General features: G+C 34.8%; 3 protein-coding genes across 3 annotated transcripts; 2 read left to right on the top strand and 1 right to left on the bottom strand.

The window, feature by feature from the left end:
- The first annotated feature begins 12,109 nt into the window (after positions 1 to 12,109).
- Positions 12,110 to 16,250, top strand: LOC115953261 (TMV resistance protein N-like). Its single transcript, XM_031070853.1, has 6 exons — positions 12,110 to 12,606; positions 12,854 to 13,940; positions 14,062 to 14,277; positions 14,382 to 15,347; positions 15,855 to 15,965; positions 16,041 to 16,250. The coding sequence occupies exons 1-6, from the start codon at positions 12,110 to 12,112 to the stop codon at positions 16,248 to 16,250; spliced, it is 3,087 nt and encodes a 1,028-aa protein (XP_030926713.1).
- A 23,111-nt stretch (positions 16,251 to 39,361) lies between these two features.
- Positions 39,362 to 40,735, top strand: LOC115953262 (putative nuclease HARBI1). The gene is made up of 3 exons (XM_031070854.1): positions 39,362 to 39,705; positions 39,965 to 40,190; positions 40,269 to 40,735. The coding sequence occupies exons 1-3, from the start codon at positions 39,397 to 39,399 to the stop codon at positions 40,733 to 40,735; spliced, it is 1,002 nt and encodes a 333-aa protein (XP_030926714.1). The 5' UTR covers positions 39,362 to 39,396.
- A 13,989-nt stretch (positions 40,736 to 54,724) lies between these two features.
- LOC115953265 (zinc finger BED domain-containing protein RICESLEEPER 2-like) lies at positions 54,725 to 55,864 on the bottom strand. The gene has a single exon (XM_031070858.1). The coding sequence runs from the start codon at positions 55,862 to 55,864 to the stop codon at positions 54,725 to 54,727; it is 1,140 nt and encodes a 379-aa protein (XP_030926718.1).
- Positions 55,865 to 72,089: the final 16,225 nt, after the last annotated feature.

Below are 72,089 nucleotides of genomic sequence, written 5' to 3' on the forward strand. Positions count from 1 at the left end.
ACCTCTATTAACAAAAGTACCCACTAAAATTTAAATAATCTTCATATGGCAGCTTATGTGGCCCACATGTGAAAGAGTAGTATTAGATTAAATGAATAAATTCATTATCTCTTAATCATTTAAGCTTTTAATATAGTTTAAACTTTTAAGATAATAAGTAAATTAATACTTGAAAAACATGAAAAGCTCACAAAGAGAGTAAAGAAGAAGAGGAAAATAGCACAGTGAGTTTCAATTTTAAGGTTTAGCACAACATAAGCAGTGGTAGAGGACTCGTACTTGAGCAAGTACTTAGCAAATCACTAGTCAACTTACAGAAAACCCCTATATGCCTAGCGCAAGGGTCATGACGCAAATCCGTTAGCAAAGTCATAAATTTTTAATAACACAATTGAAATCCACTGAATTTAAAGATTATTCTTTAAATTTTTTAAAGATCAGTCAGGCTGTTTAGAGAGAAATCCATTGCATATATGTTGATGAAGATGAACTTTGTTCCCAGCTGTCATTTTTATTTTATTTTATTTTTTGTTGTTGATGGAACTGTGATTTTAGTCTCTCATAATTATTTTCCTTTTCATTGTAAGTAATTAAATAATTTTTGACCTCTTTCTCAATTTTTTTTGACCTACTTTGTTTAAATAAGAGTAAATTGCAAATTACACCCTTAAAGTTTGGAAGTATTTGGATTTTACATCCTGAAGTTTCAGAAGTTGGATTTTACCTCCTGAAGTTTGAGAGTGTTTGAATTTTATACCTTAACGTTTTAGAATTTGGAATTTACCTCCTAAATTTTAAGGAGTGTTTGGATTTTACTCTTCAAAGTATAGAGATGTTTGGATTTTACTTCCCAAAGTTTGGGGGTGCTTGGATTTTACACCCTAAAGTTTCAGAATTTGGGGGTGTTAATCCAAACACTCCCAAACTTTAGGGGGTAAAATCCAAATTTTGAAATATCAGGGTGTAAAATTTATACACTCCAAACTTCAGGGGATAAAATTCATATTCTGAAATTTTAAGATGTAAAATCCAAACACCCCAAATTTTAAGGGCGTAATTTGCAATTCACCCTTTGAACAATGAGTTGTGACCTCACTGCCAATTGAGGATAAGCGTGCTTCTATCTTATGTCCATGCTTGCATAATATACGCTGAATCTGGCATTGAAATGAATAAACAAATTGGAGTTTTTAAAGCAAAAATGGCCAAAACAGAGGATGTGAATGGCCATTCCTTTATAAAATAGGAACTGAATCTGGTGTTCTTTCAAGAGGTTCTTGAGCTTTACATTACTTCTCTACTGCTCTCTCTTCTCCATAATCCGAGCACAGTTTTCCTCTTTATGTAAGCTTCTCTCTCTATTTGCTTTCTCTAACTGAGCACGCACAAAGTTCTTTTTTTGAGACATCATTTGAGCCTCTTCTCTCCTTGACAACGTGATATCCGCATCCTCAAGGTCCTCTCTCTTCCTTTATGCAATTCTTTGCACAAATAGTTAGAATTATGGTTAAGTCGTCATTTCTTATTATCTTAAGCTTTTGGAAAAATTAGTAATTTAATATGGTATCAAAGCATGAGATCATGTGTTCAACCCCTGTCTTTACTTTACATCGATTTATGCAATGCTTTGAGTAAATTGTTAGAATTATGGTTAAGTCGTCATTCCAATTATCTTAAACTTTTGGAAAAATTGGTAATTTAATATGGTATCAAAGCAGGAGATCATATATTCGACCCCTATCTTTACTCAACCCTAATTTAAAATAATAAAAATCCACGTGTTAGGCCCCCTCTTGTCAAGGGGAATTTTAGCTCCACATGTGATGATTTCCTTATAGCTTTTATTTTTGGGATAATCGGTAATTTAACATGAATTCTTTGTTTTTTTTTTTTCTTCTTTTTCTTTTTTTTAAAGAAAAAATATTTTTAGTTTGGGTTCAATTTCCATTTGGATGATGATAAAGAATAGGAAAGGTGGAGGAAAATAAAGTTTGTTTTTGGCTATGGCCGATCCAGGATTTATTTTTTCAAAGGATCATTAAGCAACTTAAATAAAAAAAAAAATTATTAAAAAAAGAAGATGAATATATCAAGTTGTTGACAAACACACACACACACACGTAAATGCATGAAGTTTTAGAATTTTCTTCTACGAGTTTTATATTTTGAAATCATTATATGATAGTTAATTATCAATTTTTATTATCTATTATCAATGTAGGTACTTGTGAACATTTTATGATGTTAAGTTTTTTTTTTTTGAGAAATATGTTGTTAAGTTTGTATAATATTTTTATTTTTATGTAGTTGTCATTATCTATTTGTCATTGTTTTTATAAAAATATTTCAAACTAAATGACAAAATTCAACCCATTGGCACTGTATTTATTATTGACCCACACAATCACACCCATCCATACATAAATAATACATTTAGTGTCTACTTAATAAATCACATGCTTGAACATCTCTAACTTTACTATTTTTTTATTGAATCACTAACTTTATAACAAAAGGTTATTATAGCATGATAAAAATACACACACATGTAACAAACCCTTTGTATTTCCTAATTATTAAATTATAAGTTAAATTTATTTATACTATACACACAGTCACACACATAACTATTCTCACAAATAAAATTATAACAAAAAATAAAAATAAGTAATCCACACAATTAATTAGTATCAAACACACACTCACAAACATCTAATATAAATATATATATATATATATATATCTAAAAGATGAAGTATAACATTTATTATGGTTACATTCCTGTTGAGCCACATCATTGCGCCATGTTACAATTTTTTTTTTTGGGTTTTCACTTTACACATTCTTTATAATCAATCATCTTTTCTCTCTCTCAACTCATTGTCTTCCCATTATTAATTTTCTAACTTAATTTTACACATTCTCCAACATTTCCCCTCCTTTTTACCTTTTCACATCTCCATTACTATCAACTTTAATATCATCATTCCTCTATCCCTTTATCTTCCTTTTATTTTTGGTTCTCTTATTCCTATTCTCTTACTATAAATTTGCAATTCACGGTCTCATTCTATGCATAGTTTTCCCACACACAAAAGGTTATTTCTCTCTCTCTCTCTCTCTCTCTCTCTCTCTCACACACACACACACACACACACACACACACACACAAATTTTTTGGTGGATTTTATTATTTTTCTTTCATCTCTACTTTAGGTCGATGAATTTTTGTATTCTTTATAACTCTACTTTAGGTTAATATGATTTAGTTTTGAATTTTTAAGTTGTTATTATTTTTTCTTTTATTTGATTTCATAAGTGTTATCTTATCGAATTATAAAGATAGTATATGTAAAGTTGTAATTTACAACTATATGTTTTGTTGGCTTTAATTCCGTGCCAAATTTGATTGTAATTTTATTCAATCTTTTGTACTCTATATTTATTGTGGGATTTAATTGTAAGGGTTGTGTGATAGAGAGAGAGTGTGTGAAGACTCAAGTAATTGAAGACAGAAGAGTTTTCGCGGGTAGCTCGCGACTAAGCATCTCACGAAATGATGCATGTGCCATGCACATGACTGGAATGCGAAGAGTCAAAACAGATGGAGACAACTGTGTTTCACAAGTAGCTCGCGGGTAAGGCCTTCCCGCGAGACACTCGCGAAACATTTTGTTTTGCCAGATTGGGCTAACTGATACACACTTTCTGTACCCACACTATATATACCCATATTACCCACAAAAGTTGAGGAATGCTTCAGAGAGAAAACCCTAACCACAAACCTTGAGAGTTAGAGATTGTTATACCCACATTTCTATACACAATTGCTTGTGGAATTTCCTCAACTCCTACCTCTCAATTTTCATACCATTGAGAGGTTGATAGCCCAAACACTTACCACATCCTTTCAGAGTGTTCAGTGTGGTTTTGGCGCTGCTGGAGAGCATTGGAAGAAGCCAAGGATGGCAGATGTAACATGGAGCTTGTTGCGGGATCCGGAGAGCCAGACAAGACACTGTTTCAAGATGTCTTGTTGGAATAGGAGCTTGGAGGGTTTAGGTACATCGGGTAGATTAGGCTTGGAGGGTCTCTTACTAACCCATGTATCCCAACTGATTGTCTAGTAGATCAATTACTGCTTGGAGGGCGGCGGAGAGGTTTTTCGCCGAGTTCTTCGGTTTCCTCTTTAATAACATATTGGTGTGTTATCTTGTGTTTGCATTTTTCTTCTCTACTCTTTTACCTTTCATTTTACTGCTGTGTTATAATGTTTATGGGTTAGAGTAGCTTATTTGTTTATCCGCTCGCATTTACTCTATTCCGCACTTAGTATTAAGTTAGAGTAAAATCAATCGAGTCGTAACTTTAATTTGGGGGTCTAAATAGCTCTTGGGTTTTCACACATTTTCGAGCATTCAGTATAGAATATAATGTTATTCTATTACATATCATGATTTGAATAATTTTATGTTATTACTAAATCATTTATTTTTACTATTTTTCTTCTCATCTTATTTTCTATAAATTTGATATTCTCTCTGATATTCTCTCTTGAAAAAGTGATTATTCTCTCTCTCTTGATTTTATATTCTTCCTTGTAACTCTATTTTAGGTTGATGAATAATTGTTTTTTTTTTAAACTCTATTTTGGATTAATATGTATTGGTGTCATATTTTTTAGTTCCCCATCACAAGTAGTCTCTCTCCTTTCTCATAGGTTTGGTTTGATTTTTTTTTTTTGAGTTAACACTTAGTTATTTTGGAAGTAATAATTGAATTTATATCAAAACACAATATTGATTATGCATTTGAGTGTGCATATATTTGTGCAATTTTGTTGTGATTTTTATTATCATGATAATCTCCTTTAGGAGAATGAGGAATTTGAGTAATTTATTTGAAACTTAAAAAGTTTAACATAATTTTGAAGAATATGTACCACTTAATAAAGGAATAATACCAATCAAACACTCCTGAAATAATAGCATGATATATTGGTAGAGATAGAGATACTTTTAGAAAATGTTTAGCATAGTATAGGTAACCTTTTTTTCTCTAGAAATATGGCTTTATTATATTTTAGGTCCTAAAAGTAGTTGCTTAATTTTCTTTTTGGCTTATACATTATTTTATATATATATATTTTTTCTATGCTTTTGATATTAGAGAGAAAATTTTGGATATTGAGAAAAATTGTCAAATTTCTAACATAGCTCATGTACAAAATTCTGTCAATAAATATTATATGGGAAATGATATTTTTATGCTTCACTTTTTAAGTTCTTGATTAACATATATATATTCTTATTATATTTTTCTTGCAAACCCTACTTCAGGTTGAAGAATCATTGTGTTTCTTATAACTCTATTTTGGGTTAATACTTTTTGGTGTTGTGTTTTTTGAGTTCCCTATCACAACTCGCCTCTCTCTCTTATAGCCTTGGTTTATTTATTTATTTTTTTTGAGTTAATACTTAGTCATTTTGAAAGTGAGAATTTGAATATATATCAAAACATAATCTTAGCTATGTATTTGAATGTGTCTATCAATTATTTGAGTAATATCAAGTATAATTTTGTGATGAATTTTGATTATCATGACAATCATCTTTAAGAGAATGAGAAATTTGAACAATATATTTGGAACTTAAAAACTTTAGTCGTAAAGAAAAAAAAATTAGGACACATATCAAATATGTCCTTTTTGGTCCAATTTGGTCCATTTGATCTACTTCGTTCACTTTGATCCAATTTGGTTCATTTTATCCACTTTGGTCCATTTGGTCTAATTAGTCTATTTCAGTTTATTTCGTTCCAATTCGATGTACTTACGTAAGAATTAAAAAAGACAACTTTTGGTTAAGAGTCCTATCAATTATTTGAATAATATATCAACTGTAATTGTTAAGTTATGGTTTTTCACATAACATTTATGTTGACTTTAATTCCATGACAAAAAGTTTTGTAATTGCATTAATTTATTTCCTTATATTTTGTGGGATTTATTTGTAACGGGTTTAGTCTTAAGTGGTGAAGATTTGATCAAGACAATTGAAGGTCACATGAGGAGCACATACCAGAAGCTGAAGAGTTAGTGTTTTTTGTGACTCATCTTGCGAGTTGGCCAAGTCATGAGATAACCCACGAGATGCATTGACAGTTGGGATTTTAAGTGTGATTCTTATATTGTTTACCCATACTATATATATCCTCATTACTCACATATTTTTAAGGAGGCTATTCAGAAGAAAACCCTAGAGAAAGGTTCCTACAACACCCACCATTTTAGAGAGAGTTACTCATCCTCAAGAGAGAATTCCTTTGTAGTCTCTTCTCCTTTCTCTTTCACATTGTTATACCTTGAGAGGAGATTTGTACCTAAACACAATCCACACCTATTCAGAGTGTAGAGAGCCTTTCGGAACTTGGGAAGGATTAGGCATTTGCCAAAATAAGCTAGTGAGGCTTGGCAGTGCAATTAGGCGGTATTGCGGGATTCGGGAAGTTAGTGAAGACAAGACTCCGAAAAGCCCGTTAGTAGTTGGAGCTTGGAGGGCTTAAGTACTTTGGGTAGATTAGGCTTGAAGGGTCTTTTTAGTATCCTTGTACTCCAACTTATTCACTTGTGGATCATTTCGGCTTGAAGGGCCGTGGAGAGGTTTTTACACCGAGTTCTTCTGTTTTTCTCTTCGATAACACATCGTTGTGTTATTTTGGGTTTGCTATTCTTTTACCCAGTACCCTTTCCATTTTAGCGTTGCACTTATTTGTTCATCCATGCAATTGTTGAATGCTTCAATTGATTAATTTGCTAATCACGTATATTCCACATTAAGTGTGTTAAGCATAAAATTAATCAAGCCGCAATTAAAATTGGGGGTCTAAACAAGCTATATCATTAGTAATATTGAGCTTTCAGTAATTATAGGATTAGTTTTAGTTATCATAATAATCTTCTTAAGAGAATGAGAATTATAGAATTAGTTTTGATTATCGAAATAACCTCCTTAAGAGAATAAGAATTTGAATAATAACTTTAAAACTTAAAAATTTTAGTTGTACCAAAAGAAATTTGGAAAATATAATGCAAAATAACAATAGTTAGAAGAATAGAGACAAATTCAAAAAAAAAAAAAATTAATAATAATATCAATAAAAAAACATAAAATTATATATTTTTAGAAATAGAGTGATGGATATTACTTTTTGAAATTGTTTAATTTTTAGGAAGAACAAATTATCTACAATAAAATTTAGAGTATAAATTATACATATTCAGTATAAGTTTGTTATGAGTTTTGATTAATATGATAATCTAATTTAAGAGAAAATATAATTTGAATAATTTATTTGAAACTTAAAAATTTTATTTGTACGAAAAATGAAAAAGAAAAAGAAAACATGGCATACTATAACATAATTAATTTCGAAGAATATTGACCACCTTATACAAGAATAATATTAATCAAACACGCTCAAAATAATAGTATGATATATTGATAGAGATAGAAAAATGAAAAATAATTTTAGAAATTGTTTAATTTTTAGGGAGAACAAAATTATTTTCAACAAAATTTAGAGAACAAATTATAGATTATAATACAATTACAAAATGATTATCTATTCATACACATCGCATGGGTCTGCGACTAGTTTATTATAAAGAGAGAAACAGTTACAACTAACAAACATTTACTCTTTACTCTTGTTTGAGATACTAAGATGATCAGATTGAGATGAGATTCATGATAATGAGATCAAATATTAGATGAGAGAGAGAGAGAGAGAGAGAGAGAGAGAGAGAGAGAGTGATATGTGATCTATGTTGTTGTTTGTTTTTTGATTAGCTAATTTGTGTTGTAGGTTTTTTTTTTTTTTTTTTCCTTTTTTTTTTGAGAAGAAAGTTTGTTTATATATTTACTCTTGTTTGAGATACTAAGATGATTAGATCGAGATGAGATTCATGATAATGAGATCAGATATTAGATGAGAGAGAGAGAGAGAGAGAGAGAGAGAGAGAGAGAGAGAGAGAGAGTGATATGTGATCTATGTTGTTGTTTGTTTTTTGATTAGCTAATTTGTGTTGTAGGTTTTTTTTTTTTTTTTTTAGAAGAAAGTTTGTTTATATATTAATTCAAGCACAAGGCTATATCAGCTTAAACAAAAAGAAGAACTGATGATGGAACATCCTACATCCATATTGTAGCATCGGACAAGTTAAGAGCTAATCTTGCCAAACAATGAGCTACTTTGTTACCCTCTCTTTTTGTGTGAGAATAGGATAATTCTGTAAAATTTCTTTGTAAGACCCCTGCATCCTCGATGAGTAATCCATATGACGCCAAAGCAGGATTTTTAGTACTTAAAGCCTTTGTAACAGTACTTGAATCCCCTTCAACCATTATTCTGTCAACTCCAATCTCCCAGCAAATTCAATGGCCCTTGTTGCTGCCATGGCTTCAATCTCGATGGGTTTGTATGCTTGGCAGAAGCGTTGTGCATGGGAGGCGACAACCAACCCAGCATTGTTTCGAATCACAACCCCAATTCCAGAGCAGTTTGAGCTTAGGCTAACCGCTCCATCATAATTGATTTTGTAGACATTTGGTGGAGGTGCCATCCAATTGGTTTGCCTACTAGTTGCAACACGAGGAGTGGGAGAGGGCTGGACTGCAGAGTACTTCGCAAGCCACTTAGCAGCAGCACGAGCTAAGTGTCTGGTGCTGTGATGAGTCTGATGGTTTCTGATCTTGTTTCTCTGCTGCCATATGCTCCAATCTGTCACACGAAATAATGCAACGCTGTTTCCATTCTAAAAAATCCAAGCAAGCAGCTCACCGAAATTCTGAACCTCAATCCTTGACCGAAAGTTCCATTCTGCTGCTTCCCAGACCACATCAAGTTCCGAGCACGTCTAGAGAGCATGAAGCATATGTTCAGTTGATGTTGTGCACCTGTCACAATGATGATCCGAAATAACTCGAAGGCGGACCAGGTTGCACTTTGTTGGGAGCGAATTCTTGCATGCTCTCCAAATAAAGTGTTTCACTTTGTTAGGTACGTCAAGGGACCAGATTTTTCTCCAAAGGTGCTGCGCAGACTCTGGTGGGGCTTCGAGCGATAACCCTGCTTCCTCTTCCTTCAAGAAACGATAACCGGACTTGAATGAATATTGTCCGTCTTCAACCATCGGCCAAAACATCAAATCTGTTGCTGCTTGTTTTGTTAAGGGATATATATATATATATATATATATATCAAATCCGCTTCTTGTGGAGCAAAAATTCCTTCAATTATCTCATGGTTTCCAAGTTCTAGTTTTCGGGATTATCAAGCAGTCTACTGTTGCCTCTACCATTGAATCTAGGATAGGTGAGTTTATTTTTGGTGGGTGTTTAATTGGCAGCCATCTATGTTGCCAAATTTTGATAGAACTTTCGTCTCCAGCTCGCCAACGTGCTCCATCAAGAATAACATCTCACCGTTTGAGGATGCTTTTCCAAGCATATGAATCTGCAGTTGACTCCTTGGCTTCCAAGATCAAGCAATGTGGGAAAAACTTGGCCTTACTTTATGGAGGAGTGAATCAGTGTTGGAGAGAAGCCGCCAAGTTTGTTTGGCTAGTAGAGCATCATTGAACATGACTAAGTCTTTAAAACCCATTCCGCCAATTACCTTGGATTTTGTTAACTCCTCCCACCGGATCCAATGTATCTTTCTTCGCTCCCCACATTGTCCCCACCAAAATTTTTTCACCATTACTTCAATTTCATGACACAACCCCACTGGTAATTTGAAGTAGCCCATGGCATAGGTGGGAATTGCTTGGATAATTGATTTGATGAGCACCTTTCTACCAGCTTGTAAAAGTAGCTTTCCTTCCCATCCTTATAATTTCCTCCAAACTCTTTCTTTGATATAATTGAAGCTTGCTCTCTTGCCCCTCCCAATCAAAGATGGTAGCCCTAGATATTTCTCATAAAACTTGATCTCTTGAACACCTAGCATACTTTTAAAGGGAGTTGCCTTACTAAAAAAGAGGGCCGTTTTTTCCTTGTTTACTTTCTACCCCAAGGTAGACTCATACAAAGCTAGCAACTCTAAGATTTTCTCACACTCCATAGAGTTTGCCCTGCAAAATAACAAACTATCATCTGCAAAAAATAGATGGGTTAGTTTAGGTCCCTGTCTGCATATAGAGAACCCTCTTATATCGCCATCAACTGTTACTTTTTTGATTAGCCCATGCAACCCCTTAGTACATAAAAGAAATACAAAAGGAGACAGTAGATCACCTTGCCTAATTCCTCTAGTAGGCTGATTAAGGCCTTGAGGTTCACCATTCACCAATATGGAATAAGTTACAGTTTTTACACATATCACAATGAGATTGATCCACCGGTCATAAAAACCCATTCCACTCATAAGTCTTTCCAAGTACACCCACTCAACTCTATCGTAAGCTTTGCTCATATCTAATTTTAATGCCATGAATCCATCTCCTCTAGATTTGTAATTTTTCATGCTATGCAAAGTCTCAAAAGCAATAAGGATATTATCAGAAATAAGCCTATCTTTAGCAAAGGCCGATTGGCTTTCAGTAATAAGGCTAGGTAAAAATTGTTTCAACTGCTTTGGTAGGACTTTTGAGAAAACCTTATACAAAACATTGCACAAACTAATTGGGTGAAACTTAGTAACTTACTTAGGGCTATCAACTTTAGGAATGAGGGTAATAAAAGTATGGTTTACAGGTGAGGGTAATATACCTGTGTTGAGCCAAGAAAGGATAGAGCTTGTTACATTACCATCTACCATTGACCAAAAATGTTGGTAGAATAATGGAGGCATTCCATCAGGGCTTGGTGCTTTCATTGGAGCCATCTGCTTTAGTGCTGTCTCAACTTCCCATTCTTGAAAAGTACCTTCCAATTTAGAATTCATTGTTTCTAAATCATTATAGTATTGTATGAATCTTTGTCCGATGTCCACTGATTGATCCATCCACCTTCCATCTTGAGTCTTAATTCCCATTATTGTATTTCTTCAAAATCTTCTGGTTGCCTTACTATGGAAATACTTGGTATTATTGTGACCTTTGCTCAACCATAAGACCCTTGATCTTTGATTCCACATTCTGGATTCCACATTCTCTTCAATTTTTGGATTAGAGAATTGTTTCCACTCATCATTGCAACTCTTTCCGCCACTACCAATTGTTTCTTTTTCTCCACCAGCTCTCTTTGCACATTCCCGAAAATATTATGATTCCACCAGCTCAGGTCTTTTTCACATTGTGCCACTTGTTTGAGGACTTTATTATCTAAACTCGGCTCCTCAACATTAGTCCAGGCAGCTTCAACTAGTTCACCACATCTTGAATCAGACAACTACATTTGTGTTGTAGTTTGATTTTGGAATGACCTGATTTGTATTATTATTTAGTTTTGGGCCAGACTGATATGTGATAAGGGTGTGCAAAAAGACTATATAATTATTTTTTTCAGGTCACAGGTTCATTTGAACCCTAAAGAACATGTATGTACGGCCGTCACTGGTTTATCCGCTTTTTACAATTTATTCTTATTGTTTAATATCTAAACTTCCCCCTTATAACAACTGTGATTGTCAAATTACAGTCATTTCCTATTTATATTTGTATTATTACGTGAAAGCTAACTGATGGCATGTTAGGGAATCGTTGTGAATCTGACATAATTTTATATTGTTTCTGGGAAATTAAAAGGATGCATCATTTTAACAAAAACTAATGAGTGGATTTATTGACATGGGAAGGGCTCATCCTGAATATAAGCTTAAGCGGATTGACACTTAGAAAATATTTTGTCATGACAAATACAGTTATATAATTTTGAGTTTGTCGTGACAATTCCATTAAGGAGAGCGCCCCGTGCATGCCTACTTTGTTTGTTTTTTTTGTTTTTATTTATAAAAAAGACTTGACTGAAACTAGAAAATGTGAGAGCCTCCACATCAAATTGTTCTCTTCTTCTCAATTTTTTCCCTTTTAATTTTCCTTTCAATTTTAATTGAATGTACTTTTGTCTATTTTTATTGTAGTTCAAGATTTGCCAAAGTATTTCTAATGGCTTCTATAAGCACTCAAAAAGCCTCATCTTCGTCAACACCAAGTTGGAAATATGATGTCTTTCTTAGTTTTAGAGGCGAGGATACCCGCAATAGTTTTACAGATCATATATATGGTGCTTTAAAACAAAAAGGCATTGAGGTCTTCAGAGATGAGGAAAAACTTGAGACAGGGAAATCTATTGCACCTGCACTCTTGAAAGCAATAGAAGAATCAAGATTTGTGGTTGTCATTCTCTCAAGAAACTATGCATCTTCTACATGGTGCTTGGATGAACTCGTAAAGATCATTGAATGCATGAAAGAGAAGAAAATGATAATTTTCCCAATTTTTTATGATGTGGATCCATCTGACATACGAAAACAAACTGGTACTTTTGCCCAAGCCTTTGCTAAACACAACGAATGTTTTAAGGATTGCATAGAGAAGGTGCAAAAATGGAGTTTTGCTTTGAGAGAAGTGGCCAATATCAAAGGGTGGCATACACAGGATAGGTAATTCAATTTGACATTTCTTTCCTTCAAATATTCACATAACACTCATCTCATATATTGCTTTTATTTTTTTAACCTTAAACAGACCTACATATATCTTTTTAGTTCTTTGAATTTTGTCTCGAGCCAATTATTTTCAATTTACAGAATAGAACATTGGGTTTCTACTTCCCCCTTTTTTTTTGGACCTATTTGTTTGTGGGTTACTAGTTTAGACTAAGCACAAATTTTTCTCTCTTCACTGCAGGCCTGAGTCAAAAATTATCCAAAATATTGTGAGAGACTTATTGCATAAATTGACTTATGCATCCACAGAAAATAATGAAGATCTAGTAGGAATAACTTCTCGAGCAGAGAAATTAAAGATATGTTTGGCTTTAGGGTCCAACGATGTTCGTATTATAGGGATTTGGGGGATGGGAGGAATTGGTAAAACAATTATGGCTAGAGTTGTTTTTCGTATGGTTTCTAATGAATTTGAAGCTTATTGTTTTCTTGCTAATGTTAGGGAAGTTTCTGAAAGAGCCGGTTTTGTTGTATTACAACAACAACTTATTCTTCAAATTTTGAAGGAAAGTATGATTATACAAGATGTTGATGATGGAGTTCTTTTGATAAAAAATAGGTTACGTCATAAAAGAATTCTTCTAGTTCTTGATGATGTAAATCAATTAGACCAACTAAAAAAGTTAGTTGGGAAGCATATTTGGTTTGGTCCAGGTAGTAGAATTATCTTAACAACAAGAGATAAGCATTTGCTACAGACATTTGGAGTAGATGAAATATATGAGGTTGATCAATTGAATGATGATGAAGCTCTTCATCTTATGAGTTTGAAAGCTTTTAAAAAAGACCATCCTCCCAAAGATTATTTGAAGTTGTCTAAAGATTTTGTATATTATGTTGGTGGCCTACCTTTAGCTGTTGAGATTTTGGGTTCCTTTTTGTTCGGTAGAATGATTGATGAATGGAATAGTGCATTAGATAGGCTTAAAGAATTTCCTGAACCTAAAATTCTCCAAGTACTTAAAATATCTTTTGATGGACTACATGAAGTAGAGAAGGAAATATTCCTACATATTGCATGTTTCTTTAAGCAAACAAACAAAAATGTAGTAGAAATACTGGATTATCTTGGCCTTTACCCTAAAATTGGATTACGGGTTCTTATTGATAAATCTCTCATAAAAGTTTGTGAGGATTATTTTTGGATGCATGATTTACTACACGAGATGGGGAAGAACATAGTTTTTCAAGAGTGCCCTAAAGAGCCTGGAAAGCGTAGCCGACTGTGGTTATTTAAGGACATAGATGATGTTCTTACAAATAATATGGTAAATATTTTGAAAACTTGAGCATACATCCTTTTATGTTATTCAACAAAGTCTAATTTAGAGTAGTTTTGGTAATCTTACATTTTGCAGTTTACTAATCCCTTTTATTTATAATTATTAGGGAACACAAGCAATTGAAGGCATGGTCCTAAAGTTGCATGAACCAAAAGAGGCATATTGGAATCCTAAATCATTTTCAAAGATTCATCATCTTAAATTGCTCATAATTGATAATGTTCACCTTTTGCGTGCGCCCAAACATCTTCCTAATGCTTTGAGATATCTTGATTGGAGTGGATACCCTTTAAAATCATTTCCATCAAGTTTCCAACATCAGGTAATTTAGGTACCTTATACAATTATATTTTTAAGTTTCATTAAACTGTTAGGTTAGGTGGAAGCTAATTGTTTTACTTTTTGTTTTTGGTGTGGATTTAGCAGCCTTTTGAGATGTTAAAATTCATTCGCTTGAAGCAATCTCTACAATTGATTGAAACCCTTAACTTCAACAAAATCGCAAATCTTGAGAAATTGGTTCTTAAGGGTTGTATAAATTTACTTGGCTTGCACACATCAATTGGAGTTCATAAAAAGCTCATTCTTCTTAATCTAAAAGGTTGCAAAAACCTCAGAAGTCTTCCAAGCAAGTTTGAAATGGAGTCTCTTAAGATTCTTATCCTTTCCGATTGCTTAAAAGTAGAAAGAATCCCAGAATTTGGGGAGAACATGGAACGTGTATCAGAGCTTTACTTGGATGCCACTGCTATCACAAAATTACCCACATCAATTGGGAATTTAACTGGTCTTGCTTTATTGGATGTAAGAGACTGCAAAAATCTCATATCTCTTCCTAGCACCTTTTTTAATATGAAGTCCCTTAAAAATCTCAATTTTTCTGGATGCTCAAAACTACTAGAGAGCTTATGGAGGATTAATGAAAGTGTAGAGGAGCCTGGTGCAAGTGGAATTCTAACAAGATTTAAGCCGAGAATTCCCAATTCTATGTGCCAGCTATCAACTTCTCTAATGGGTTTGGGTTCTTTGACCAATTTGGTTCTAAGTAGTTGCTATCTCAATGCAATCCCCAATGATATTTGTTGCTTATCCTCTCTAGAAATTTTAAATTTAAGTGATAATAAATTTGAATGCCTTCCGGAAAGCATAAGTCAACTATCTGCCCTGCAACTTTTGAATGTGGCGGATTGCATGAAGCTTATATCATTACCAAAGCTTCCATCAAGTATTCGTTCAATCGAGGCATTTGACTGTCCATCACTTAAAGCAGTGACAAATTTATTGAAACCAAATTCTTTGAATGTGGCGGATAGCATGAAGCTTATATCATTACCGAAGCTTCCACCAAGAATTCGTTCAATCGAGGCATTTGACTGTCCATCACCTAAAGCGGTGAAAAATATATTGACACCATATTCTTTAGGTGAGCCAAGACTCCTCCTTTCAAATCGCTGTAGGCTGGCTAACAATCAAGGCGTCATTAACACTTTTTTTGCAGTCATAAGAAAGCATCATCAGGTCTCTCTCTCTCTCTCTCTCTCTCTAAATAGCATGAATTGTATGTTTCAGGGACCCTGTTTTGGCTACGAAATCGGTTACGCATATGACCTAATTATTCCTGGAAATAGAATTCCAAGGTGGTTTAGCCATCAAACTACAGGGACTGAAATAAGTCTAAAAGTACCAAGTCATTTGCGTGATGAGTGGATGGGGATTGTTGTTTGCACTGTATTTTGTTCTACTCCACCTTACGAAACCAACCCAATCAACCGCAGTTCAATTTTTAGTTTTTTGATAGCCAATGGAAAAAAAGTGCGTAGAAGAGTCTTTAGACCTGGAGACATTTTTATGATGGATCATATTAGGCTATCTTATTTACTTCCTGAATTATTTGATAAGGAAGCCATGGAAGAATTGTGGCAATGTGATGTAAATGGATTCAGTCATATTGGAATTCAAATCCCAACGCAGAATACAGGCTTAGAGGTGAAGAGCTTCGGGTTCCGCATGGTATACAAGAAAGACATGGAAGATTTCAACCAAACAATGGCTCAGTTTGCCAACAATAGCATTACTCCTTATTAGGGTTTGGATGTTATCCGTCATAATTTTGACAATTCGGTCATTTCAGAGGAAGGCAAAAAAGTCAAGCGAATCTGTGATGACTATGATGGGGCTGGACCTAGTGGAGAAGGAAGCTCTAATGATGTACCACACCCAAAAAGGATTGAAAGCATCCCAGAATTTTTGGCTCATGGTATCTCTGATTGTGATGAGTCAAGTGATAGTGATTAGTGACCTGGGAAGTTTAATCAACTTTTTGCTCTTGATTATCTGTAAGGCACTACCTTTCTTCTTAATTTAGGTTTTGTTGGTTGTTGCATTATCTTTTTTCCTTAGCTTTGGCATGTCGTTGTACCTTTTGGGGTTAACTTTAACTTCAAAATAGTCTTTTGCTAGCTGTACCTTAGCTTCATTATTGGCACTTATTCCAACTCTCATCTGGTATGTTTCCTTGATCAAATAACATAAAGCAGTACCCCTAAGTAATTTGATATGTATATTATTGAATCTAAAGGATTGGTACAATTGATAAAAAGAATCATCCCTGTCCTTGAAGCTACTCTTTTAATCCAAAAACACAAAAAAAGTTATGAAATAAACAATGATTAGGGTAATCTTGTTTTAGTATATGCGTTTACCTATTTGTGCTGGTTGCCCCTTTGATGCAGGTTTATTGGACTTGTTCTGGTTCATAAGGAGAAACTTTCACATGCCCAAGAAACAAGAAGACAAGTCCAGTCCACTTTATGCTCCTAATTTCACTCGCTCTATTGGAATGCTGGGTAGAATCTTCATTTTGTTGCCTATAGTTCATTGTTTTAAAATTATTCAATATGCAAAAACAATTTATGCATGCCACTGCAAACATTACAATTGGAATTACTTATTATGTCGTTTCATATTACATATGTGAACTCATGTCATGTATAGATCGCAATTAGAATGATTTATCTACCTAGAGTTAGCATCTAGCTTCCTCCCTTGTTGAAGGTTTTCTAAGGTTTTGTAGTAACCTTCAACTTCAACCAAAGAAAATGCTCTTTTTTCAGTTTAAGAGAACAGCTGATTTTTCTATTCTTTTTTTTTTTTTTTTTGGCTCTAAAATCTTTATTATTTTAAAGTATGATAACAAATATAGAAGTTAATAAAAATAATTTCTATTAGCATGTTTCAGGACATTGTTATTGTAATTCTCATAATGCAACAGACTTTAGACTCAAATTGCAGTTAGTGAATGTTCAAAATTTAAACCATGAATAACTTACTTTTATGAGGAATTAATGTGGATAAGCAAAATTTCCTCATTGACCAAATCGTTCAATTGAGTTCTTTATATATCCAAATATCATCAACATTCTTCATAATCTATTAATCCAAGGGTCAATTGAAAAGGTTCTACATCAGCGTAAGTTATGAATGTCATATATTGCTCGATTGTTAAACATGCCATGATGGATCAACAATTTACCATAATAGAATTTTGAATAGTAAGTAGTACTAGAATTTTAATATAAGACAATTGTGCTTTGCCTCCTGATGTACTTTTTTTTTTTTTTGATAATCGCCTCCTGATGTACTTAAAGAATTTTTTCTACCTTTTTAAAACTTTTGCGCCGAATCAAATTATTGACTGAAAGATGTTCATACCCATTTCTAATCATGACCATACAATAAACTTGATAATATATTATCATCTGAGGTATATTCATCTTTAGAGTAATTAGACTTGAGAAGGCAAACAAGTGTGTAGACAAGGTTGAAAAATGTAGAATGTAGCTTGCTTGGATTGGTAAGCCCTTCGGATCTACTTTCTATTAATGTTGTATCACATCTTGAATTTAAGTTTTCTCACATTCTTTCCATTGGGTTTGTTATTTAACAGGATGTATTATATTTCATAGTGGAAAGATGCTAAACTTTGATAATCATTATCCTTCATTCTTTTTAAATTTTAAATTTTGTTTATTATATTTTGGGATTCCCTTAGTGAAGTCAAAACAATCTGCATTTGTTAATATTTGTTTAAAGTTATCTTTACACTTTGACTTGGAAATAGGACCTGGTTAGGGAGAGATACTTTGCTGAAGTGGCAGCTCAAATTTTAGCTGCCCCTCTCTCAAGGTGAAGAGTTGTTGATAAGTTTATATGGCCTTATGTAATAGGAATATGTGATGTTCTGTAAATTAATGTTTGAGGGTACACAATAGTCTGCTTAAGAAGTGCTAATGCTCAATAAAACTTTGTTTTGCAAGTATGCACAAGTTTGTAATGCACAAAAGGCAGAAAGCACCAAGGCAAGTGTCTAGTTGTGGAGGGTTGTAGGTGTTGCTGACAATTGATGGATAGTAACAGAGATGGTGTGTACGGGTTGATTTTGGCTATGTAGCCAAATCTTGCACCAGCAGGCTATGGCAGTTCTTTCATATGCTACCAATTAAAGCCTTAAAGGCCATGCAGCTAGATGCCCGGCTATTCAAGAACCATTATAAGGCTATGCAGCTTGGTTTTTAAAGACTTTTTTGATGTTTCCATAAGTTCCTTGGCAACTTGCTGTGCTGATTGAAGATCACAAGTGCATGGAAGTTGGTGAACACTAGTGGTTATACATTTTATGCATAAGAGGTCACAGGAGATGCTAGGGCCTTGTCTACTATTGCTTCAGAGCCTTGTGAACATTTTTTGGGCTTGTAACTCTACTACTAGCCAACTCTTTAGACATTCTTGTATCAGAAAACCAAATGCAAACATTTAAAAAAAAAAAAATGTTTACACCCTTTTGGAACTAATTTATGCCTTTGGCATAAGTCTGCATGGAAACCACTGTTGGAATTTTACTTAGGGAGTAATTCAGGAGAAACGAATATAATACATCTATCAATTAACAATTATATCATGTGCATATGTAATAAAAATTAACTATAAGATGTGGGAAATTTACATATTAAATTATATTATTTAAGAACCTCACAAGCAATTAGGATGCTCTCCCTAGCTAGTCAGGATTAATAAAAACTTTTTTCTACTCTTCTCACACCCTTTGCAAGTGTGGTCTTGACAATATTTATAATTTTTAGAAAGGACATGACCAGTCATAAAATCTTTTCTATCGTAATAACAATTCATGTAACAGATATGTTACACTCATTAATAAATAACTTCATTAATTAGATTCATTAATGAAGTAGTTCAGTAACGTGTCATTACTTTTGTAACTTCATACTAACACATGGATTTATCTATCATTTATATCCAGAATCATTATAATGACATCACCTCTTATAGGAGGTCAAGTTGCTGACAATGACATGATCAATTATTAAGGCTAATACTCAATTTGCATGAATCTCACTATGGAATGACTGCCAAGATTATTTTGCACTAACTATCGAAAGACTAGCCCTTATTATAGGGGGACCCACTTCAAAATCAGAGGTGTTTGACAATCTGTGCTACAAAAATAACTTTTTTTTTTAATAAGTAAAAACCAACCCAACAAATTGAGAGAGAGAGAGAGAGAGAGAGAGAGAGAGAGAGAGAGAGAGAGAGAGAGAGAGAGAGAGAGAGAGACTTTACTACCAAATCTTAAATGTGTGTTTGCTTCATCAAATCTACATTAAAAAGAATCCTTTTTGTTAGGTTATAAGGCTTTAGGTTTAAATGTATTAGAACTTCAATTTGTATTGTTGGCAAACCATGAACAAAACATTTTAGTCTTGTTTAGACTTGCTCAAAGCATGTGGTTGTATGTAAAGTTGGAATCGAGTAGTTGCAAGATTTATTATGTAAATCTGCTTGGCTTGATTGATAGAAAATTAGGCTCGATCAATCGAAGCTCGTGCAGATTGTTTTTCTGCAAATTTTTCCAACTCAGCCCAAGCCAGTTTGACGTGTAGGGTTTTATGTTTGTCTTAAGTATAAAAGGGAAAACCCTAGACACGTTTTAGGTTACTCCTTATGCTGTGTGTGTGAATCTTTTGTGAGATCAAGAGGTGTTTACCTTCACACATACTTAGGGTTACCAAGATTCAAGATTATGTCAAAAACTTGGTGATTGATTCAGTTGCTACAATAAGAGCTTAAAGATACACAAGTGGGAGTGTTTGTATTTGTTGTGAATTCAAAAAGGAAGTAGTCTTTGGACTCGGAGCTGTCACGTGGTTGTGGTAATAAGTTTCCTACTCGAGGTAGTAATAGGATGTTAGTGGTCTAAGTTGCTATTGTGTAAACTTCAATTCTTTCATAGCAGATTCAGTTTTACTTTGAGGATAGCTAGGTTAAATCCTCCCCCAGGTTTTTTACCGGTTTGGTTTTCCTGGTTTATCATATTGTTGTGTTCTTTATTTTCCGCACTTTGCAATAATATGATATATGTGTGTTAACCTAGACTTGATAATTTGACTAAGTAATCATTTTGCTTATTACCTAGGTTAATCTGGTTGTATTTTAAGAGGTCTAAAAATAAACACTTTTCACTACCAAATCATTTTAAGAACCTCAGGCCTCATAAAGCATAGTGTGGGGTCAAATACACCAATAGAGGAAACTAAAATGATGCAAACTTGCTCTGCAAAAAAAAAAAAAAAAAAAAAATATATATATATATATATACATATCGAATTAATAGTTTAATTTTGAAAGGTATTAGGACATATCTAAGAATTGTTAGAGACATATATTATGTATATTGGCTAATTCTTTGACAAAATGTACTTTACTTGCAATTGGGTAGATCTAGGATGGGTTTAGTACTTCAAGGAAAAAAAGTTCAAGTTTAGTATTAAAGCCATGCAAATCTGTCAAAGAAACCAGTGAAGAAGTGTTGTTCATTAAAGCTTGATAGAATCATATCTATCAAGATTTAATGTTGAAGCTTGACATCAACTGTATCTGTCAAGAATTACAAAATTAGAATTTCCAGATATGATTTCACGCATATCCATGTGTATTTGTGTAGGGTTTCTTTTCTTATAACCCTAGACATATATAAGGATTATTTTAAGGGCCGTCACAGATGATACAACCTAATGTAAAGTGATAATACATGCATATTGTGACCAGAGACAATTTGCCCTAGTTCATCTTTCTCTCTGTAGAAGCTACTACGTCTTTGCGCCAAGGGTTTTGTAACCAAGGAGCTTTTTGATCTTCATTGTTGGATGAACTAAAAAAATTTGCAACCAACATCTTCCTCAAGTTGGTGTGTTAGTCATGTACTGTGATCTGTGCATCATTGATTAGTCACATACTAGGAGCCGTGCATTGAAAGGAGAGATTGCTGCTGCATTACAAGTCCAATTGAGTATTGAGGTGAGTGTTAAACTGTAGGTTGATATTAGATACCGGGATTCCTTTTACTTGTAACCGCTTGTTTTGATAATAGTAGATTCTTGGGAGTGGTGACCTTAAATTCATCTGGTGGGGTTTTGCCTTGGTGGTTTTCCCCATTCGTAAACAAATCATCTATGTCAAATTTATTTTTCGCTGCATTTAACTTAGTTGGTGATTTGTTTGTGCTACTACACTTATTGCATGTAATTGAATCCAATTAATTCACTTGGCTAATTAATTGATGAAGTTACCAAAGGGGTCAATACATTCTTGGTCTATCAAGTGGTATCAGAGCGGACACACTTTGATTATGTTTAATCTTTGCTGTGTAATCCATTAACCCTTGTTGTCATAGCTACAAGCAGCATGAAAAGACCTTTTATTTCAAATACATCTTGCTTTTCTAATCTCTATTTGATTGAGTGTTTCAGAAAATGCAAGTCTAAAAGCTATTTGAAAGCTATTTTGATGATTTTTGTAAAATGTCTTAATGTGACAAGAAAGAAACTAAACTGCCTTAAAATGAAAATGTGCAAGGGAGTTTGTTTAAGAAGGGTGAAAATCATAGATTTTGTACATAAATGGTAGATGAAAGGGAAAATCATTCCTACTGATTTGGCAGGCAAGTATGAAGTGTGCTTTATGATGAAGTTTGCATTTAAGGTAATGGACACATGTTTGTGGTACCTTGACAGTGGGTGCTCAAGACACATGACTGGAGACCGTTCTCTCTTCAAGGTTTTCAAGTCTAAGAAAGATGGAAATGTCACTTTCGGTAATAGGAGCAAATCTCAAATAAAAGGGAAGGGAACCATCTCTCTACCTGGATTGCCAGACATTGCGAATATGTTTTATGTAGAAGGTCTAAGAGTGAACTTGTTAAGTATAAGTCAGATATGTGATCAAGACTTCATGGTGTTGTTCTCAAAAGGGAAATGCCTTGTGTTGAATGAGTCTAGGATGAAACTAATAAGCAGAGTTTGCACTCTGGATAACTGCTATGGATTGGTACCTGATGTCGATATTGTGTGCAACAGTATATGGTTGCCAAATGAAAACTTATGGCACCAAAGGATGGGACATGTTAGCTACAAACATCTGTCAATTGTATCTAAACATGAATCAGTATTAGGAATACCAAAGCTCAGCAGGGTTAGCAATGTTATGTGTGGACCATGTCAACTCAAGAAACAGAAGAAAGCAAAACATCCAGGCACTCAGTCATCAGCTACATCTAGACCTCTGGAGCTACTACATTTGGATCTCATGGGTCCAACTAGAACCGAATCTCTTGGAGGAAAGAGATACATCATGGTTGTATGAGATGATTTCACCAGGTACACTTGGGTCATTCTTCTAAGATCCAAGCCAAATGCTGTTGAGCACATTGAAACTTTGTGTACAAGACTACAAAATGAGAAGAACATGAAGATTGATCAAATTCGCAGTGTTCATGGTAAAGAATTTGAGAACTCATATATGAAATCTTTTTGCACTAGATCTGGTATATCTCAAGAATTCTCTGATCCTATTACTCCTCAGCAAAATGGTGTTGTAGAAAGAAAGAACAGAGTCATTCAGGAGATGGCTAGAGCCATGTTACACAATAAATATATGGCCAGAAATATATAGGGAGAAGCAATCAACACCGCATGTCATACAGTTAATATGGTATATTTCAGACCCAGTACAAAGAAGACTCCCTATGAATTGTGGAAGGGAAGACAGCCAAATGTGAAGTATTTTAGAATCTTTGGAAGTACTTGTTTCATCCTTAAGTATAGAGAGAATGTGGGAAAGTTTGACTTCCAAAACGAAGAAGGAATATTTTTGGGATACTCCTTCACAAGCAAAGCTTATCTGGTGTACAACAAAAGAACCAAGAAGATAATGGAAACTGTCAATGTTGCTATTGACGAAGCTTCAAATTCCAGTTCTGAGAAAATTAGTGAGGAAATACCTAAGGCAATTCTTCCTTTAGAGCCTAAGGTTGTTCAAGAAGAATTTAATCAAGAGCCCGTCTTTCTAAGTACTCCAAGTGTTGTAGAAGTCTTAGCAGATATTCCTACATCACTTGAGTCTGAATCTCATGAAGAAAAAGGACCTTCCTCAAGGATCAAGCTGAATCACCCTTTTGAAGTTATTGTGAGAAATATGAATGAATTTAAACTAAGAAAGCATACAGTTGATAAATGTGTTGCTAACTTTGTGTCTTATTCTTGCTATTTGTCGTAGGTTGAACCAACCAAGGTTAAGGATGCTCTCCAGGATGAAAGCTAGGTTGAGGCCATGCATGATGAACTGCTCCAATTTCAAAGGAATGATGTTTGGACCCTAGTACTTAGACCAGAAGGAGAGCACATCATTGGCACAAAGTGGATATTCAGCAATAAAACTGATGAGGAGGGAAATGTGATCTGTAACAAAACTCGTCTGGTGGCCCAAGGATACTCTCAAGTGGAAGGAGTAGATTTTGATAAAACATTTGCTCTTGTAGCTCGCATGGAATTCATTAGGGTTCTCTTAGCCTTGGCTTGTCACTTAAAGTTTAAGCTTTACCAAATGGATGTAAAGACTACATTCTTAAATGAGTTTCTTAAAGAAGATGTCTATGTTGCTCAGCCTAAAGGATTCATTGATTCACACTTTCTGGATCATGTGTTATACCTCAAGAAGGCTCTATATGGACTAAAGCAAGCACCCAAAGCTTGGTATGATTGGCTTACATAATACCTGGTCTCACATGGTTTCACAAGAGGATAAATTGATCAAACTCTTTTCATCAAAAATGAGAATGACGAGTTGATAGTAGCTCAAGTCTATGTTGATGATATCATCTTCGGGTCTACAAAGGATGAACTTGCTCATGACTTTTCAAACCTTATGCAGGTTGAGTTCGAGATGAGCATGATTGGAGAGTTAAGTCACTTCCTTGGATTGCAGATTCGTTAGCAAGAGTCAGGTATATTCATATCTCAATCTAAATATGCTAAGAATCTTGTGACAAAGTTTGGTTTGGAATATGCTAGTCCTGTTAGAACTCCCATGGGCCCTAATGTTAAACTCACTGTTGATTTGTTAGGCAAAAGTGTTGATTCTTCTTTATATAAAAGCAAGATAGGTAGTCTTCTTTACCTTATTGCTAGAAGACCTGACATTAATTGCAGTGTGAGAGTGTGTGCTAGATATCAAGCAAACCCCAAAGAGTCTCATTATGATTGCTTTAAAAAGAATCATAAAATATGTCAAAACCACTGCCGATTTCGGAGTGTGGTACAACAAGGACACAAATGATGTCTTAGCTGGGTATTCTGATGCAGACTGGGCTGGGAATGCTGATGACAGAAAAAGCACACCAAGGAGTTGTTTTAGGTGGGTAATAATCTTGTCCCCTGGATGAGTAAGAAGAAGAATTCCATCTCATTATCCACTGCTAAGGTTGAATACATCGTTGTTGATAGCTGTTGCACCTAACTTCTATGGATGCAAAAACTCCTTGATTATGGTATTCGTCAAGAACATCTTACCATTTACTGTGACAATACCAGTGACATTAACATCTCTAAAAATCCTGTGCAACATTTTCGAACAAAATATATAGAGATTTGACATCACTTCATTCAGGAGCTTGTTGAAGATGGCACACTCACTCTTGAGTTTATCCACATTGACGATCAGAAGGTTGATTTGTTCACTAAGCCTCTTGATAGCAAACGTTTTGAATTCCTACGCCAAAACATTGGTGTAATCTCTATGGAGTGATTTCTTCTCTTTCCCCTCCTTTCTCATGCATTTGCATCTAGTTTTATGCTTTGTTTTGTTTAACATGTTTTTGTGTGTTGTTTTCAATTTTGCTTTATTTTGTTTTTCATAAAAAAAAAAAAATGAAAAATCAGAAAAATAGAAAAACAGTGTGTTTTGTGTAAATTGGTACTTGTGTACCTTGGATGGCCATTGAAACAAAATTTTCTAAACTTTGTATTTTTTGTAACTTAGATGAGCATCTAAATGCATCACTAAGCAAGTGAGTTTTGTGGCTTGTGTTTATGTTTGTGATGAGTACAATTAAGTAATCTCTTATACTTAACACTCATACCACTCTTTTTGACGAAAAAGACTAAAAAAATCCTAAGAGAAAGGCATAAATAACCATGTCACCACTAAAGCCTACCAATCATGTATAACACCTATGTGCTTCGGCATAGCAAAATTGTGATGTTTGTAGTTTAACATAATTGGGTATTTCTTCTCTTTCCCTTATATGCCCATGCATGATATGCACAAAAGAAAAATATGCAAAGAAAAACAAAAGCAAAAAGAATCCAAATACTTTTAAATATGATTGCAAGCGTGTTTCTAGAAGATGTGGGAGTTATAGGATGTACCTCGAAGGTGATAGTCCCCATAAGCAGTTATAATTGTGTATAAGTGTATTTGATTTTCTTATATCTCAAATTGTCATAATATGAGACACTTATGTACTCATGCTATGTTTTCACACACAACATACAAATTCTTTGCTACTTTTAATACATGTGCAGGTACAATGTGTTTTGGCCATCACAAGGAATACATGTGTTAATGTATGCTCACTAAACTGTCATAACTTGTTTTTGAAATATAAAATTGGTTAGACTTGTTTAGTGTGTGTGTGTGTTTTGGATCATGAATGCTTTGCATTTTTTTGTTGAGAGATGTTTTTGAGAGCTTAACATGTTGATTGGATCTATGTTTGTGTAGCTTGCTTGTTGCATTCATCTCTATGTGTTTTTCCTCTCTTTGAAAAACTCCTTTTTTTCAAGCTTGACAGCTTCTCGACAGATTTGCATTTATCGAGCCCCTCTTTCTTCTTTTCACGATGGAAGTTAGCGCAATTTTGATCCATCGAGCTTTCTGGAATTTGTCTCGATAGCTTCTCGATCCATCGAGAAACTTTCTGTCTAGCTGATAGATTTTCGACAGCTTCTCAATCCATCGAGGTACTTTTGCTGTCAACAAATCCTTGACAACACCTCGACAAATTAATTTCTGTTGAGATTTAGTGCTCGACAAATATTGATAGCTCCTCGATCCATCGAGTTGTGTGTTTCTATATATAGCTGAGGCGCGATCCGGTTTTCATTTTCGCACTTCTCTCTCGATAGAAAACTTTCTCTCTCGACCCAAAACTCTTTCTCACTCTCAAATCTCCTCACCCACTGCATTTTTGGCCTCTACCAAGATCAAATCACTTGGTAAGTGTCCTAAAACCTTCTTTTTCATGCATTCATGCATTTTAGACCTAGGTTTTGGGGTTTTTGAAAATTTTTTGGGTTTTTGAGGTTTTTCTTGAAATTTTTGGGTTGGGCTTTGTGAATTTGATAATATATGATCATGCATTGCATTCTTGCTACATTTTAACAATGTTTCATGCATTTAGATGTGTGTTTGATTATGTTGAAATGTGTGCTAGTAGGTTTGGATTGGTTTTTACCCATGATGTGTTTATTTTTGCACGTCACATGTTCATGCATATTTCATGCGTACGTATCCTCTCTTTTCTCTCTTTTTGCTTCTATTTGTGATGTGTTTTCTTTCTTTCTCCCTCTCTCTGATAGATTGTGCATGGCACCTAAGCACAAATCTACTGCGGCTCGAAACCCTCCTGGTTTCGGGTCTTCTTCTTCTAATACACCCTCTCTTCACATTCGATTTTGTGATGGGAAGACCCACTAGGACTTCCTTGAGAACTTTCAAAGACGTGGCATTCATCTAGCACGCCATGTCATTCTATCGAACTTTTCCGACACTCCTCTACCTGGTGTCATTCGGACTCGAGGATGGGAATCTCTTTGTGAGATACCCTTGAGGTACCCTATCATGTTTATACATGAGTTTTACTCCAATATACATGGTATCAATACCTCTGTACCTCAGTTTGCCACGACATTCTGAGGTTCATGTATCGTAGTCACTTAGGATCTTATATCTGAGGTACCACATGTCCTGAGGGTATCACATCTTGATTACCCCGGTTGTCAACGTTTAAGGACTGTGTCCAAAGTCGAGCTCCTGTCTCATTTCTGTGAGACACCTTCTGTATGGGGTGAGCGTCAAAACACCCCATGCTCAAGCTTTGCAAAAGGTCCGGGATTCCTTAATATGGTAATGACATTTGTTCTTACTCCATTGTCTCACTATAACTCTATCACAGAGCCTTGTGCTCGATTTTTGTTATCCCTTTTAGAGGATATTTTTATAAACTCCCCCACTCACTTTATCACTTTCTTCATTGATGTTTATCAAGATACGACGACCTGTGATAAGATCATTTTTCCTTCGACTATCATGCGAATTCTTCGCCATTTTTCTATCCCTATTCCTAATTCTCCCTACTTCACTGTTATAGGTGCCATCAATGTAGCTTCTGTTCAGCGGAGTGAGGCCCAGCTTCGATCGAAGCGGCCACGGACGGAGACAACTGATCTTGCAGCTCTTGCTGTTCCTTCCACCTCTACTCCTTCTTCGTCGGGTGGTGCTATGACTCTTGAGGCCATCATGGCGCAACTTCAGCACATGGATGCTCGCCTTGACACTCTTAGTGATGAGTTGTGTCAGGTGAACACCTGTGTCAGTCGTATTGCATGATGACAAGCTTACCTCGATGGTTTCGCCGCTTCTCCCTCTCCTTCTCTGGAGGCTTCGGCAAATGAGGATGGCGATGATAGTGCTGATGATGATGATGAGGATGAGGATGCTAGCTCTGCTAGTGATGATGAGATGACGACCTCTTAGTGACTTACCCTTTGTCATTCGTGATAAAAAGGGGAAGTAGTTTTGGAATGATGAGAGTAGTCTTGTATTTAAGGGGAGAGTTAGCATAGGACATTTTTGTTAGGGGGAGTGTTAGATTTTTTAGGGATGTAGTGAGGATTTTATGTACTTCTCTTTTCTTTCTCTTTAGTTACATTATCCTCTTGTACATCGGTCTTATGACCATTTATTTATGACAAACATTGTATTTATATATATTTATATATATATATATATATGATGATGATGATGATGATGATGTATTTTGTTTTTCACCTATCTCTCCATGTGTTGTTTCTTTTCTCTCTTTGTACACATGTTTCTTTATGTATGCAATCTTTATTTTTATTTCACACTAAGATGTATTGATGAGTTTTGTTTAAAGTGTTTCAGAAGACAAGTTGTGAAAATCTATCATGCCATAAACTCTCTTCTTGCAAAGTTTTTCAAGAGTTTGTGTTAGGGTTAGATTTTCTTGTAATTCAACAAGTGTTTATGAGTTTAGTGATTTAAGACTTCACTCATGATTCATTTGTTTGTTGTGGTTTTGTCACGGATTGCCAAAGGGGGAGATTTTTAGGACATATGTGAGAATTTTTAGAGACTTATGTTATGTATATTGGCTAATCCTTTGACAAAACGTGCTTTACTTGTAATTGGTTGGATTGAGGATGGGTTTAGTACTTCAAGGAATAAGAGTTCAAGTTTAATATTGAAACCATGCAAATCTATCCAAGAAACAAGTGAAGAAGTGTTATTCATTAAAGCTTGACAGATAGCTCGACAAAATAATATCTATTGAGGTTTAGTGTTGAAGCTCGGCAGAAGCTGTATCTGTCAAGAATTACGAAATTAGAATTTTCAAATCTGATTTCATGCATATCCATGTGTATTTGTGTAGGGTTTCTTTTCACACAATCCTAAACATATATAAGGATTATTTTAAGGGCCGTCATAGATGATACAACCTGATGCAAAGTGATATTACATGCATATTGTGACCAGAGACAATTTGCCCTAGTTCATCTTTCTCTCTGTAGAAGCTACTACGTCTTTGTGCCAAGGGTTTTGTAACCAAGGAGCTTCTTGATCTTCATTGTTGAATTAATTGAAGAACTTTGCAGCCAACATTTTCCTCAAATTGGTGTGTGTTAGGGTACTTTTTCTACACCAAATTTTATTTGGGTACCACCTATTTACTTTCAAAGACCACTAATAAATTATTGGGTTTTCCCAAATATTTTTTGCTCTATTATTATGTTAGTCACAAATGTTTCATATCTCATTATCTAAATTGAGTTATGATATAAAATATCACAAAAAAGCCCAAAAACTCATATTTTATCCAATTTTATTATCATATTCTATTAAAGTCCAAGAATACTTATACTTGGTAATATTTGAGAAGCCCATGATTCAAGTCCATGGCAAAACAATTTTATCAATGGAATTCAAATCCATGATCAAAGCCCATGATTTAAACCCATGGCAATTTATTTATCCAAAGCCCAATTTTCATTGGCAACATCAAAACCCAATTCTCATTGGCAATATCAAAAATCCAACTTACATTGGCACTATTTAAAACCCAATTCTCATTAACAACATTAAAGTCCAATTCTCATTGGCAATATCGAAAGTCCAACTTACGTTGGCACTATTTAAAGCCCAATTCTCATTGGCAATATCAAAAGCCCAACTTGCATTGGCACTATTAAATGCCCAAGCTAACTACTTGGCACTATTCTATCAAAAGTCCAAGGTTATTAATACTTGGCAAAATACTATATCATAATTATTTCACTTAAAAGTCCGATAATGAACATTACTTTAAATTCTTAAACATATTATTATAATATTACAAGCTCATGGAATTTATGAATTATCTATTCTCAAAACCCATGACAATCATCTTGTAAAAGCCCATGGAAAGTTATGATTGTTAGACCCATGACATATATTTATTTCATGTTATAAACCCATGAAATACATGGACATCATTTGCATTGCAACATCCATAATATACGCCTTCGACACTCATGGTAAATATTCAAACCCACAAGATCATCATTTAAGTTATGATGCGACTATTAGAAACCATGAACATTATTGCAACATGGAATTCATCAAAGTAAATATTATTTACAAAAGTATTTTGAAACTTGTCCTATTGTTTCAAACATTACAACTAATTGCCCAAAGACCCATTGCAAGTATTTATGAAAGGCCTCAAAATATTTACTAATAAAAGTCCATGAGGAATGAAAGCCCATGGCAATATGTGCACACAACCCAGCCCATGTGAGCAAGCCCAAGCAAAAAACACTAGCAAGAGGCAAAGGAGAGTGGGCAAATAGCCCTTGTTCATTCCTAACCAAAAAGAGCAATTAGGTACTCATACAAGGGAACCAAGCCTTTGAGAATGGACTAAGGGCTGTCCCATTAGTTTTCTGCCACCCTCTGCCTGATGTGAACAGTGCCCAAGGGCTATCATATTAGCTAAAGTCAAAAGGATGAAGGGACTCCATCATCTTCCTCAAGACTGCACCTCTAACGGAAGGGGAGTTGAAACCAAACTTCAACAAATTGATACTATAAATGTTAAAAACATTTAATATGTAATTCATGTGCCAAGCCCATGAATCCTAAAGGGAAAAAATTGGAAACATGTGGTTTGGAGGGCATAAAGGGATCTCCAGCGGAACCCCTTGAAGTAGACTAGAACTTAACACCTAGCATAGGGTGTTGAATCTCACTTCTTGGGGGACCGAATCTCAGTTGCAGCATTAGAATTCATTCTTGATACTTACTTTAATACCATTGGCTGAACACAATCTCAGCAATCTTAGCATTTAATGCAAAAAGTTCTAAAATCCCATCATTATCTAAAGAAGCAAGACAACCCCTCAAAGTGGATTTTCCTACTTCTGATAAAAAATCCCAGGAAAGTTAAACCTTGATTCGTCATCCTTGATGAGTCACGCCTTTTTGGATTCTTGTCAATCAATGCTTTTCCCAAGCTCCATTATAAAAACATACACACCTTAGCCCACAAAGGGGAGAAAGCCTCTTTAAAAATTTCTGTCATTAACTACCCTCTATAGAAATTCAATCCCTATTTGCTTTCTTTAAGCTTCCCCAAGCTCTCTTGAGCTCACTCACAACCTTTCTCAGCCTATAGTCACCATAACACCAACATTCACCACCTTGCTTACACCTTCCTACTCCATAAACGTCCCATAATTGACTAGGACAGCCACTCCCTCTGAAACCCTTGGTTTATTTACTACTTTGTTCGTGGTTTAGCTTTCCTTAAGCTCACCACTCATCATCTTCAACCTACACTCATCTAATCCCAGATATTCTTCCCACCCCTCTACACAACCACAACTCAAAAATGTCCTCCAACTAGACATAAATAGCCAATTACTCACAAAAAACTTCAATCTCAGTGTTAATCCCATCTCACTCACTCAAAATAGCCCACATTCACCTTATTCATGCCTTATAATTATACACTCACCAAAATCTTAGTTTAATACTTGCTGCACTGAGCTGGAGATCTTTCTCTCCCTTCATTCCATCCTATTTGTCCTCTTTTATTTGTAACTATGGAGCCTTTAATCATTGTTTTTTATTATTATGATGAAGGATATAATGTATTTTTAACAATTGAATTTTTCCCTCACATTGATGTAATGATGGTTGAAAGTACTATAATTTCCCTTGACCAAGACATACAAGGGCCCCCAGGAGTGAACATTTTCCTAAATTTATTTAATCATTGACTGCTAGACTCTAAGTATAATTTCACCCTTACCGCTGGAGATAATACCATACCACTAGAGGACTGATTTGAACTATGACGCCGTAAAAAGACTAATAATATAACAAACTAACAACACTAACATGTTTATTGGGCTTTATTGTTGTCTTCTTTTTAGGGTGCAGCCTCTATCTCTTACTTGGGTAGACTTACACCACACCGATAGCCTTTGGGCTTTATTTCAAGGGCCCATCGTCGAGTTTCGGCTTGGCTACCCCATATTCTATTTGGGAACATCAAAAATTTTTCCCCTTAATAGTTTGTTAGTCATGTACTAGGATCTGTGCATCATTGGTTTGTCACGTACTGGAAGCCGTGCATTGAAAGGAGAGATTGTCGCTACATTACAAGTCCAATTGGGTATTGGGATAAGGGTTCAACTGTAGGTTCGTATTAGGTATTGGGATTCCTTTTACTTGTAATCGCTTGTTTTGATAATAGTGGATTCTCGAGAGTGGTGACCTTAAATTCACCCGGTGGGATTTTGCCTCGGTGGTTTTTCCCATTCGTAAACAAATCACCTATGTTAAATTTATTTTTCGCTGCATTTAACCTAGTTGGTGATTTTTTTTGCTACCACGCTTATTGCATGTAATTGAATCTAATTAATTCACTTGGTTAATTAATTGATTAAGTTACCAAAAGGGTCTATACATTCTTGGCCTATCAAAAGGGATTAAAAAATACAAACCTTCAAATGTTCACTGTGTCGTTTTCCATTCTAGCGTCAAATATTCCCATCATTCATGGTCCTAAACCTATATTTGAAATACCTTTTTGGTGGGTTTGGATGGCAAGATTTTGGCACGTGGATTTGAATTCGGGTGATGAAAATCTAAAAACTACGTTTGGATGCTTTAAAAAGGGTTAAAGATTTGAATTTGGCAAATCTACCAAAAATTTCAAACCTATAGAATCCTTGAATTTGAAATTATAATATCTAAATTTAGTGGATTTGAAATCATGGAATTTTAAATATATTAATTTAGAATCCAAATCTAAATCCAAATTCAAGTTTTCAAATGCAATCTTCAAGACATCTCAAAAACCATTTAGTCCATGTATCAAAAAGAAAAAAAAACAATTTAGTCCACAAAAAGAATAGGTAAGGTTACTCATGAATCCAAATTAATAACCCTAAAGTGAACCATCAATATTGCAGATGATTTAGAAATAATACAACTTTGATATGTAGATCATTAATATAATATTGATACCCTCTAAGGTTACAATTATTTTATATGCTCATTATGCATTTTTCATTATCTTAAAGAAAATTCAAAACCATTTTTAACATTTAATGAGGAAAACCCTAAATTGAATTTACAGTTTTTAATTTTGCATGGAAGCATATAATTGCTCGATATTATTCAATGAACGAAAACACCTTTTATTAAGCATTGGGCAGAACATAAGAATTTTGTAATATTTTGCACCAGTCATGTTTTTCAATAGGAAATATCTAATCCTTGAACATATTACAATCTCATCTGATATTATCTCAAAATTTGAATATCAATCCAATGGTACTGCAACATGGTAAAAAAAAAAAAAAAGTACCAACCCCCAGAATCATACAATCCCAAACAAAGAAATTTCAAATTCTACAATTAATTCAATCTCTTGATTTGTTTTGCATCTAGTAATGGTGAAGTACTTGTTCATTAAACTGTTTGTACCTTTGCCCATGTGTAGGGGTGGCAATTCGTGTTTGCGTGTCGGGTTTATGCCATGTTGTGTCAACTCATGAGTATTTGACTATATAAGTCAACATTAACCCGATATGTTTACTAAACGGGTCAAGATTTCTCAACCCTAACACGACCCATTTATTAAACGGGTCAGTCATGTCAACTTTTTTATCAGATTTTATCAAAATGGAAAAAAAAAAATTATGTAAAAACAAACAAATAAATATTTTTAATATAAAATTTAGAACTAACGAGTAATTGCATCACAAATAATCATTCAAAACTAAAATATCTCTTAATATCACAAATAATCAATCACAATATGTCAAAAAAATTAAACCACAACAACTAATAAGTTTATATACCTAGACTTTGAAGGGTATATTGGTAAAACGTCATTTAATTAAATGGGTTAGATGGGTCAAACGGGTTTTATGTGTTGAACACTAACTCAACTCATTTATTAATTGGGTTAGTTGTGTTAACCTGAATATGACATGAACTCATTAAACCTCAACCCATAACCTGTTAATTTCGTGTCATGTTATGTCGAGTTTGCGGGTCGTGTCCAATTTTGCCATCCTTACCCATTTGTCACCAAGGCACCTCATGGTGTTCATCTAAATATCTATTGTACCATTGTTTTGAAATATATATATCAATGGAGATTAAATTGATAGTTTCTTTGTTGCATAATCCAATTTATATATACTTTGGCAAGAAGATGTTTAAGAATTAGGAAAAAAAAAAATCTACCAACCCATCTTAAAATAAAAACTGCAGCATATTATCATACTAAATTTGTTGAAATATATATATATATATATATATATATATATATAAACAAAACAAATGTTCAGCTATTTTATCAAATAATTTGCATGCATTTAACAAAAACAAAATTTAACCACCGCACACTCTTGGTGCAGTGGTCACTCCACAAGTATAAATGGTCATTGGGTGTGGGGGGTAAAGGCCGGGGTTCAAGTCTCCAAGAGGGAGTTTCACACACATATACACTTAGATTAGGCTAGAGGAGAAATTCTATCTTGTATTAAAAAAAAAAAACAAAAAACAAAATTTAAAAGATAGAGGAAGATGTAAAGAGAGAGAAAAGAAAAGAAATTAAAGAATAAGAAGTAGAGAAGAAAATAAAAAAGACAAAATACCTTGAGCTTTGTCAATAAGGTAGGAAGTAGTGAAACATACATGTACATTTGAATCTGAAGCACATTTGCTAGAAGGAGATTGCTATTGATGGTGGAAGGAAGGACATGGTGACGTATATAGTTACGCCTCCACTAATGCTACTGAAGATTGGAGCGTCACCTTTGTCAATTGCCATAATGATCAGCTTGGCATGAATAGTTCTTTGTTGTGAATTTTTATTTGTTTCTTTTTATATTTAAAATTGTATATGAGAAGATAGACTGCACATATTTTGGTGCTCCAAAAGTTACACACCTATTAACTTAAAAAATACTCTATTTGGGACAGGGACTCACTATTTTGGTGAAAAAATCTTTGGTTGTGTAGAAAGATAGTGAGAGAGACAGAGAAAGGGCAAGAGGGAGGAGGCAACAATTAGACATGGTAAAATGGGTCAGAATTTTCTGACCCGACCCAACTCGACCCGAAAAATACCTGACTCAAACCCGATTTTTTGACTTGAAGCAAAAACAAGTTGACCCATGACCTGACCCGTGTTTTTTGCGAGTCAACCCAACCCGAACACGAACCATTTTTAAAACTTTTTTTTTTGGTTTAAAAAAAAATAAAATTAAGACAATATTGGTTTAATTGTTTGTTGTGAGCTTTAAAGAAACAATCGAGACATTTACATTACTGCATGTAAATTAATTGAAAGATGAATGGTTGAGCATTCTGTAATGAGTAAAGTTTTTAGATATCAAATAGCAAAGTACATGTCAAGATAATCTGGTTATAATACAGTTAAAAATATAGATCTAAATTGTAGACATATGTGAGAAACATTCACAAGTGTGAAAATAGTGAAGCCAAAGTATCAAATTAACATAAATTATGAATGCTTAGACCTATTTTTTAACAATTTATGTCCAAAATAAACGGTTTTTCAAAATAAATTATAATATTTCATAAAGTGTGTGTTGCTTAACAATGATATGATATTCATAAAAGAGACAATGTATAAATAAGTAAACAATCAAACTTTAATGTATATCTCAAATTGAAATAGAGTGCCAACCACATTGACAATAGATTATAAAATTAATTTTCAAGATTGTAAATTTCTTATATGTTTTCATTTTTTGTCAAATGAATTATCCAATAAGTCATTTGTAATTTTGTTTTATATTTTGGGATGTTGATATTGAGTAGAAATAAAACTTGTATATTTGTTTTACTTATCTTTGTGTTATTTTATTTTAGATAGCAATGTTAGGATTCGTATAATTTTAAAATTATTGAATAAGTATTAATAAGTGTAGTTTATTCTTGATATAAGTGGTGAATTCAAAGTAATGCGTTTTACATCAAGTAATTTGTTGCATGACTTTCCAAATGGCAAATGCGTATTGTTTTCTTTATAAAAAAAAAAAAAAAAATTCATGTGAAAAATACGAGTCAACTTGACCCGACCCGCAACCCGATTGACCCGAACCCGTTTTAACCCGCTTAAAATGACTAGTTTTTGACTTGCAACTCATTTGACTTGCAACCCGATTGACTTGATCCGATCCGAACCTGACCTAACCCGCCCGTTTTGCCATGCCTAGCAACAATACGCACAGGGTTGATGAAAAAAAAAGGGTATATCTCTCAATTTAGTTTCTTATTTTACAGCTCTCTTCTTCTTCTTCTTTTTTTTTTTTTTTTTTTTTTTTTTTTTTTTTTTTGCAATAGCGAGGGAAAAGTAGATAGATTATTTACTTCTATCTACTAAGGCCAAGTTTCTTGTAGCTGAATTAGCATCTCCCAATGTATAGAGACAAAGTACTTGCAATAGTGAGGGAAAAGTAGTTAGATTATGTACTTCTATCTACTAAGGCCAAGTTTCTTGTAGCTGAATTAGCATCTCCCAATGTATAGAGACAAAGTACTTGGAGGTCAGAAGAAAAAAAGGTTTGAATTGCGGGATTAACAGCATATAGTAATTACTTTTAAATAAATGTTACTAAAAGCTCTTTCCAAGGGATAAATTGAAGCAAATTTTCATGTGGCTTTCCAGAAGATTGGGAACAAAGGTTAACTTTAGGTCTTGTGCTAATTATGTGAGTTGATTCATGTAGCGCTTATAAGGCAAGGTGTTTGAGGAAGAGCTTCAATTGTTGCATATGAAGTCATTCATTTTGAAAATTTAATTGTTGTGACAATATGTTAGCAAAACTCAAATTTTTTTTTTAATTGTTTAAAGATTATGATATTTGTTATCAATTTAGAAGTTTTTAGTGAGTGGATGTTGCTTTCAATAAATAGGTTATAAGAAACTATCACAGTAAAATAAATGTTCATATTTTAAATAGATACTCTAAGTTTGTGTATAATAAAATTCTTGTATGAATGAGATTAGTGTTTCAATAAATAGGTTATAAGAAACTATCACAGTAAAATAAAATATTCATATTTTAAATAGATACCCTAAGTCTGTGTATAATAAAATTCTTGTATGAATGTGATTAGTGTATGGCTTACATTTTATAGTACATGGTTTCACAATTTTTCAAATAAAAGTTTGTGAGGACTATGACCCAAGATAATGTATTGGGCCTTGGACCTTGTTCGAGGACACTAACAAGTCCGAGGAGAGAAACACAACTTAGATGATCTACGTTACAAGCCTCATTAGTGGGAGACAAAGGGAAGAAGATCCGAGGAGGAACTCCTCCTCGGACACGGAAGACCCAGACCAAGTGTATACTCAAGCAATTGAAGTACGCCCCCTGAACACGTGAAAATGAAGAAAACTCAAAATATTTAAGGAAAAGTTGCCACCACCACATTAAATGCACTGCAGCTACTTTTCTAGCCGCATTAATGTGGAGAAGACCCCTGAATAGTGCTGCCTTGGCTGCTACAACTCACAGAGAACTAAAATGGGTGTCTGATGGGATAGGTGCTCAAGTGGGGGTCCAGGTGATCAACAAGTGTAAGGTCCATATGATCAGGAAGAGCCTATATAATTTGGAAAAGCCCCAATGAAGAAGGGACAAAAAGAAGAAGAAGAGAATACTGTAGCATGTTAAAGAACCCTAATGTGGTGATTTGTATTTATAAGTAAAATTCTAGTCTCCTCAGACGGAAGGTCCTTTGATCATAATAGTTTTTATTCGTGTTTGATTACTTCTTAACCCCATGCAAGCCGTTACTCAACTCATCTAAACCTAGTTCTTGGACCCATACTCTACAAAATTCATTGTATTGTGCTTTTTGGATCAAGATTCCATATAGTTCAGGCTTGGGCTCCAAACTTTGTCTCTACAAAGTTCTATCTTTAAAAAAATAAATGAAAATTTTATTAAAAAGAATTAACAAAGAATGAAAATTATTATCAATTTCATTAATCAATTGTTTCGGATGTATGCAAGGAAAGATTTTTTTAAAAAATGTAATTATTTCAAATAATTAAGGAATTTCTATTGTTTTTTATTTTTTTTGACAAAATTAATTTAGTCACAAAATTGATTGTAGCCTTAGGCTACAGCTTCCTTTAAAAAAATTAATATTATTACATATTTTGAAAATTTGACCGTTAGATTGTTTGTTTTTTACACTTTTAATACATGTGTCAAATTTTGTATCAATCAGATATTATTTACTATATGATCTATAAGTTTATATTTTATTTATAATTTTAAATTACAAAAACTTTTCAATTAAAATAATTTATTAATGATATAGTTTTTTTTTTTTTGAGAGAATTAATGATATAGTTATTAATCAAATTTTACAAGTAATAAAAATATACAAAGAAAATATAATTTAACGATGGGACGCGTGGATAAAAGCCAAAACTACTTTTGTAGATAAAGGTTATAAGCTTAGCTATAACCACTTTTGGGAGATAATTTTTTTCACCCCTGATACGAGGATCATAAGGAAATTTTAAAAAAAGAAGCCAAAACTAGGCGGGATTTCAGGTGAATTCCCTTCCATTTCCCTCCCGAATTACGCATTCCCCCGAAATCCAAACGGAGGCCTTAAACTGTACTCTCACACTCACAAATCACAATCACTCTCTGCCCTACCGATTGCTTCCTTCCGTTATATCGCCACTGCGCCACCGTTGACCACCGCCGTAAGCCTTATTCTTCTAAACTTCATAGTTAAAAAATTTTAAATAATAAAAAACTAGTTTTTAGATTTGTTCATTTTTTTTTTTTTTTTTTCAAATGCCTGTTTGCTTCCTAAAAAAACTATTGCTTATTTGGATGTATTGCTATTTGCTAAGTATTGTTAAAAAAAAATTTGCAGTGATGGCTCGGCCACCAATGGACCATAGGAGGAGGAGAATGATGGATCAAAGGAAGAAAATTGTTGCGGTGTCGATTTTTCACTTGCATATGTTGCAGATAACGTCGATGATGATGATGATGTTTTTGTGTGCAATGGTGATAGTTTATAGGCAGAGGAGGGTTAGAAGAAGAACAAGAATAGGTTGGGGAGACAAAGTGTTTGAGAGAATTAATGAAAGAGCTGTTAAGATGAATAGAATGGTTTGGATTGATGATGCGGCCGCTATAAACAATGTACGTACGGTATGGATAGGCGCGCGTTTAGGAAGCTTTGTGACATGATTTCTACACATGGGAAGTTAAGGGAGTTGTCAAATGTAGGAATCGATGAGATGGTAGCGTCTTTCCTAAATATACTTGCACATGATGAGAATGATGGAGTTGTAGGACGACAATTAGATTCGTGCAGTGATAGTAGTAGTAGTGGTAGTTATAGTGGTGTTATGCACTTCAATGCTGTGTTGTGTGCTGTACTTCGTCTTCATGACATCCTTTGTAAGAAACCGGAGCCTATACGAGAGAATTGTAGTGATGAGAATTGGAAGTGGTTTAAGGTATGATACCTTTAAATTATTTTATGTATTTTTTAGGGGACGGAGTTTACCTCCAACACACTATTTGGTGATTCAAATGGCTATTCATGTATACTTTTAGTTACATAACTTATTTAATGAATCGTGTGATATAATACACATGGATGGTTTTAGCACATAGTGGTTTAGAGGAAAACTTTGTTCTACCATTAAATTGTTTTATGGATTTTATTTGGATTCATTAATATTGTTCTAATAACATAGATTGTTACTTTGGCAGAATTGCCTAGGTGCATTAGATAGGGCCTACATTCAGGTGACTGTACCGGTTGAAGATTGGCCTAGGTATCGAACTAGGAGCAATGAAATAGCCACCACTGTGCTAGGAGTATGTTCACATGATATGCAGTTTATTTATGTGTTGGCTGGTTGGGAGGGTTCAGCTGCAGATTATAGAGTTTTGAGAAATGCCATTTCTAGAAAAAATGGACTGAAAGTCCCTAAAGGTAACACAATGCTTATGTAACAATGATTTTTGGGTATTTGCGTATTTTTTCCATCTTACAATTTGGCAATTGTGTTAGGTTACTACTACTTGTGCAATGCTTATTACAACAATTGTGAGGGATTCCTTGCGCCTTATAGAGGACAGCAGTACAATTCAAATTATTGGAGGCAAGACCGCCAACCGACTACCCCTCAAGAGTTTTTTAATATGAAGCATTCTTCTGCTAGGAATGTAATTGAGAGAGCCTTTGATCTACTCAAAGGAAGATGGAGAATACTTGGGAGTAGAATCAGTAGATCCAGTTATTCAATTGAGATTCAAGTTAGGATCATATTAGCTTGCTCTTTACTACATAACCATATCATAAGGGAGATGCCAGTGGACTCCCAAGTGAGCATCCCCTTTTCTAACATCTCAGAGGGTCAAGAGTTAGAAGGTGATCATATAACAGATTTGGAGTCATCAGATGCATGGAATGAATGGAGAGATAACTTAGCAAGGGAGACGTTTGACCATTGGAGAGCCTCTAGGCATGAAAGTTGAAAAGGTCTTATTTCTTTTCTGTTTCATTTTATTATACTTTGCCCTCATGTAAATTTGGCAAATTCTAATTCAGTTTGCACTTTTACAATTTTGTTGCTGGGATGGTTCTTATTTTGTAATATGGTATGGATTGGTTTTATATTAGTGCCTTGCTTTCCTTTTCAATCTTAGTGATCTTATTTACTATGATTGTTATCATGCTGTAAGCCTTTTTTCCTTTTATTTTTCATTTACCAATATTTGCACCAAAGAAGAGGAGAACCTTCACAAATCCCTATTTGAGAATTTATTCAAGTTGTGAAGGGATCTTATGGAAAACCATATTTTTTCTCTCAAAAATTTCTGCCTTCAATTTGGAATTGCTTACATGATATTGGATGTCATGAAAGAAATCAGAGGAATCTGTAAAGTAGGACAGAGGCAGTGGATGTGTTTATTTCTGGATGGAACGTGTGTGCTTAATGGGAAGAAAAACAAGTGAAAGGTTTTTGAATTATTGTTGTTAGTAAATGGGCTACAGAAGAAACATGGTAGTACTAATTGTTGGCTTGAGGGGCCTTGGGAAAATAAATTAATTGTGTTTTATTGGCATCCAGAGCAGACAATTTTTTTATCAAGAAAAAAAGCTTGTTAGTGTTAGATGCTGTATGGAATAAAAAAATATTTAGTAAATCATTCCAATCAGGTGGTTTCTTGTTTGGTGCATTGAGAAGTAAAATTATGTTTGATGTAAACACTAAACGTACGGTCAATAAGTTGTGTGAATGAATGCTTCCTACCCTCTTTGGTTCCTTGTTTGTTGCTGCTTAATGAATAATGTGACTAGGAAGGAGTTAAACTACCTTTGCTGGGTACCTGAAATCCCTCCAAGGAGTTGGAAAAGATCTTTAAGGTTCTGAATATTAGTGATGAGCAGAAGGTTTATTTATTTATTTAATTTTTTGCAAGAGATAGTGAATCTGTGGTGGCAAATGATTTGGAAGGTCCTGAATGTTTATGAGGAGCCTGTGACTTGAAAGGTTTATTTTAGGCATTCAATTGCAAGTATTTTTGGGATAGTGTGATCCAACAAAGTGAGGCTTTAACAGAGGTCCACCGTCCAAGTAGTGAGATTTGCAAGCCTATCACATTGTGTTTTATTTGCTGCATACTGCAAGACACGGATGGTTTTTTTAGGGTTGTGAAAAATAAATATTAAAGTTGAGGTAATTGTTTCAGCGATCACTTTATGATTAAATGATTACGAATAGTATCTTGAAGGTTATAAAAAATCAATGTAGTTGAAGTATTGGTTCTTATGATTGCTTTATGATTTGATTATTGATAATAATTTTCTCCTTCAATTTGGTTTAATTGTTGGACCTTCATGCATTTTGGAGTAAAGTTTTTTTCCACCAACTTTATTTACGGTTTGTACCCTTTTATTTTCTCCTTTTTTTTAGTTGATTCTCTTAATTATATATATATATATATATATATATATATATATATATATATATATATATAAATTATGAAGGAATTAACATGCTTGGATTTAGTTGCAAATTCACTTGTGCGTCTCTGGTGCTTTAATTTCAACTATTGACAATGCTGTTCTTAAACAATGACTTGAATGTCCATGCGTGATAACTTCTTAACGACTTAAATGAAATTCTTCTTGTTCTTACTTGAGTTGCCATAATCTTCATCATCTTTCTGCAAAAGAAGCACTGCCTGGTTTACTATTTAATATGCGTGGATTATGAAGTTGAAGTTGATAAAAAAACTCTCTAAAAAGTTGATAAGGTGAAGAAAGTTCGCCTTCAAATATTAAGAGCCGGGTTGGAAAACTTACACATAAAAGAATTCGAATATGTTTTGGATTATTTTTCAAGGGTGTTGGCCATTAGAAATCAATTAAAAAGATCTGGTGAAAACTTGGATGATACTCATGTAGTAGGAAAACAAAAATCCTCTAGTCATTAAATTTCAAGTTTGACTATATTGTTGTGGCCATTGAGAAATCAAAATACTTGAGGTCCATAACTATTGACTAGCTCATGGGATCTTTACAAGCCCATAAAAAATGCTCAACAAAAGGAAGCATTTCTTGATAATAAAGCACCGTTAAACTTGTTTTATTCTATCTTACCCCTTAACTTATCAATTAAAAATAAGATGTTAACAAAACTTGATTACAAAAATATAAAAAGTGATTTGCAACTAAAAAAAAAAAAATAGAAGTAATGAATTCTAAATAAAAATTTATAAAATAAAAATTATTTAATTAATATTCAAATATAAGAGAATTTTTTACTCAAAATTGTCACTTTAGGCCTCAAATCTTATTGAACTGACCCTGGCCTTTGAGAAGGTAAGGAAGCACTTGCAGCATAAACGTGGCTGAGTAAATCAGAACTGGCCAAATTAAATGGCACATAAAAAACATTTTCTACACTCCGTACTCACCATGCATAAAATGTAGGCACCAATTCCCACATTTTTTAAAAATGTCTTCAAACATAAAGGCGCATTGAACATGCAAATAATAACAAAAGTTGAAAAGGTAAAACATGTTAACACAAGCTAGAAAATTGGAGTCACTTGCCATTTATACGCTATAGGTACAAGTCATAACAAATTCAAAGAAAATTTGACTCAACCTCTCCTTAGTGATTCCATCAAACACCCTAAGGACTATGACAAATAAGATAAAATTAAAATGAAACACTTTCAATTCATGGATTCAAAAGGTGCATCACCACTAAAAACAATTACTCCATAAGAGTAAGGAAAAATGAGTTTTTTTAGAACTACACATAACATAGCACTATACTTATCAATCACCTCATTGACTTATTTATAACGTTCAAACAAAATAAATAACCCTCTCATAATTAAACCACACTACCATTAAGTTTTCCATCAAAAGCTTTTTAAGAATGTGAAAGATCACTAACCGACAACATCTAGAGACTCATAATCTCAAATTGCAAGCCCAACATGCTAATATAAAAAAAGATTCACAAGAAAGTTGAGGAGAAAATTGGCCTTTGCCCCTTTCGCCCAAAAAATCCAGCATTTTACCCCATTTTTCAAACTAATTAGAGAAATATCTCTGTTTTGAAATTAAATTTGTAGAAAATCGAGTATGGGGCGATCAAATTAAAAAAAGAAAAAAGAAAAAAGTATGGAACTCAAGTTCATGGAACTCGAGTTCCATTTAAAACGCCACTATAGGGCCCCTGAATGCAGCTATAGGTATGGGGTGATCAAACTAAACTCTAAAAAAAAAAACCTTGCATGAAACTCGAGTTCATGGAGCTCGAATTCCATTTAAAATGCTACTATAGGGCTCCTTGAACGCAGCTATAGGTGTGGGGTGATCAAACTTAAAAAAAAAAAAAAAAAAAATGTATGGAACTCGAGCTCCATGAACTTGAGTTCCATGCAATTATTTATTTATTATTTTTTTTTTTATAATTTTCAGTTTGTTATAACTCGATTGTTCAAAAATCGCGTTTCAAAATAGAGGTATTTTTCTAATTAATTTGGAGAAAAAGGGACAAAATGCTGGATTTTTTTTTTATTTAAGAAAAGGGCAAAAACCCATTTTCTCTAAAAGTTTAATTATGAGGGTAAAGCCTAGCCTCTATACACTCTGAATCCCCCAACATAACCTGCAATGTCTCAGGTAAAAGGCAAGATTCAAAACCCATGCCTCCTTCTACTCCAGGAAACATTGTTAACTCCCTATCTTAGAGTATCTCTAGCAGTTTCTCCAAATTTTTGTACTGTTTGGAGAATGAACAGTGACATTTAGCTTTTACCTACCCATTTTTTCAAATACACTTCCAACAGATTCTTTATCTCATTCAAATATTATTTCTTCATTCATTGTTTATTTTTTTAATCATCATTTATTCTTTTTTTAACAACTATATTTTTGAATGAGAAGTGTTATGTTCACAACATTTTACGCAATACTTTTACAAAAAAATTTATGTGGAATGTTGTTACTAGTTCTAATTTGAACCCACCACTGAAATTATTTTTTTACTCGCCAATATTAACTAATAACAATCTATTACTTAAAATTTATTGTGAAAATATTATAAAAATATTATGGTAGTATTTTTCAATTAGGATTTTTTATTTTTTATATTATTTTTCTTCCTTTCATTTCATTTTCATCCACGTTTCATTTCTTTTTTTCTTTTTTCTTTTTCTTGTTTTTCTCCTCCACACAAGACACACAGCCCCCCCTTCTTTTTTTTTTTTCTTTTTTTTCACCTCAAGAACATTCCAGCGCTTCACATCAGAGAGAGAGAGAGAGAGAGATATCGGCTTGGGCCTCCACCACATGCATCTCCACCGCTGCTCATCGTCGTCCCCACCGATCGGCTTGGGTCAGATCAGCTAGATTTTTTTTTTTTTTTTTTTTTTTTTTTTTTTCATATTTGCTTGTTCTAATTCAACTTTATTTTAAGAATTGGATTTTGTTTTGTGTTTTGTGTTTGGATTATGTGAGAAACGGGGTTAGATCGGCTTTTTTTTTTTTTTTTTTTTCCTTGTTCTGATTCAACTTTATTTTAAGAATTAGATTTTGTTTTGTGTTTTGTGTTTGAATTATGTGAGAAACGGAGAGAATGAGAGAAGAAAAGAAATCCGGAGGAGAGAGAAAGAATTAATATAATGGTAGTTGGGATAATTTTTTAAGCAAAAAAATTAATTTGAAGGTGCTACAGTGTTCTCTAGATTTAGAGAACTACTGTAGCAACTTCAAAAAAAAATTGGAGAATTTGCGCATTTGGAGAAGTTGCTGGAATGTGAACAGTAACATTTGGTGGTCCAAAAATGGCTTTACAGTGGCTGGAGATGCTCTAGTTTACATTTAGGAAGCATTTGATGTTGGATAAAATTTTGGTCCGTTCTCACAATGAAATATGAGTTGTTGTCACTGACATCAATTTCAAAGCGATTTTACGCTGTAGATTATCCAAAAAATAAAAAAATAAAAAAAGTTTTTATGCTGTAACTAGTTTTTTCTTCCAAGTTTTGCGCCTCTTAATTTGTTTTGTCTTAAAATACACTAAGAAACTCATACTAAATGCCCTTTACAACTTCAGAGTTCAGACAGCTTCGATAGTTTTGTTTCGCCTCTTTGGATTGCAGAAGATGTTTACATGAATGTTAGAAAATGAGTGGAAAGGATTTAAAGAATTGGAAATTTGAAGTCGTAACGACTGGTAAGGATTGTCACACTCACATGTCAAAGAAAAGTTTATCTACTTCACACGTAAACAGCATCTAATGCATTTGCAAAATATTATACCCCCGTTGATGTTGTATTAGAGAGCATCCACGATCAGAAATGCTATCCAGCAAATCCATTAAACATACCCAGCAAACCCATTAAAATACCCAACAAACCCAGCAAATCTTGCACAGTATCGGGAAAACCCAAATCAGTCCACCAGCAAACCCAAATCAATCCACTATCAACAACACAACCACCACCCACTGATACACCACCTCGGCACCGCCCCTGATCTGCCACATCTGCCACCACATCAAACCCATGAGCTCCACCAACCCATGAGACCCATGGAGGTTTATTCAAGGGAAAATAGAGAAAAAAAGAAAAGAAAAGGAAGACAGGGACGAGAGAGGGGGAAGGATTGAATGAGAGAATCAAAACTGAAAAAGAAAAAAAAAAAAAGAGAGGAGATGAGAGTGACCAGTAAGAGAGTGAGGACTTGATAAAGTAAACAGTAAAAATACTAAAATATTAATACTTGGTTTTACATTTGAGTTACATCCCTGCTACTTCTAGAATCGCACGGTAGCAATTGTATTTTTATTTTTATTTTTTTATATTTTGCAATAGTTACATTTTACCATGGTTTTAAAAACCGAACCGGACAAAGAACCGTTTTTTTTAGAATTTCCGGTTCAACCCTGGTTTTTGACCGGTTTTTGGCCGGTTTTCCGGTTGTTGACCGGTTTTGGGGGTTTTAACCGGACCGGATTGGCTTCCGATTCCCGGTTGAACCGGTCGGACCGGCCGGTCCGGTCCGGTTTTTAAAACAGTGCATTTTACAACTTTCAAAGGAGTGGCTTGCATCCTCAACCGGTTTTTATATCTTATCTTACTTTACCATCTTAAAAAGTTATTTTATCAATTTTATTATATCATTTTACAATATATTCAGCATCCAAACTTTTATTTTCATATTCTATTTATTAAAATAATATTTCTACACAATAAAATACACTTTATCATTAAAATACATTTTTTTGGATGGCATAGCGCTACAGTGAAATCTCACATATGAAATCGCATTGTAGCGCTACATGTGAGATCGCATTGTAGCGCTATGCCAAAAAAATTTGGCATGTCCCAGGTATAGCTATCTAGATGCTGGAGCAATTTGGGCCCAAATGCCAAATGTACTTTACAATTTGGTATTTGAGAAGCCCACTGTTGATGCTTTATAGCTCAATGGGTGAAGGTTATGCTTGAGCATATATAAAAATAGATCTGCTGAAGGGAAAGACAACTTTCAACAAAATAACACCTTTCTCCAAGATCACACGAGTTTGAGCTGTTTGATTGCCATCAGTTTCTATCCTCGAAGTGATTTATTTTCAGGTGCTAATGATATGTTCCTATTTTGCTCAATGTTTTAGCTTCAAGTTGTGATGTTTTGGTCGCATAAGAGACCGGGCCGGCCCAACATTATTTGGGGCCTAAGGAAAAAAATTTATATAAGACATTTTATACAAAAATATTAATTAAATAAAATTATATAATACTAATTAAATTAAGACTAATTTGATGTAAATACAGAAATTAATGAATAATACTAACTAAACTAAGGTTAATTTCATATAGAATATTGAATATCATAGTTGAACAATAAATTTAAACAAAAAGAACTAAAAAATATATATCATTTTAAAAAAGAAACTTACTTTAAGTTGGATATATAACTATACATAGTTAAGTAAAGTTATAATCTAAATTTTAATTTTATATCTTCTTTTTAAGAGGAAAAAATAGATAAATATTATTTGCTGTATGGGTTTGTAGGAGATTAGTTTACAAAAATTAAAGTCTCAAACTATTAGTGGAGATTAGTCATCATTGATCTATCACATTTGTAGCAGTTTTTTTGAAACATTTTAGGATTTCAATTGGGTTAAATTTCTATTGGTCTCCTATTTTGGAAGTCTTCTTAGAAATGAAAAGGAAAAATACTAAAGATATTACAAAATATTCACAATCTAATGTGATAAAAACTGTAATTGATAAATTTCAACAACCAAATTTATAAGTGTTTGAATTACTTTTTTATGTAATTGGTGATATGTCAATTTATAAGCTTCTAATAAAATTTGTAATATCTTTAACATTACTAAAAAAAGTGTTCAATTATTTAAAAAATATTATAATTTTATAAAATTTTGGGTCTTTTATGATGGAGGATGAGGTCTTTTTTTACTAGGATATTTTTTTTTGGGGTTAGGCCTAGGCCTAAGTTGCCTGGCCTTGGGCCGGCTCTATTTAAGAGATGATGTTCTTTCAAGCAAGCAAACTGCTGCTTTAAACATGCATCCTAGGTGTGTTTCTTTTCTTTCTGCACGCCTCTTGCAGTTGAAATAATGTGCAACCGTCATTGCCCTATATACTTTCTCGTATAATATCTATTTGAGATGTTATGTTATGGTCACCTGTTATACCAAATTATGTCAAATAAATAAATGAAACTTTTCCGCTAAGAGTTTTGTAATTCAACAACATTATTCTGCCCCTTATGAATAACTTGGATTCAAACCCAGATTTGAAACTTGGTACTTTTTTTGTAATGTGTGAGTTTTGCTGGGTTAGGAGATTGTTAAACTCATAGCTCATGTTGTTGCCAAATTTGCTGCTTCTTTTGAAGTTATTTTCTATTGTAATTACCTGCTCCTATCTTGGACGCTTGCAGGTTAGATTATACACTACCTTATATTGTTAATAAAGTTTCAGTTTATCAAAACATTCATGAGTCCAAATTCTCCTCAACCACCTGTAAATAAAATAATATATATATATATATATATATATATAAATCTTTTTGAATAAAGAAAATGGGTAAATAATTTAGGATAAGATACGGGTCTATCTAGTTGCATTGAAACTTTCAAAATGATGACATATATTTACTTTTAGACGTATATCACTATCGTGATGACCCAGCCAAGTCCATGATTTTATGGATAATCCCCCAGGTGCAGATATTCTGATAGCTAGGAGTGGGTCTTACAGTGTCCAGTTGCAATTCAACTTTTATCACTTCCCCAGGTGCAGATATTCTGATAGCTAGTCTGTGACAATATGTGCTAAAGCCTCTTGGTGGGCCTCTGTCGGCAAAGCACAAAATAAGCCGAATTGTCATATATAGACAGATCACAGCTGTGAACTATATTTGGAGATGAATTTAAGACCCACCCATTAACCACCTATTTGGAGAGGAATTAGTTGCTTGCACGCAAAAGTGTTATGGGTGTTATAGATGATTTGCTCAAATAAATTTAGTCATAATTTTTAGTATATTTTTATTAATGAAATAGATTTTATTAAAAAAACTATACTAATTGTAAGGTAAATTAACAGAGAGTAAAGTTTTGCGAGGTGGGGCGGGGATTTGCAGGGCCCCAAGGGCCAGGGATGGGGTGAGAAAGTTTTTTCTGTCATGCGGGACGGGACGAGAATGAGATAAAACAAAACCATGCGGGACGGAGACAAAGACCCTATCTTTCGGCCATGCTCCGCCCTATTGCCATCCCTAACTAATCGGCATATATAGAGATTGGGGAATGGGGAGGGTGAGATTAATTGACTCATTACTATTATGATGATCGTACTTTGCACATTTTATGTGTATTGTAATAAAAAAAAGTGTTATGGTTGATTAATGATTTTAATATGCTCACTGCATGTTTAATGCATCCAAAAGAAAATGGCATAAAATACCTATTTTTTTCAGGCAACCTATTTTTTTTGTTGAGTTTGTAGTACAACTTTCTTTGTTGGAGACTTGGAGTTACTTTTCCTAGCTTCTATCGTGTCACAGGGTCAATTTTTCTCTTAAATTTTCTGCCTGTGATGGCACTAAGTTGACTGACTTAGTCTCAGCCAACACTTCAAACTCACACACTGCAGGAACACTTAGAATAGATCTATTAAGGGAATGCACACACACACACACACAGCACATATAGTATTTACAGGGCACCAACCCCAACCTTTATTACTCAATATCAAGTACAAAGGAAGTTTGGAGAATACACATGAAATTCTCTAAGCAAAATAATACACTCTGCTGTTGACAACCCAAACAGCCTAGGATAAATATACCGAATTAACTGTCACAGCATTTACTGCCAAGTAACTGCCCCTTGTCCAGGACTTGCTGCCACATGTGGTCTGACTTAGGACACCTTCAACTGAGGCTGCTTTGGCCTGCTTTCCACGTTTCCAGCCCCTACACAGCAGGTCTGAACATCCACAAAGTCAGGAACTGTTTGGTAACTGTTGATAACTGTCGATGCACACTTTGCACATGCCAGCCCATTAGTCAGCATATCATCCTGGGGCTTCTGCCCATGTTCCAGCAGCCCACACATGATAGTTCCACCATGTTTTAGAAGTCTTGGCCCTCTGCCCAAGCCTTTCTCATTAGCATCACAGCCCATATAACATGTCCATCTGCAGCACGCTAAGTAACTGCCATTAGCGCACTCATACAAGTCCATGCATTTAGTCAGCACCAACCAGCCCATGTCTTGCACATCATATCATCATCACAGCAGCCCAGCACTGCCTTGCACCCAAGCCACCAAGCCCACATACAAAACAACCACTAACCAAGCCACCATGTTGTGCACTAACACGTAGGGTCAGCACCACCTGCTGTTGCCCATCATCAAAATCTGTCTCTGCCCACCATGACCCTCCTCTGCCATGGCCTTGGGGCATCATGTGGAGCAAGGTGCTTTCACATGTTGCCTCTCATCATGCTCATCAATTTGAATCCAAAAGGGAGATCGAGCTTGTCTCCCTCAAAGACCAATTAGGAGCTTCACTAGATAGGCATGAGGAGCCATTGGTGTCTTGAGAAAACATTGAGCCATGTGACTGGCCTGATGTTATCCAAGTACTCCAATTCCTCATGCCATCATTAGCAACTTGTAAAGCTCCTAACATATCGTATGGATCAGTTATCCACGTGAAATTAATAACATAATCGCGTAACTTTCTCTTTTCCCCTTTGTTCCCAACCACAAAAACAAATTTATCCACTTGAAGCTAATAACATTATCGCATGACTATCTCTTCCCCTTTGTGCCCAACCACAAAAACAGAGTGATACGTCATAGACATGGAAAATGGGTGAGCTGCATCAGCTTAATCAAATTGCAAATTAGATCAGGTTAACTTGTATTTTTCACAGGAATTTTTTTTTTAGTAAAGAAAACATGTATTTGCTATTTAAAATGTCACGCAGCAAATTACGTGATGTAAAATGTATTACTTTTATTCTCCACTCATATCAACAATGAGCTTAGCCAAACAAATTATTACTTGTTCAATAATTTTAAAATCACACAAATCCCAACATTACTAACCAAAACAAAATAGCACAAAAGATAACAAATCAAATACACAATTTTCATTTCTACAAGATATTAACATTCCAAAACATAAAACTAATTTGACAAAGAATAAAAGCATATAAGAAATTTATAATCTTGAAAACTAATTTTATAATCTATTATCAATTGTGGTTGGCGCTCTCTTTCAATTTGATAATAAATGTTAAAGTTTGATTGTTTACTTATTTATATATGGTCTTTTTTATGAATATTATGTCAATGTTAAGCAATATACACTCTAAGAAATGTCATAATTTATTTTGAAAAAACGTTTATTTTAGACATGAATTGTTAAAAAATAGACCTAAGCATTCCTAAATTATGCTAATTTCATTAAAACTTTGGTTTTAGTTTTTTCAAACTTATGAATGTTTCTCATACATGTTTATAATTTTAAATATATATTTTTAACTCTCCTTTAATCATATTATCTTAGCATGTACTTTGTTATTTAATATCTAAAAATATTTACTCATTACAGAATGCCTCAACAATTTATCTTTCAATTCATTTACATACAGTTAAGTAAAGATCTCAATTCTTTTCTTAAAGTTAACAACAAAAAATTAAATTAATATTGTCTTTATTTTATTTTATCTACCAAAAAAATAGTTTGAAAAAATAGTTTGGGTCACAGGTTAGGTTGCGAGTCCGGTCGAGTTGACTTGCAAAAAAATCAAATCGGTTACAAATTAACTCATTTTTGCACCAGGTAAAAAAAAGGTTCAGATTGGGTGAAGAAATCCTGACCTGTTTTACTGGATACGTGTAGGTTTTATATGGGGAAGAACTGTTCAAGTTATACTTTTCCAATCGCTTAAATATATATATATATATATATCTCAAATGCTTCTAGCCTTAAGCCTTGTAGACTATACTCCCCGTAGCATGGACAAGTCTCTAAAAATAGTCTTAGTTAGGCCTGTCCACGGGTCGGGTCGGTTCGGGTTTGGGCCTGAACCGAACTCGACCTGTTTGAATCCGGTGGATGAATCTTAGACCCGTATTCGACTGAATAGTCGGGTCGGATCCGGTGCCTCGGGTCACCGGATGGGCGGGTCGGAGTTGTCGGTTAGGCGGATTGGGCCATTAATATGGGCCCAGTTTTTGAACTTCTATGAAATTTTTGTTGGTAAAATTTTATCAGCCCTTTTAGCCCAAATTAAGGAGTTGGCAGTTTTAAAAATTATTTGGGTGTCATAATTTTTGAACTTTCCATATAAAAGAGATTGGGCCTCCGTTTTCCCTAATTTTTTTTTAAAAAATGGGGCTTTCAACTAAACTTAAATTAAGCAACTTCACTTCCAAATATATTGGGCCTTCAGAACAAAAACTTCACCTGGAAAAATAACCTCACCAAAGGTCACAAAATAAGCCAATTTCTACCACCTGTTAAGCATTAAATATCCTGAACAAAATACCCCACAACAACACAAAATAAACCTATTTTTACAACATCCGTTTAGCATCCACACATGGACCACAAAAACTAAACTCATCAATATATATTGTAAAACCTAAACAAAGAGCACAATACAAGTAACACACAAAATCCTATTTTCACCACTTGTGACTTGTTAAACAGCCACATTGACTACCCAAAAATTACCACAACAAATAACCTGGAAAAAATAGCAAAACAATACACAAAATGTGTATTTCCATTCCAACAACCACACAACAAGTGATTAATTATAAGAAGGCAGTAAAATCAATGTTTCCACAAGGCAGTAAATCATAAGGCAGCAACCTTGCTGGCTATACAATGTTCCCAGCAATATAATTAATTACAAATTATAAAATATCACAGGTATTTCAAAAAAAAAAAAGCTTTTCCCAAACATTAAATGACAAATTCTCAAGCTTATAACTAATATAAAAGAAAACCTATATGATTCCTAGGATTTCTTTCCTATAAGCATTGAGACTAGTATTGTTAGAAAAGCAATTTACAAAAAAGCTTCCAAAATGTTCCCAAAAGGTTCTGTCTCCTTTACAAAATAAGTGATTCCACCTACAAAAGACAAAAAAATATTTAACAAATAATACATTACTACCAAATACAAGACCAAATATAAAGGGTAGCAAGCCAGCAATCTTATAACAGTAAGAGGCCAAAGGCAGTAACATACTAAGTCAGTTATCAATCTTCAACACTAATTATGGGTCGTTTGCCTAAGCTAGAACCCAATTTGGAACTGGTCCTTGCTGATGCACTTGATGATGACTGTTGATTTAAAACTAGAAAAGAAAAGGAAATAAATACAACATATTAAATTTTGTTTGAACATGAGACATAGACTATAGGTTCTAGAATTTAAACATATTACCTAAATCATGAAATTCCCCCTCCAATGCCTCAACCTCTTCCCTTGATTGGCAATGAGAAATTGGTACTGTGGCTTGAAGCTAATTTTGTGCACATACAAGGTTTTGAACCATGAGAGGAGAGAGAGAACTTCGAAATGGATCAACAATGCGGCCTCCGGTGCTGAATGCTGACTCAGATGCAACAGTCGAAACTGGTACAGCCAGCACATCCTTATCCACTTTGGACAACATTGAGTACCTACTAGAATTGTCCTTCCACCACCCCAACACCTCAAAATTCACATCCTTTCTACCATCACAATTTTCAGCTAAATACTTGTCAACCTCATTACTACAACCTATAGATTGCTCAGCTTCTAAGAAAAGCTCATATCGAGAGTGAACCATCACATATGGATCACTTGCATCACCTACCGTTGGTGTCCTCTCACCCCCACTTGGTTCTTGCACATTTGGGGAATTAACAGAACAGAAAAAAGTATACAACTTCATCAAAAGAGCTTTCACCTTATCAACCATCACATTCCCCACTTCATTCCCATAAATTTCAGAAAAAGAGAACTTCAAAAACCTCAATTTTTTTCGTGGATCAAGAACAACAGCCACATACAAAAGAGGATTAATTTTATCACCTTCCCCCCAGTACTTCTCAAATTTAATTTGCATGTTTGTGGCTGTGTTTTTCAAGAGGGTGTTTTGGGATTTAACTAAATGAGAAATACTCTCCTGAATAACAAAGATCTCATCAAAAAAGGCATTTGAGGTCACATACAAAGAGCCAGAGAACTTCTTTGTTGCATTGTAAAAAAGCCTTAAGAAAGTCACAAATGCCCTACAATTTTGGAAATCACTTATACAAGGAGATCCCAAACCACCACTATCTTCCTTGCTCCTAAAATATGATGAATAACCATCATCTTCAAAGTCCATCCTAAGGAATACTTTCTCGAATTTTTCAGCAGTTTCTAATATAAGTTAAGTTGAGTTCCACCTAGTAGGTACATCTAGACAAAGAAGACTCTTAGACTCCATACCTAACCTCTCCATAAAATTCCTAAAGGTTTGATTTCTATTGGGCGAGGACTTCACATATCTCACAGCTTCACGCACCCTCGTAACAGATGCATCAATTTCTTTCAAACCCTCCCCAACAATGAGATTCAGGATATGAGCACAACACCTCATGTGCATTAACTCATTTCCTAAAACTATCCCATTCCAATCTTTTGTTACCGTTTGTAAAAATTTAAATGTGGTTAAATTGAAACTAGCATTATCCACTGTCAAAGTGAATATGCCATCAATACCCCACTCACGCAAAGACATCTCAATCTTTCTACCTATAGTCTCCCCTTTATGATCTTCAATTTGACAAAAATTTAAAATTCTCTTATGCAACTTCCAAGCATCATCAATAAAGTGACATGTGAGACACATATAATTCAAATTTTGTTGAGAAGTCCATGTGTCCGTAGTAAGACACACCCTACAACCCTTCAAGGATTTCCTTAGCTTCTCTCTCTCACTATTATAAATTCCAATCACATCTCTAGCCACAGTTTGTCGAGATGGAATATCTTTTAGACGAAGCTTAGGTTGTAAGGTAGTTACATATTTCTTAAACCCATAACCCTCAACACACCTAAAAGGCAACTCATCAATTATTATCATTTCAGCTAGTGCCTTTCTAGAAGCCTCAACAGAAAAAGTTGTTGACACAAGTTTGAACCCTTCATCTCCATCATTTTTGGGTTCAAAAGCTAATGTTTTCTGCCCTTTATCTTCTTTATTAGGGTTCTTAGGACAGATTGTCACATGAGCTAACAAATTACTAGTAGCATAACTCTTACTATTAGCCAGATATGATTTTTTACAATTATTACATACAGCCATAGTGACACCCTCGTCTACCTTTACTTTTTCAAAATGATTCCAAGCTAAAGACTTTTTCCTACCACTACCAGTACCAGTCTTACTCACTACACTAGGTGGAACTAGGGGCAACTCACCATTAGTAGCTTCAGCTTGGGTTGCAGCAGCAGCCTCTTGGGTGGCAGTGGCAGGAGCACCATCCGCTTGTGTATAAACAAAGGGAGCATTAGTGGAGGAATCCATGACCTAAAAAATCAAACATAGAAATTAGAAAACTAACAATTAATAATAATAATCAAACAAACCAAAAAGGAAAATCTTTGATGCTTGAATCCAGATAACAGCATTCTACATAAAACTCTAACAAAAAAAAGAACAAAATCCCAACTTTTAACACAAAACACAAAGGGAAACAAAAAATCATACCTTAAAGAAACTAGGGGTGTTGGAGTTATGAATTTGAAGACTGAAAACCCCACTTGGACAACTTTCAATTCCTGAGTAAAATTAAAATAGGAACATAATTAATCAAACAAATAAACAAAGAACAAAAAACTTGGGAGTTTATTTGATTTTTAACAGTATAAATTTTACTAAATAATAAAAGCTGAAACATTGAACACATCCACAACAGCTTAAGTTACATGCATCAACTCTACGTCTCTAAAAAAAAAAAGAACAAAATCCCAACTTTGAACACAAAAAACAAAGGGAAACAAAAATCATACCTTAAAAAACCATGGGTGTTAATTTCAAGTTTGAAGACTGAAAACCCCACATGTACAACTTTCAATTCCTGAATAAAATTTAAATAGGAACAAAATTAATCAAACAACTAAAGTTACTGAACAAAGAACAAAGAACAAAAGTAAATGGGTAAGGTTTCAACTATTTCTAGTTAGGGTTTCAAATTATAAAACTTAGGGTTTATTTGATTTTAACAGTAGATTTTCATAACATATATAATCAATGAGAGATTGAAAAAAAGAGAGATGAGAAAAGGAGAACACATACCCTAGGTTCAACCCATATGATCGGCGGCAAGGAGAGGAGTGGCTGGTGGTGGTGGCGGCGACGGCGGCGGCGGCTAGGTGTGAAGAACTTGTAGTGAGAAGCTAGGGTTTGGACCTTGGAGTAGAGAGAGGCAAAGTGAGAATTGAGAGTTTGAGAGTGTGGTTTGTTCATTGGTGAGAAGACGAAGATGAAAGCTTTTAAAGAGTGAAGATTGAAGATTGATGAAAATTGAAATGATGAAGATTTGAGATTTCGTATGAAATTGGTGAAGGTAGTGAGAGGAGGGTTTGGATTTGGAGAGAGAGAGGAAAGGAGAGAGAGAGAGAGAGAGAGAGAGAGAGAGAGAGAGAGAGAGAGAGAGAGAGAGAGAGAGAGAGAGAGAACGTTACTTTGAGAGTGAGAGATATGAGATTGCGATTAGAGAGAGAGAGAGAGAGTGAGAGTGAGGTTTGAGCTGAGGCCGTGGATTTGGTGGGAGAGTGATTTGGTGAAGAATGAAGAGAGATTGAGGCCGTTGATGACATGTTGATCACTTGATCTTGATTCGGTGAAGACTGAAGAGTGAGAGAGAGAGTTGGGATATGAGATTAAGATTGAGATATCTAATCAAATATTTCATCTTTAATAGTGACCGTTAGATTTTGATATTAGTTTAATTTTAACCGTTGATTTGTAATTGTTAGGGTTGTAGAGTTTAAGTGATAACTGTGAATTGTGATATGATGTCTCTGACTCTCTGTGTTGTGCTAGGGGGCTGTACTACTGTAGAGTAGACTGAGTAGTATTATAACCATTGATTTTAAACAGCTGTTTCTTAAAAAAAAAAAAAAAAAGATTTAAATGGTTGGATTTGAAATTGGGAAGTTGTGCCCAAAAATGGTTGATCAGCACGTTACCCACTAACCAGCTCATGACATGACTTATATCAGACTAAGTGGACTGTGGAGAATGGTTTATTAGTTTATTTTACCAAATATTCGGTCGGGTCGGGTTATTCGGATTTTTTATTGTGTAACCCGAAACCTGAACCGAATAATCGGTTCCTCTTAAAACAACAACCGTAACCGACCCGTATATGCAGTTGGATTCACCCGTGGACCTTCGGGTCGGGCAGATATGGTTGGGCGGGTCGGGTATCATAGGTCGCTGGACAGCCCTAGTCTCAGTGGATACCCTTTTGTCTGCTGAGTCATTTGATAAATATGATCTTATCATGTCAGAGTTGAGTTGATATAAAGATCTACCATCTCAGCAAAATAAAAATGCTTACCTACTTTTTCTTTCGGCCAGGAACTAGTTCCCACTTTCAAACTATTATATCACAACCGCCATTTATACGTGACTTTGTAATAAAGTATATATATTGGCAATTTAGTTTTTGCATTACTTCAATATATTATATGTAGGTTTATTTTTTATTTTATCTTGGACTCTTTTGGTAAAAGTAGGGCTGTTTATTTTTTATATTCACGTATGTGGTTATGGCATGATAAGAAATTTAATTAACAATCAAGTTACTTTTCCTTGAAGTAGATAATAGGAGGTTCAACGGGTTATTTAGATTTAACCTAAAAACTCTACCCGAATTTTTAGTACATTCTCTTCTAACCTCGATCGTACATTCTCTTCTAACCTAGTCTAGGCGTCCATGAAATCTCCAGTGTAGAGAACCGGTTGTTTAGAGGCACGCCCAATTTACACTAATATTTTTTACTTTTGGTAAAGTAGTTTATTATGAATAGTAGATAAAATTATATGGGGATCCATATTAAAAAATCCACCACTGAACACGATCAACCACATAAATAAATGTAAAAAAGTTGATGAAAATTCGATATACCAAACATAAACTGCACTGTGAAATTGCAATGCCAAAACTTCTTGATTATTTAACTGGAACATATATACGTTGCAGGCTCGTAATCCCAAAGAGAAATAGGTCTTGCCGTTGAGTTACGTACGTAGTAAAATCTTATTGGTCACTTTGAGAGAATTTTCTTTAAAAAATAAGCCAATTACAAGGATTTGTGTTAAAGTGCTAGTAAAAAAGAATCCTTGTCGGCCGACCCACAATTCTAACAATGTACTAGGATTCCAAAAAAAATTGGGATTAAAGTATAAAACCCCACAAGCTTTAAACTCAACATGCTTCGTTGTCTGCCGTCAGCTTTTCCTTCTATTTGATGTGAAATCAAAACAAAGGATTTTGTGCAGCTTGTCATCTCTTCATTATCAAATCCTTCTTGCGTCACGGAAGAGTGATCTGCTTCCCGAGCACCGCAAAAAACATCTGCATCACAAGCTAACTCAATTTGCCGTCACTCAAGAAGGATGTGGAGTGTTAACGTGTAATTGATTATGGGACTTAGGCTCACTTTATTTACTTAGATATCACACATATTTTTACTGTACACTTTACTTATATAAAGACACCCATTTATATTTTATTGGATAAATTACATATTTGGTCTCTATCCTTAATAACATATTTTAATTTGGTCATTAATCTTTTAACTGTGTCAATTTGGTCCTTAATATCAAGATTTTCAGACCCGGACCGTTCACTGAACCATAAATGGGAGAGGTTCAAGGTTTTTGAGGTCGAACCGAGGTTAAACCGGAGTCGAACCATGATGACTTCATAATTAATTAAAGCCTAAATATAGATATTAAATTTATAAAATTAGCAAAATTGAAAATATATTTATATATGTGAGGGAAATTTAATGATTTTCAAGCATATATTTAATAATTAAATAAGAAAGTTAATAAATAAAATAATAACCATGAAAACATTAAAATTTATGATTAATTTTTGAAGTAAAGTTGAATATCTTTGAAGGATTTTAATTATAATTTTTTTTTATTCCTTGTAAGAGATGGATAATTTAATTAAGTAAAATAAAATTATGTTAAGTTTAAAAAAAAAAAAAAAATTGCTAAGGGGTTGGACCGCATGGTTCTCACCGGTTCGTGCGGTCCAACCCCGGTTTTAGCTGTTCATAGAATTAACAAAAAATCCGGTTCTTTAGGCTTAAAAAACCGATTTTCATCCCGGTTCCAAGTTTTCACGGTTCGGTCTAATTCTGAAAACTATGCTTAACCTTTCAATATCGTGTCAATTTAGTCTTTATTGTTATATCTTGGATGAAAATTGATAACATGTCAAACGACCAAAATAAAATTTTATTGTATTGTCACATCAATGAAAGCTGATTTTTTATTTTTGCCATTAGACACGTCAATAATTTTCATCCAAAAATTAACAGTAAGGACTAAATTGACATGATACTGAAAGGTTAGGGACCAAATCGACACAATTGAAGGGTTAGGGACCAAATTGAAATATGGTGTATAGGATAGGGACCAAATACGTAGTTTATCCTATTTTATTACTTGAAAAATACAATACACTCATTTAGTATTTCTAACATAGTATCAAATCCACCTTGTTTAAAAGCAATCTTTGTCTTCTTCGGTGTTTTTTTGCCGCATTTATCTCTTTGATTTCCCACTACTACCATCAAAAGTCTCTAGTATAGTCATTCCACCATTATAATTCGCATTAACACTGCAAGACCATTACCTTCTTCAAACCACCGTCATAGAGTCAAACTTCATTTAAGGGAGTTTCTCAACCTTATCAAATTTCAAGCTTTCATCAAGCTTCCATCTTGAGTTTGAGAGGGGTGTTAGAGAGATATATTAGCTCATTAGCATGGGTTTAAGCCTAATTCTTCTTTGTGTGCATGCCAAGTCTCTTACTTGTCCTAGAAGTCTATTAGTTTAGGCTTTAATCTACTATATATATCCATGTTATGGTTCATTATAATACAGGTTTTGTACTACACTCTTATTTAATAAAGATGTAGCCCTTAAGGATTTTTTCTGTGGACGTATGTTATAAAACTGAATTACATAACTCTCGTGTTCTTATGTTCCTATTTTATGCTTCCATTTTCTGCACCTATTCAAGTATATTCAATATGAAATATATCATAGCTAATATTTAACAATAAATATGAGCTCTCTTGTAATGTTTTATCAACTTATAGTGAATGCAAGATGTATCTATTTGGTCTCAGGTGGTGTGGATGTAGGTTTTAGTTATCGAACCACGTTAATTGTGTCTGTTCTTTCTTTCTCATATTTTCTTTCTATCACATGCTATTTCAAATTTTGGCACCTATACTTTCAAAGAATGGAGTTGCAACTTGCAACTCCATTAATGACCATTTCATATAATTTTATTTTTATAATCATTTCATATATAATATTTTTAATTAATGATTGTTGGTTGATATAAATTTTTTTTTTTTTTTTTTTTTTGATTGTTGGTTGATAGAATACTCCCACTAAGAACAAAACAATGTATTTCTTGGTGAAACTAATAGAATGTTTACATCTACGACATAATAGAATGCGGTGGATTCTGCTACTTTGAGTCACAAGACAGTATAAATTCTCATGATTAATGATGGACTCAAGTGACAAAAATATTATTTAAAAATTATCATATTAATATAAGGTGAAAAATATTTAGATTATGCTAAAAATAATATTATTCACAATCCATTTGTTATTGATTTTTACAGGTTTCCATTATTGATAACTTGTCCTTTTGTGAATAATTTTGTGTACATGGATTTGACTGAAAATTTTTTGTAACTCAATCATTGTTCATTTTCCGGAGGATACGTAAAAACTTAAAAGTGCTACGCTATCTTTACAAACCGTGGACCAACTAGCTAGATTTTGACAAAATGGGATTCAATAACATCAATCTAAAGTCCATTGTTTTGTTCATATTGTATCTTTTTATCTTAATTGGATGAGAGAGCGAGATTCATGCATATCCAAACGTATCTGTACATGTCTGCAACAACGACAAATTTTTTGATAAGACACAGTCGAATTATTATGAGATTCATATATTGTGAAGGAAAGTTATATAAACCATTTGCATTAGATAATTTTTGTTTGACAGAATTTTTTTATACAATTTAAAATTCAAAATGATAGAGCAACATGTTTATAGTTTGATTGGCATCTATCTCGTTCAAAGTCTTGTGTTGCGAGTTCAACGTCCAGCCTTCGATGATGTCAATGATTCAATGAATTTTTCTAATAAGTCATAGCGTATGGGTATTTCGTTGCAATGAAGTTATTCAAAAGCAATCATAATTCGCAAATCATGGTCCATGAACCAAGTTAATTCCTCACAAGCATATATCACTAAGATATAATATAATAGAAATTTTTTATAATAAAAATAGATATAAATATAGGTTCCAATTAGTTCAACTTTTTTTTTAAGGAACTAATTAGCTTAACTGATAAAATTTTTGATAGTTGAATAAAAAATTTGAGGTTTAATCCTCATTTACATCAAAAATTGATTAGAATCTTGATCGGATGATAATGTGTAGTAAAAAAAAAAATTTTTTTTGGTACAAACAATGTGTACTTAGCCCAAATCTGTGTGTTCAATGTATCTTTTCTCTTAACAAAAAAAAAAAAAAAAAAAAAATTTAATTTTAACAATAAAAAAGAAATCTCTTATCTATGTATTAATTTGGGAGGAGAGAAAGGAATAAAATGAAAATGAATGGAAAGAATAATTTTATAATATTCTTTCATTTCCTTATTTGGGATATTTAATACATTGAATGGAAAGTTTAAGTGGGAGGAAATAAAATGGGTAGGAGGGAATACTTATTCCTCCATATTCCCTCAAAATCTCAAATTTTCATTTTCCCCCAAAATTGGAAGGAATTGAAAGGAATAAAATTAGATTTAATGAACTTTTTTTTTTACTAAAACTCTCAAAATACCCTTATATATTTAGCTATTTATTTTAAAATAATGGTCTAATAGTAATATTGGTATAAAATGATTACATTCTTTTCACTCTATGTTACTAACAAATAAGATTACTTACCTCCATTCCTTTAATTTAAAATATCCAAAGATTGTTATTTAATTTCATTCTATTAATTTATTTTCCATTATTTTCCCTTAAATATATTCCATTCTATTCCTTTATGATTATTCGATTCCATTTTATTCCCTTATGAACTTCCAATGAGAAAAAGCAAATAACCTATGAGTTATGATTGTTTATGTAAAATGACAGTTTTGTAATTGGTTTTCTTTTTCTTTTCTTTTTTTAACCCAAAATTATAAGTTTGGCTTTTGAGATTTGGATGCTACCTACCAAAATTATAAGGAAAGGATTTTTTTTTTTTTAATTTTTAATTTTTAATTAGAGATAGAATTCTACTATAACATAATCTAAGTGTATGCGTGTAAAACCCATTCTTGGAAGCTCAAACCCCAAGCACCCTTTGCCCCTCACACCCAACAAACGCTTATACTTGTTGAGAGATCATCATGCCAAGAGTGCGCAATAGTATAAACAAAGGATTTGAGTGTTTGAGTGTTTCTTGTTTCTATCCGCAACATGACTTTCTAATTGAGTAATTAATAACAATTAGATATTCTTATACTGTAGTAAATGCTCAACCATAAATAATATTTTTAGTCAGCATGTTCACTTATTCTTAGCTGAACCTTTTTTTTGGAGCATCACTCTTAGCTCAACCTTAGATCCTCGAGAGCCATATGAGTCTTTTAGATTTTTTTTTTTTTTTTTTTTTGAAGAGTAATGAGTCCTTTAGAATTGATGATTTTTTTTTTTTTTGTTAATAAATAAGTTTTATCCATAAAATTACATAGATTAAAAAATATATTATTGAAAATGGAACTCCACCATTATGAGCATAATACAATTCGATATTTAAACTTCAAAATATTGTCAAGTATTTTTGGAATGTGTCAATAGCTAGTATATAAATAAAGGCTACTAAATCAATAGCCCACCAGCTTATTTATTGAATGGTTGTGTCCATACTTTGCTAGTATATAAAGGCCACAAATGCAAATAGGGAATGAGCACTTAACCATAAATATTGTTAAAACTAGATTTTGCAATAAAATGGAAGATTATTTTCTATTAAAATCTTTGATCTTGTATAGTAAAAAATAAATTATTATGAAATTTAGTACAACATTAATTGTAGATAATTTTAGGGATTTAAAGAAACATTAAGTTTGATTCACAAAAAAGAAAAAAAAAAGTTTCATTTCGAAAGATTATAGAATAAGTTAAAACATTTAAGGAATAATTTTTTTGTATCTATTATTTTAATTAAAATTTTTCCATACTTCTTCTCAAAAAAAAAATCCATACTAAATATAAACTAGGTTTTTTTTTTAGAAACAAACACATACACACACAAGAGAGGGAGAAATGAGTTCTAAAACAAATGCACACTACAACTTCACTCAAAAGCCATAGTAACTTTTAAAGAAGGATGGGGTATTTTTTGTGTATTTATTTAGTTTGAATTTTAAGATTTCTTTTAATTCTTGAATGGTTTTTATTTTTATTTTTTTTATTTTTTATCTTACTTCCAGTACTTTTTCTAAAGGTATCTCCTTTTATTTTAATAAAAGATTGTCATATTACCCACTATCTAAATAAAATGTGAGAATTAAAAAATACTACTACTTATTATTGTATATTTAAAATAAAAGGACATATATCCAGGTAAGCCAAACTTTTTTTTTTTAAAACCAAAATTTGGCCCCTTAAAAATAAAATTCTAGTTCTGTCCAGACTCAATCCGGCTATGGATCTTTTACCAAAAAATAACAAAAAAGATGCCATTATTTTAAATTCAAAGAAGACGTTAGAGGTAACGTTGGGTAGTTCGATAGGAATATAAAATTATTTAACATTAGATATATCCCCCCTAAGAAAGAATTAATTTTAGTAAGAATCGAAAGCTACAACCATCTTTCTTTGCCCTACCTTGAAGTGAAAAGAATGCAATATCTAAAAATCCTTGGGTTGTCATCAGTGGCGGAGTCAGGATTTTAATTTAGGGGGGGCAAGATGAAAATAAAGAGCTGAAGATAAAATCCATTTCAATTTTTTAATTAGTATAATTAAAAAAATACTTAACTAATTAAAAAAAATTGATTAAAATATAAAATATAATGTTAGTGTTAAGTTTTTTTTTTTTTTTTTTCCCCTCGTGTGTAACGTTAGATTTAGTATAAATGTTGTTGTACTTAAGATACTTCATAGGTGACTACAAGTATATTTTTCAAATAAGTAAAAGATTTAAAAAAAAAAATCAATATATAGTCATTATTATACGAAGTTAATGGTGCTTCTTACTAATCACTGGCCAAGAAAAGTGTATTAAAAGTGGAGCCAAGAGTGACAGCCATGTAGCACAATTACATGCAGAGTTGAAGACCATAAGCTTAGAGCAAAGAGAAACATATATAAAATAAGACTAAATCTAAAAGAAAGATATATATATATATATTAAGGGGGTGGGCTTTGGGTGAGGTCAGGGGGGCAATTGCCCCCTCTCAACCCCCCTAGCTCCCCCCCGGTTGTCGTTGAACGAAATATTTACCCTAATATATAATAACATAGACCTTTTGCATATAACTTATCTACAATAATATATTTTTAATTTGACGATTGTATGATTGGATTTAGATTGTGATAGTATTGCATGCATGTGCATGAGTTGACACACGCATGGGATGTGTATTGAGTCAATTTGTAGTTTTGTACCATATAAATGATGGATACAATTTTCCTTTTAAACCAATTAAATTATATTTTTTTTCTAACTGATTATGTAGTTGTTAAAAAAAAAAAAATCATATATGTATATTGTAGGGGTACAATTTTAGTGGCCCAATCCTTGTCGGTCAAGTCTTGGCCCAAAAAGTCCCACATAATGAATTTTTTGTAAAGTATGGGCTAAAGAACTTAGTTTCAGCTAGTTTAAACGATTTGTTGCATGGTTTAAGGGAATACAGAAACAAGAACGAAAATGCCACTGTGATGAGAGGTCCCTCACAAATGATCAGTCTCAAAACTTGATTAATGGACACGGATTAATGCAATAAGACTTCTCTATCGTATTCTCCCCCTCTTTCTCTCTCCCCCTCTCTTGGGGGACCTTTACATATTATATAGGCCTTTTCCAATCATCTGAGCTTTACACTTATTGATCATCCAAACCCCCACTTGAGCACCTGTCCCATCAGACACCCCCCTCAATTCTTTGTGAGTTGCGGTAGCCAAGGTAACACTGTTCAGAGGTCTTCTCCTCATTAATGCGGCCAGGAGAGTAGTTGTAATGCATTTAATGTGGTGGTGGCAGCCTTTGCTGAGATATTTCGAGTTTCCTTTTTACGTATTTGGAAGATGAACTATAGAGGCTTGGATGTACCTTTGCTCCGAATTTTACAGTATCCGAGGAGAAATTACTCCTCGGACATGTTCTCTCTGCTCCAGTGGGCCTGAATAAGGATTGCTTGGGCCATGCTAACTCCTCGGATGGGCCGCACCCTCGGACGGGCTTAAGGCCCAGCGAGCCTGTTATTTTGGGCCGGTCCCCACAACAGCCCCTCAAAACTCTGGTTTTTGATCTCCTTCCAAGGAGAAAAGCGAGGTTTTGACATTACAAAGGATGGAATTAATTAGCTCCTGATTCACACGTGTGGGGGCAGTTACTTTTTGATGCGCTACAATTTACGAGACGCGACTATTTACTTCAGGTGGCTTCATGTCTCCTTTATCCAACGGCGAAGCGCGGATCCAACGGCTGACATTCTTCCCAGAATTCTTGAGCGGGAGTGATTTCCCTTTTTCCCCCTGACTATATAAAGCCCTAAAGAGACTCGTCTTTCTTTTTTACTAGCACATAAGAAGTCCAGAGAACTCCAGAGAACTCCAGCGCCCAGAGATTCACGAACGTTTCCGACCTTCATATTTCTGTAGCCGTTTCTGCGAAACATCCTTCCTCAAGAAGATTTCCAAGCATCTTGGTGATTGTTTGTGAGGACAACCGTAAGTTCTGCTTGCTTCGTCGCTTCAAATTTCTCCTCGGCTCTCAATTTTCATCTCAGTTTTCTTTCCGTCTCTCCAGTTTAGCTTAGATGAGTAGATTCAAGGATCTAGTAGATACCCCGGCTGCCATAGAGGCCTTTAGGGCAAAATATCATATCCCATCGGGTGTGGTTCTGCAGTACTGTCCCCTAGAAGGTATTAACAGATAAAGACGTGGGTCAAGTCGTCATTCCCATGATTGCTTTTATAAAAGGGGGAATGACACTTCCCATACGTAGGATCACCCGGGACTACTTATACCACCATAGGTTGACACCGCATCAGTGCGCTCCAAACATGTTTAGGATATTAGGCTGCGTAGATGTCCTGAACGAGCGGATGGGTCTAGGCCTTACCTGGCATGATATGGTTCATCTGTACGAGTGCCATTACATCGAGAAGGGGGGGTATTATATTAAATCCCGGTCCAAGGTCGTTAGGCTAATCTCCTACCTCCCCATATCCAATAAGACTATGAAGGATGATTTCCGCATTGCCTCAGGAGAGTGGAGCGATAGTTTTCATTGTCCAACTCGGGCAGGAATTCCAGGTGCGGCACCTCTAGGGCCAATCCTTTAGGGAGGGGACTTAGCTCTTTAGATTCATTCCCCCTTCTTTTTTTTTTTTTGCTTAAGAATCAAAAATTTTATAACTTAACCATAATCTCCTTTTCGGCTATTTTGCAGATAGAGCTCAAGTTGCTCCTCGGCTGAGTCACGTAAATGTTCTGGCCTTGAACTATCTTTTGAGGTCAGAAATCTACGTTACCAAGGACCGGCAACTACGCGCGGTTCATTTGGTTTTGGGCTACCAACCCCTAACCCGCGCTTTCCAAGCCATTGGTCACGCCATAAGAGCTTGTAGTCCAAGGTTAGCTAGGATCAACGTATCCAAGCCCAGGTTCTTGGCCCGACAAGATCTCAAGCCAGTTGTGTTACCTGGCGTTCGGAATCCTCGACCAGTTGCGCAATTGCCTCCACCAAACAATCTTGAAGTTGCTGTGCCAACTGAAGGATAGACTGAATCATCTTGTCTTTCTCTTGAGGAGGAGATAGACGAGTTCTATTTCGAAGAGGAGATTCCCAAAGCTCCTTTGATTGATCTTTCAGACCCTGAGGGAGAGCAGGATCAAAATTCTGTGGTCGGAGCCCCAATTATTATACCTTGCTCAAACGACTTCTCAGACGACGAGGTAGATAATATGGCTTCCAACAAAGGAAAAAGCCTTCGAGAGTTGATGGCCACCTGAGGCAAGGGTCAATTATCAAAAGCGTCAACTCAGTCACAAACCCCTATCCTTCCTTTAGTTGCCCCTCAGCCCCCTTCTGATCTCGGCCTCAAGGTTAACCTGGACCTAAAGAAGAAAAGACCGGTTGAAACCCCTGAGGAAGGTGAGGTGGTCCCCCGCCTGGGCAAGCAGTAAAAAACCACTCGGGGGCAGAGGAATAAAGGGGCTTCTTCCGTAGAAAGCTGGAAGGAAGAGAACCGGGCCGAAGTGCATGTTAATCTGGGCACTTGGAGCCCGAAGCTCGAGGTAGACGGGGTTGCCATTCCCTACACTGCCTTGTTTCGAGAATACAACAGAGGCCAAGCAGGATACATAGCTGAGGCCCTAGAGCAGCCAGTGCTCCTTCCTTGGGACATGGAGGCCTACAGGCGATTCTCTCAGCCTGAGCTCTTTCTATCCCTCAAGAGGGACCTTGCAATGGTAAAGTAACTCTTCTAACCTTTCATAAAATCATCAGACCTTGTTGCATTCTAAGATATCGTTTTGTTGTTTTGTGGGGAGATTACTCAGCAAGTGTTTGTGGCCGAGGAGTATTGCCGCAACAACCGCAACTTGGCTGAAGCTGAGGCTCAGTCTTGTGCCGAGGTTGAGAAATCTGTAGGGTTCCTCAAGCAGGAGAATTTTGAACTCTCGGAGAAGTTCAAAGAGACGGAGAAAAATCACTGGAGCGCCGAGGCTGGCTTGAAGAACGCTGAAACCCAAGCCGAGGACCAGTGCCAAAAATTGTTCGTGACTGAGACCAACCTTGCCACTGAAAGGCAAACAGTGTTGGATCTCAAGGCGGCGTTACAGAAAGCTAAGGAGAAGGTCCGGCTGGCTAAAGAAGAGGCTTAGCTAGTTCAGGAAGCAGCCGAGGCTAAAAAGAAGACCTCTTATCAGCTTGGGGTGGAGGAGACTGAAGCCAAGCTCTCTGAGGAGCTTCCAGAGGTATGCAGGGATTACTGCAGCATCTCATGGGCTCATGCCCTTGATGCTGCAGGGGTTCCTGCAGATTCGGCATTGAGGTTGCCCGAGAAGGTGTTCTTCTCTCCTGAGATTTGAGAGATCCCTGACGGCGCCCCTGAAGCTTCAGAGTAGGCACTGGTTATTCCTGATGCCATCCCTTTGCTTGATAATGCCAAGGATCCTGCCAAGGAGTTCGTCTCCGAGGGTCTTGGGGCAGATTCCAAAGCCAAAGAGGTTTCTCCTCCTTAGCCAGAGCAGAAAGAGAATCCTCCTGCTGAGGCTTAGCTTCTAGGTTTTTTAATTACTGTATTTTTTTTAGAACGGGAGTTGTCTTATTTTTGTTCTTTTGTAAAGACTTCCCTTTGTATTGACCTCGGCTTATCAATATAGAATGTTCTTTTTTCCATTCTCTTTTGGTACTTATGATTGATGTTGATATAATTTCATTATTTTGTTCAGAGTTAATACTGTTCCTCTATTTAATGTTTGCAACAATATAAACAAATATAAACGAATGAGAAAAGGCAGTGCCGTGCGGCGAACTTAGAACGATAGATGCAATTATACTAAACTACGAACGTACCTTAAAATCGCACAGGAGTTCTAAGTTGTTAATTTCCCGTAAGTCTGTGGTCCGAGGAGCCATGTAGGACTTAGGTTCTGTTTAAAACTTGGATAGATGTCATAAGTTATGAATTTCCCCTAAGTCTGTGGTCTGAAGAGCCATGCAGGATTTAGGTTCTGTTTAAAACTTGGATAGATGCCATAAGTTATTAATTTCCCCTAAGTCTGTGGTCCGAAGAGCCATGCAGGACTTAGATTCTGTTTAAAACTTGGATAGATGCCATAAGTTATTAATTTTCCCTAAGTCTGTGGTCCGAAGAGCCATGCAGGACTTAGGTTCTGTTTAAAACCAGTAGAGATGCCTCAAGTTATTAATTTCCCCTAAGTTTGTGGTCCGAAGAGCCATGTAGGACTTAGGTTCTGTTTAAAACTTGGATAGATGTCATAAGTTATTAATTTTCCCTAAGTCTGTGATCTGAAGAGCCATGCAGGACTTAGGTTCTGTTTAAATCTTGGATAGATGCCATAAGTTATTAATTTCCCCTAAGTCTGTGGTCTGAAGAGCCATGCAGGACTTAGGTTCTGTTTAAAACTTGTAGAGATGCCTCAAGTTATTAATTTCCCTTAAGTCTGTGGTTCGAAGAGCCATGCAGGATTTAGGTTCTGTTTAAAACTTGGATAGATGGAAATGGACCAATGGGTATGCGATGATCATGAAACAAAACATAGGCAGAGTCGTTTTCATTAATAATAATATCTTCTTTAATTATTTACATTGCACGGGCGAGGTACAGTTTTTTCATCTAGGTCTTCTAAGTAATAAGCACCTATTCCGGCCACAGATGTGATGCGATATGGTCCTTCCCAGTTGGGTCCCAGCTTGCCCTAGGAAGGGTTCTTAGCACTGCTGAGAATTTTCCTCATCACGAGGTCGCCTGGACTCAAAGGTCGCAGCTTTACATTAACATCATATCCCTGCTTTAGCTTCTGGTGATAACAGGTCATATGGATCATCGCTTTTTCCCTTTTTTCCTCAGCTAAGTCTAGACTTCTCCCCAGTAACTCGTCATTGTTTTTTCGGGTAAAAGTGCTAGACTTCAATGTGGAGAAGCTGTTCTCTATTGGGAGTACGGCTTCGGCCTCATAAGTCATTGAAAAAGGAGTTTCGCCTGTTGACCGTCGCGGCGTAGTTCGATAGGTCCATAAAACGTGGGGGAGCTCTTCCACCCATCTCCCCTTTGTATCATCCAACCTCTTTTTCAGTCCGCTCACTATGACCTTGTTCACGGCCTTGGCTTACCCGTTTCCTTGGGGGTATGCAGGAGTGGAATATTGGTTTGTGATCCCATAGTCGCAGCAGTATTCCCTGAAGTTTTTACTATCAAACTGAAGACCGTTGTCCGAGATGAGGGTGTGAGGGGCTCTGAAACACGTAATTATGTTTTTCCAAATGAATTTCTTGGCATCCACGTCCCTGATGTTGGCCAAAGGTTCAGCCTCTACCTATTTGGTGAAATAATCGATGCCGACTATTATGTACCGCTTATTCTCTATTGCTTTAGGGAAAAGGCCGACAATATCAAGCCCCCATTGAGCAAACGGCCAGGGGCTGGAGAAGGTGTTAAGGACCCCCCCCGGTTGGTGGATATTTGGGGCAAAATTTCGGCATTGATCACACTTCTTTGCATATTCTTGGGCCTCTCTTTGCATGTTCGACCACTAGTACCCTTGGGTGAGTGCCCTATGCGCCAGCGATCTTCCTCCTGTGTGACTTCCACAAATCCCCTCATGTAGTTCTTCAAGCAAGGACTCGGATTCCTCTGGATGTATACATAATAGGTATGGACCAAAATAGGAACGCCGGTATAGCTTGTGGTCCTCTGACAACCAGAACCAAGGAGCATTTCTCCGTATCTTCTCGGCTTCCAGTTTTCCTTCTAGTAACATATCATCTTTGAAGAAGTTCATTATGGGGTCGATCCAGCTGGGATTCTTTCTAATCTGATGGATCTAAGCTGTGTCTCTACCTGTTGAACTTGTCTGGCATAAATCCTCAACAAGAATTATTCGTGGCAGATCATGTGCAGAGGATGTGGCAAGAGTGGCTAGCGAATCCGCATGTGTGTTCCCGCTTCTAGAAACATGCGTCAGGTTAAAGGATTCAAAGTCTGACTGCAGGCATTTGACTCGACCGAGATATTCTTGCATTCTAGCATCTCTAACTTCTAACTCACCCATCACTTGGCTAACGACCAATTTGGAGTCCGAGAACGCTTCCATTGCCTTTCCGCCCAATTTTTGAACCATCATCATTCCTTGAAGTAAAGTTTCATACTCGGCCTCGTTGTTCGTAGCCGAGAACCCAAGTCTTAGCGATTTTTCAATGGCAATACCTTCGGGCGATATTAGAACTAGCCCAATTCCAGATCCTCTTTGGTTGGCTGCGCCGTCCACGTAGACTTTCCAGCGCAAGATCTCCCGTGCTGAGATTGTGCCAACCGATTTTCCATCCATGTCTTCCTTCTCGGTTATTGTTTCTACAGAGGGTTCAACGAATTCTGTGACTAAGTCCGCGAGGACTTGACCCTTGACAGAGGACCTGGGCATGTATTTAATATCAAAGGCCCCTAAAAGTGCACTCCACATGGCGATCCTTCCTGTGTAGTCGGCGC

This window comes from Quercus lobata, chromosome 7 (assembly GCF_001633185.2).
Source record: "Quercus lobata isolate SW786 chromosome 7, ValleyOak3.0 Primary Assembly, whole genome shotgun sequence".
Lineage (NCBI taxonomy): Eukaryota > Viridiplantae > Streptophyta > Magnoliopsida > Fagales > Fagaceae > Quercus > Quercus lobata.

Excerpts from the sequence above, each read along its gene's own strand:
- LOC115953265 (XM_031070858.1), bottom strand. The coding sequence starts at position 55,864 with ATGGATTCCTCCACTAATGCTCCCTTTGTTTATACACAAGCGGATGGT.
- LOC115953262 (XM_031070854.1), top strand. The coding sequence starts at position 39,397 with ATGGATAGGCGCGCGTTTAGGAAGCTTTGTGACATGATTTCTACACAT. Across the intron at positions 39,706-39,964 it reads AGAATTGGAAGTGGTTTAAG|AATTGCCTAGGTGCATTAGA; the intron begins GTATGATACCTT and ends TTACTTTGGCAG. Across the intron at positions 40,191-40,268 it reads TGGACTGAAAGTCCCTAAAG|GTTACTACTACTTGTGCAAT; the intron begins GTAACACAATGC and ends CAATTGTGTTAG.
- LOC115953261 (XM_031070853.1), top strand. The coding sequence starts at position 12,110 with ATGGCTTCTATAAGCACTCAAAAAGCCTCATCTTCGTCAACACCAAGT. Across the intron at positions 13,941-14,061 it reads ATGTTCTTACAAATAATATG|GGAACACAAGCAATTGAAGG; the intron begins GTAAATATTTTG and ends TATAATTATTAG. Across the intron at positions 15,348-15,854 it reads ACTGTCCATCACCTAAAGCG|GAAGCCATGGAAGAATTGTG; the intron begins GTGAAAAATATA and ends TTATTTGATAAG.